Source organism: Mustela putorius, unplaced genomic scaffold (assembly GCF_011764305.1).
Source record: "Mustela putorius furo isolate JIRA1106 unplaced genomic scaffold, ASM1176430v1.1 tig00003845_pilon_pilon_pilon, whole genome shotgun sequence".
Taxonomy (NCBI): domain Eukaryota; kingdom Metazoa; phylum Chordata; class Mammalia; order Carnivora; family Mustelidae; genus Mustela; species Mustela putorius.
In genome coordinates this window covers 16,141,411-16,213,499 of record NW_025421998.1, presented here as the reverse complement: position 1 = coordinate 16,213,499, position 72,089 = coordinate 16,141,411, and the positions used below count along the sequence as shown (strand labels likewise).

The 72,089-nt window shown below is 40.3% G+C and overlaps 2 protein-coding genes across 4 annotated transcripts in view; both read left to right on the top strand.

Annotated features, from left to right (window-relative positions):
- The window catches only part of LOC101694531 (probable G-protein coupled receptor 141), a 4,036-nt gene extending 2,834 nt beyond the window's left edge, over positions 1-1,202 (top strand). Inside the window, exon 2 of the mRNA XM_004739497.3 lies at positions 263-1,202. Within this exon, the coding sequence (XP_004739554.1) occupies positions 298-1,185 (888 nt within the window). The 5' untranslated portion in view covers positions 263-297 and the 3' untranslated portion in view covers positions 1,186-1,202. The remainder of the gene's footprint in view (positions 1-262) is intronic.
- Positions 1,203-12,149: 10,947 nt separating this feature from the next.
- NME8 (NME/NM23 family member 8) lies at positions 12,150-66,967 on the top strand. 3 transcript variants are annotated; one of them, XM_013059997.2, is made up of 17 exons: positions 12,150-12,370; positions 13,107-13,146; positions 13,225-13,282; positions 13,480-13,586; positions 19,095-19,166; positions 24,293-24,409; positions 37,538-37,604; positions 38,662-38,735; positions 41,917-42,009; positions 42,997-43,181; positions 49,913-50,088; positions 54,976-55,120; positions 55,812-55,919; positions 57,456-57,607; positions 60,285-60,429; positions 61,009-61,247; positions 66,778-66,967. In XM_013059997.2, the coding sequence occupies exons 2-17, from the start codon at positions 13,114-13,116 to the stop codon at positions 66,783-66,785; spliced, it is 1,779 nt and encodes a 592-aa protein (XP_012915451.1). In that variant the 5' UTR covers positions 12,150-12,370; positions 13,107-13,113; the 3' UTR covers positions 66,786-66,967. The 3 variants fall into 3 exon arrangements, with proteins under 3 accessions (XP_012915451.1, XP_044945577.1, XP_044945578.1); XM_045089642.1 differs by lacking the exon at positions 24,293-24,409; XM_045089643.1 differs by lacking the exons at positions 19,095-19,166; positions 24,293-24,409.
- Positions 66,968-72,089: the final 5,122 nt, after the last annotated feature.

Here is a 72,089-nt window from a genome sequence, read left to right as displayed (position 1 = left end):
GGGTCCTGGGATCGAGTCCTGCATTGGGCTCTCTGGTCAGCGGGGAGCCTTCTTCCTCCTCTATGCCTCTATGCCTACTTGTGATCTCTCTCTGTCAAATAAATAAATAAAATCATTAAGGGGAGTCCCTGACAATATTTATTGGGTCTATAGCTTGAGGTTTATAAACAGTTGGCTAGGATTGTAAAACTCAGTATTATTAAAGTTAGTTGCTGTATAGTTTCCATATATCTGTTGTAATTTTGTGAAACTTTTGATTTAGGAGTTTCTGGTCTTCTAAGCATTTTGTGGCGATACATGGAGCCCAACAATATGACCAACCTGCCAAACGCCTCAAACACAGAGCAAGGCCACTGCAAGAGACACTGCAGGATGATTCTGATAACACTCTACAGCATGGTTTTGCTTGGAGGCACCACGGGGACAGTACTGATGTCACGTATGATGTGCAAAAGGAAGAGCCAATCCATGATTGCCATGATCATTCTCAATATCATAGTGCTACACTCAGTCCTCCTGGTCAGCCTCCCGTTCCGCCTCAGCTATTATATCTTAGATGTCTGGGAGTTCGGATCCTTTCTCTGCCGACTGGTCAGCAGCATAATATACGGTCATATGTACTTCACCTTTGTTTTCTATGTGGTCATTGTCATACTCCGATTGCTCGTCTATTTTAAGAAACTTCAAATGCAAAAGTTGCAAAAATACCACATGGTAGTATTAAGCATTGTTATTTGGACCACGGGCAGCCTTGTTTTTTGGCCAATATTACTTTTACAATATGGCATACATCCAAGCTACTCAGAAAAACCACGGTGCTTTGAGTTCTACAAAGATCTCAACCGGGGGGATCTCATTATCTTGAACTACTCTATGATTGTCATTATGATCTCAACAGTTGTTATACTCTTTCTGATAGAGATGGGCGTCATCGTTCAACTGATAAAAGCTCTCTGGCCTGACATGTGGGCACATCAAGACTATAGAGCTCAAATCAAGAGCTTCTTCTTCCTCCTAGTAATAGTGGTCTGTTTTATACCCCACCACGTATTCCGGGTACATTTTATTCAAAATTACTCAGAGATAGACAATTCTGAGTTAGTTCTTTATAATGAAATTTTTGTTGCTTTGACTACTGTCTGTTGCCTGGATATGGTGTGTTTCATAGGTGGGGTTATCCATTAAATACTCCTTGTCCCTCACTTTGTAATTGTTTTTGTTTGTTTGTTTGTTTGTTTGTTTATTTTTTACCATTGTGACAAAACAGTTTCAAATGAATGACTGCTACCATGATTTCAAAATTTTTCAAATTCTCAGCTCTTGATTGTCACTGGAATTATTTTTCCATGAAAAGGTAATGAAGACCAATTGTCCCCCTCTTTGGGTGATCTGTTTTCCATGAACTGTATATTCACTTGCCATAGCTCTACCCAAGTTGACCCTAAATGTCCTTTCCAGACTCAACTCAACCTCTTTTTCATGCAGTATTTACTCCTGTTGAGCACAACCATGGGCCTTTCCTACTCAACAGTCCAGCCTGTTCTCTTTGCCTTCTCTATTGCTGGGCTTTGATCTTAAAATGTTCTTTCCCTCCTTTTCCAAACTATCTCTTCTTTAAGGTCTAGTGAATTTGAAGACATGGACTCTAGAGCCTTAACTTATTCAACTTATGCTCAGCTTGATATACATGCCTCTTGAAAATGACCAGTAGTCAGCGAAGATATGGCAGCTGGCCGTAGTATTTGGAGGAAAGAACTAAGTTTAATAGTCAATAGACTTGACTATTGGAAGGAAACACTTCCAGGATTGCTGGAGCATTAATATGGTTTGATTCTAACTAAGACTTTGTAGGTACTCAGGAAATAGAGAATGCCTCCCAGATTGACGTTTCTAGACATGGATCCATTAAGCAGGAAAAGAAATTGGAAAATGTGTAAAGCAGCTGGTCTTAGTCAAAGCATGCTATACTAGACTACATTAGACTCTATTAGAGCCCAAGCTTTTGAGAGTGTGGGACTGTTTTTAAGCTTATCCAAGGCACCTTATATGAACAAGTAATATTACATAATGAAAATAAACTCTGGTATCAGTTAAATGCAGTAGAAATAGCCAAGACAAGTAACCTGGATTGAGATAAATAGAATCCAAGTTGGTTGTCTTGGTTATTTCTGATAATAGAATTTATCAAATTATTTTTGATCAATAGAATCACAGTTGGTTGTCTTGGTTATTTTTATTGTGTTAGTTGATACTTACCTGACCTAGAAATTGACATGCCCTTATTCTTTGCTTATAATAATGCTACCTTTGATATTAAATTTTAATGAATCAAATAACCAAACCCTTACTGGCTAACAAGACAGCATAGTTAATACAAAAGAATTTGAGAGTCATCTACACATGTGGATTCAAAGGTTTTTGGTAACTATGGAATCATGGATGAAGTATTTATAATCTCTGAGCCCCAGTATCCTATGTTACAGGGTTTGGGTAAAGGTAAAACAAGACAGAAGCATGTGTTAAGTTGTGTTACAGTGCCAGGCATGTGATCCTCAGGATAACATTACTTATTTTCCAAATCCAGTGACACATTTTATAAATAATTTTAAAACAGATTCAGAATGTTGATTCATGTAAAAATAGACTTTAGAGGCTCAGATGCTATTCATCAATGTTAATCTCATACTTTATGTAATTATTAAGTCAGTAACTTAATGGATGCTTATTCTTATTTTTGCCTATAAAAACTTATTATTATTCTATAATTATTGATAACACTTAAAATACTATAGAAGAACCATTTTATAAACCTGCTTATAAAACAGGAACATGCTAAATAGCAGTGCACTTCAATTACATGTATTCACTTTTTAAGGGGATATGATATGTCCTGAGTAACTTCAAGATTGTGATTGATTGTGTAACTTAAGGATGTAGTCATTGCTCGCTTACCAGTTTGTTGGGTTCCATGATTTCCTTTTAATTTTGTGGGCAGCGGAGCTAAGAAAGCCTCTGATGAGCTCTGCCTGATATTCCTGCCCCTGTGCAATCTCCCCTTTTACTACTAACTTATGAATGAAATAGGGCAGAACAATGAGGTATCATTTCCAGTGTTAGGTTATAAAAGGACTATGGCTTCCATCTAGGGCATCCTTTCTCTCCTTTGTGCTGTCTCTCGGATTGCTTCACCCTGTAGGAAACCATCTGCCATGTCATGGGGCAGCACAAGTGGCAAAGAGTCAATACCTTCTAACAACCATGTGAGTGAGCTTGGCAGTGGATCTCCTGAGACCTGCCAGTAGACGTGCAGCTCAGAAGAAAATCCCCTCCCATTTGAGTCTTGAGGTGATGGCAGCCCTGGCTGGCATTGAGTGCAGCCTCACTGAGAGACCCTGAACCTGAACCACTCGGCTAATCTACTCCTAGATTCCTACCATGAAACAATGAGACAATGAATGCTGTCTTCATCTACTAAGTTTCAGAATAATGTATTACACAGCAATAGGTAACAAATACAGTAAGCGAGTTATTTACACCTGTGGAATGCTGCCACATAAAGCACTTGTGCCTGAGATTTACATCCACTTGTTAGTTCCTGCCTGTTCTGAAAGACCCTGGAGCTGCACCCAAGAATCAAACAGCACGCCTCCACTGGATGCAACTTGCAAGAGGTTTATTGGTTACACAGGTGCCTGCGGACACATCAGCCTTTGTGGACTGAGCGCGTCAGGCTAAGTTGGGGAGCAGATTATATAGGGCAAGGTTGGGGTGGTGGGAAGCAAGTTTACAGAAGCAGATGCTTGGTTACAGGGATCTGATTGGTTAACTTAAATCAAGCATTGTCAGGCACTGGGTTTAAGGCAAGGACACAACGGTTTGTTCTGGTGGGCCTTGGCTCAGCACTCTGGAAAGTCCCAGATACACTCTATTCCTCATTTGTCTTTTCTTTTGACAGACCGGGTGATCACAGACAATAGACATCCTGGTATGTGTTGCCGTCCAGCTATGGGAACAATCAAGCCTTCAGCAAGGGGAGAGGGGGTGCTGTGGGGACATCAGGTTACTTAAACAAGCCTTTAGCAAGGGGAGAGGGGTCTTTCAGTTCCAGGTGTTCATGATAACAAGAAATATCATTGCCTGTTTTCTGAGTCAATACGAACTGGTTCTGGTATTGTATAAGCTTTGCTTCTACCCCTAAAGAATAGATGATATTACATGGAAGTACATTGGAATGGTTTTAGGGTGAAGACTGCAAAGGGAACAGCTGGGGAGTGGGTAGGAATTTCTCTTTGTTAGTCATACTGATGTATGGATTACGGGCGCTCTGAGTGTGGTTCCTAGATCCCCACCTGCAGGAGCAGTATCTGGGACATTATTAAAAATGCAAATTCTTGAGCTCTACCTGTGACCTACTCATTCAGAAATTGTGAATGTGGAACCCAGTGATTATGTGTTTTAATGAGCCCTTTAGGTGATTCTGATGTGAGCTAAAGTGTAAGAATCGCTGCCCTAGATACACTTGATAGATTAAAAATGGACACAAATTCTTTGGCACGGCTCCCACTGTGAGATGGAATCTCTCTTTCCCTTCCCCTTCCCTGGGAGTGGAATTTGCGACTGCGCCAACCAACAGAACAGAGGAGAAAAGACCCTGCCATTTCCAGAAGTGGGCCTTAAGAAACTGGAAACCTTCATTTCCCTCCCTTGGAACCTTGCTCTTAGAGCCTGAACGGTCATGGAAGAAGTTTGACTTCCCTGCTGAGGAGAACACATGGAGATGTCTGCGATGGACGGCTGGAGATGAAGGGGAGATGAGCTCAGAGAAGCCCAGCCTTCCAGCCAAAGCACCAGGCATGGGAATGAAACTGCTTGGGCTCGCCAGACCACCCCGCTGCCGTGGGGCTGCCGCCACGTGATCCCAGTCCCCTTCAGCCGGTGCAGAGAAATTGCCCACTCAGTCCTGCCTGAATTCCTGATCCCCACAACTGAGAGATACAATGAAATGATTGTGTTAACCATATTAAAATATGAAAAAGAAACAAGTGAAGTTGAATTGAATATGATTTATGTGACCCATTCTATCCCAAATATTATCATTTAAAGAAACAATCAATATAAAAATTATTTATAAGATTTTTTTGCATTATTTTATTCCTATTAAGCTCTTCAGAATCTGGTGTGTATTTGAGGCTTGTTCGGAGCAGCTGCATTTCAGGGCTCACACATGGCTCATGGTCAATATATTGGACAGCACAGATCAGCATCACCCAGAGATCATTTGGAGATGTACCTGAGGATCCTTTTCTTACAGGAGACTGGCCTTGTGTCTCTCTGAAATTCACTTTCCTCCCATGTGAAACAGGAATAATAGAACCTACTTCAGAATATAAAAATTAAATGGTATTGTAAGAGTGCAGATAGCAGTGCACAGCAAGTACAAATTCTCTGTCTTTCTGTCTCTCCGTATAGATACTATTGGTTCTGTTTCTGCAGAGATCCCTAATGCCTGTGTGAAGCAAGATATCCTGCTATCACTAGCTTTTGTTTATAGGAAAATGTCATGTATGTTTGTATTAAACAACTTAGGATTGCTCCAGCTCACAGATATAAGGGCCTGGAAGGAAGCCTTCCTCTTGCAAATCCACAGACAGGACCATTAGCGCAACCACCACATGGGTCTGCCCTGTCCTTCTTCTCTTACGCATGCTCCTAGTTGGCAAAATCTTCTCTCCACAAAGTGGTACAAGATCTCCAGTGTCCATGCCCAGATTCTCCCGTTCTTCCAGTGTTTACAGTCATCAAAACACAAGAACTCTGCTGGGCTCCAAGTCCATGGCTAGACAGAATGAATGGTCCCCAGTTCTACCTACGTCCAGAGTCCCTAAAACTGTCTTTCATCCTTCTGTTACCTCTGGCCTTCATTCCATGTCTAGAATTTTTTAAGTCTCTGGATAAACATCCCTATCTGTCCCTGATCTTTTCCCAACCCTATATGGAGTTCGTTGCCTGGCCCTGCTCTGAGCACCAGGAACCCGGCCCTGATGCATGGTACTTTGGGTTTTCTTGTTACTGGGCTCCTGGTTGGATCTGACCACTGGGAGTTACCTGCAGGAGAGTTGGTCCAGAGGGAGGAATGAGGGTGAGGCCTGATTCTCTGCCCCTTCCCCACATTGTTATCACACATCTAGCAGGGCCTGTAGCTCTAGGCTTCAGCTTCTACTTCATGGCCCTGCTCTCCCTGCATTCCATGGAGAATTCCAAGGTCTTTTCTTCCCTTTGTCCCTCCAGGCCTGGACTTGGTGCTGCAATCTCTGTTTACATCAGTATCCCTTGTTGGCTCCCTCATTTCTGCTCACCGAAACGTACCTTCATTAATGCCTTTTCAGTTTCTCCCTCTGAGTTGCATTCTGCTTCCTGCAGAGAGGTAGCTGATTCCTTAAGAACTCAAATGCGTTCCTGAAGGTGGATGGAAAGGGAACTCCATTCTCTGCATTTGCCTCGGTTTCCCCAATTCAAACGCCCTCTTCCCCGTCTCATGAAAAGAAAGATTTCACAACTATCAACAGATTCAAATAAATAACAAGGTGGGGTGCAGAGGCAGAGACGCTGACAGAAATATTATCAGGGTAAAAGAGTAAACGTGGCCTTGGATGCATCCATACAGAGGACTTGCCACCTCTTCCCCATTTCCCTGTGAGGTCAGAGGCTTTAGCTTCAGGCAAGACAACTTCACGCCACAGCACCAAAGAATCCAGCAAGAAGTTCTGATGTGACTCTTACTGCCTCCAACTCATTCTGGATTTTGAAGAGAACTGAAAACAAAACAAAACCAACCAAAAAAAAAAAAAAAACCCAATAATAATTTTATAAATGCACACGTGTCTTGAAACTGCCTTTTGAGTTTTCTGGTATTTCCACTTAATTTTCCACTGGGCTATTTCAGGTGGAAATGTCAAGTAGATTGCAGGAGAAAAAAAAATGGTACCCCCTTAAGAAGAAATAATGCAGGGCTATACCCAGAGGTCAATATCATGCACCTATGCTGGGGGGTTAAATTTTTTTTTTTTTAACTTTGTTGCATTTGCTTTAGGGCACTAGCATCTATTCATTATAACAGTGATAGGGATTTTTGTGAAAGGTATAGGTTTTAGATAGATGATGCCTACACAGGAGCACTAAATGGAATATTTTAGAGTTTTATCTCTACATGACAATAGATGAGTACAATTATTGAGTACTCCCCTGCTGGAAACTGTTCTAAGCCTTATATCTACTTTAAATAATTGAATCCTCAGAAAGTGATAAATAGGTTCTATTATTATCTCCAGGGAAGACACTAGACTATGAAGAGGATAAGAAACTTGCCCAAGGTCAGAAAGACCCCCACTACCCAATACTGCCTCCTCACAGGGATTTCACAAAAAATACGTGTGCTGGGGGGCAGTCAGAAAAGCCTTCATGTAATAAGCGTTATATATTCACAAATTACTGATCACATAGAGCAAGGGTGATCCTGCTATTATGACTCAAGGACTTTTGCCCTGTAATTTATTCCCTGGGGAGTCACTCATTCTGTGGATCTTAATAATCCTGACTTAACAGTCAATAGTGGTGAGACTCAATAGATTTCCCCTTCCACTGTGTCATCCTAGAATCCCTGAACTCATGATCTTCCCTCCAGTTCTAATAGTTCTTTTTTCCACCCTCATGTGAAAAACATCATTCACTCAGCCAAATCTGAAGCTTGAGAGTTTTCTGTGGATTCTCCTTCTTGCTCACTCCTGTAAAGCGTGCCTTCGTAAGTCCTATTGACACTAAGCCCAAGGTATCTCAAGCGAGTCCTTTTTGCCCTAGGCATGTTCTCTGCCTTCTTGTAGGGCTAACCCCATCCTCCCCTATTGCTATAATAGCTTTCTATCTTATTATGTCTCATTTCACTACCCCAAACACATTTAATCCAATAGTCACACTGATGTCACAGCAGATTTTTTTTTTTTTTAAGAATCAAAACCTTTGGGGCACCTGGGTGGCTCAGTGGTTTAAGCCACTGCCTTCGGCTCAGGTCATGATCTCAGGGTCCTGGGATCGAGTCCCGCATCGGGCTCTCTGCTCAGCAGGGAGCCTGCTTCCCTTTCTCTCCCTCTCTCTACCTGCCTCTCCATCTACTTGTGATCTCTCTCTGTCAAATAAATAAATAAAATCTTTAAAAAAAAAAAAGAATCAAAACCTTTAATGTCATCCATCTGTTGTAAATCTTCCCATTTTAAACGTTGAGAAGTTTCCCACTGTTTTCCCATAAAGCCCACACCCTTGATCAAGCTGTGAGATCTTCTGTACATTTTGTAAATGAGCTTGCGCCCCTCCTGGGGCAGAGATTTTGGCATTATAATGAGGTAAAAGTGGTTGTGTGGCATTCTAGAGATCCCTCTACCTTCATTCTGTGCTGGCCTGAGTCAGGAGTTCAGCTCAAGCTGGTCTGAGCGGCCTGGGTAGGCTGGAGGTCTGGTCAGCTCAGTTGTTATCTCTGGAAGGGATTTTGCTTTCCATTTGGCTGCGTTAAGAGCTAAGCTGGAAAGAAGAGCTCAGGGAACAGTGTGGGACAAAGGTCAGTGAGAGCAAGCAAGTATGCAGTAAAGGTCAGGTCCTGGGAGCTGAGCAAGGTTGACTGGATAAAAATACAGCTTATGGATATAGACTTTTGAATGCTAACAGTTTTAAACCACAGGGAATCTCCAAGATAGTTGTGTTGGGTCCCCAATGTTGGGTCCCCCAATAATGGGTCTGTGATTAAAGGAGTGAGACTGATACATAGTGAAGGTCAAGCAAAGCTTTATTTCGTGCCAAGCATCAAGAATCAAACTGACCGGCCGGGGCCACGCCTCTTACAGAGAGGGCGACCCCTCCCTGCTTCACAGACTAACTTTTATAGAGCAAAGGCCATGTGCTTGGGCCTGGCCACACACAGGTGGCAAATGAGATTATAACACACAGAGAAAGGGGCACAGTCATGCTAGGTCACACATAGGTGACCAACTGAATTACAATTTACCGTATAGTACACATTTGAACTAGCCTATCACCTTGGTGAGAATTGGCCAAAAGGCTGGGCCCACACTCCTTGGTAGCTAGGGAGACAGTATGCACGCTTGACTATTTGGACGTCTCCACCTGGCCTGACTCAACCCCGCATTCGGGCTATTATCTCCACCTGACCTGACCCACCCTTGTATTTGGGCTTCGTTACCTGGGACTGGTATCGCAGACTTGGTTTTAAATAAGTTCCCCTGGGCGGGGTGGGGGGTAGGGTAGGGTCAATTTACGTTTTACTGCATAAACGACAAAATGGCTGTTCAACCGAGGTGGGGCCGCTCTGGCTAAATAGGCCCTTATATTTGTAATAAAAATAATTAAAGTCACTAAAAGCACAAGATATTTTAATAACTTCGTAAAATAGAGGAAAACAGGATACAGAAACATGTCCTATTTCTTTTGCTCATGCTGGAAGGAGCGCCAGTCCTCTCATCTGGCCTCGTTCCCTTCTGTGCTCTCCCATCTCTTCAAGCTTTATTTCTCTATTTCTTCAACCTTTGCTCTCCTGACTTTGAAAAATCACCCTTTCAATACAGTGTAGCCAACCTCTTCCACTTTATTGAATGGTAGTTAAAACCAGCCCACGGTCTTTGGCAACGTCCCTTCTCTTCATTTTTAGGTTTCTGGAAAGAGCTGTTGATTCTCTTTGCCTCCACTTTCTGTCTTGACATTCTCTCTTCCAGCAACTTTCCCCAGAAGACTCCACTGAAAACATTCTCATGACATCAGCATTGACTTCTTTGCTGTTTAGTCGACATAAGCAACATTTAATTTGACCTTTGTTTGTTTGTTTTATTTGACCACTTTGCAGCATTTGGCAATATTGACAATTGTTGGCTTTCCATCATCTCATCCTTTGATTTCTGTGACATCACCTGCTCTTGGTTCTTCTCCCATTTTGGCTATTCCTTCTCAGTTTCCTTCATTAGCTTCAATTTCTCTGTTCCTAAATGTTGACGTTCCTAGTGCACCCTCTTGGGGCCTCACTTTCTCAAATGCCATACTTTCCTGGGCCATTCAACTCTACTCTTCTGTCCTTTAAATATGCCAGTTATCTGCAAATCTCTATCTCCTGCCCAGTTATTTTGTAGATATCTTGATTTTCTATCTAGTGGTCCCCAATGTGTTATGCACACCTTCCCTGAGGTGTGCAAAATACTCTGTAAGCTTCCAAGAAGTGATATTGCTGATTGTGTTTATTTTCTAATCTGAGAAATGGGGATATTATGCTTTGTTATTATTTATATATTCATTATCAGCAGTGTCCTTGTTATGGAACCTGGACTGGATCCTGGCGGAAGAACCAAGTGGCACTTGGAGACCTTGGAGGATGGGAGGTTAATTTAACACTGGCGAGCTCAGAGGAGAATGATTTCCAAAGGTCTAAGACCCAAGCACAAGCAGGGAGGGTAAATTATACCCTTCTACTTCCGCATACATGGTACTTTTGGCGCGAGCAGGGAACAGGGTAGGAAAGAAGAACCCGGAAGGGCTTTGAGACAGGGACTGGAATTCCCTTGCTGGTTTGATCTGCCATCTTAGTTTTTCCCTTATCATCCTCAAGGGCTTCTTTGTCCTCTCATTTCAGGGTTGTACAGCATATGCTTTGTCTCTAGGTTTCAACCACCCACCTATATGCAAAGGCACTGGATCTCAAGTTCCGTTCAGTGTTTCTTATAGGGAGCCAGTCACACATGGTCACGTCCCAGCTATGTGTGGCCATTGATTCCCCTCTCACCTTTCACCTTTAACTCCTGAGTTTTAGCAAATCCTAAATCCAATTAGTATTCCTGAATGATGATGACAGGCTCGCATGTCTACTCTAAAACCACTCATGGATCCATAGTGCAGAATATCATTTATACTTACTACATATACTCTGTAGTGTTGGCCAAGAAGTCACTACAATGCTCCAAGAAGCTTGGGAAACAGCGTGTCATCAATCCAGACCAGCTGAGATTAGGCCATTCTATACGTGTCACATTATGCCCAAGCTGTTAATTTTATTAAAATAATAATAAAAAATCATGATCATAAAATAGGAGAATCTTTTCAATAGAGAGTACCTATGAAAATATTTTTCCCACATAGACTTTCAGTGGTTATCTCATGGGAAAGCTTATTTTTATTTTGCAAAAAGAAAGTGTTTCAAATTTGAGGACATGTGCTCATCACTATTTTGCTATCTAACATGTATTTTAAAACATAATCAACATTATCTGTTTGTTCATGATTACAGTGCTATTTTTTAAAAAGATTTTATTTATTTATTTGACAGAGAGAGATGACAAGCCGGCAGAAAGGCAGAGAGAGAGGAGGAAGCAGGCTCCCTGCTGAGCAGAGAGCCTGATACGGGGCTCGATCCCAGGGCCCTGAGGTCATGACCTGAGCAGAAGGCAGCGGCTTAACCCACTGAGCCACCTAGGCGCCCCTACAGTGCTATTTTAGAACAGTGAGAAAATTACTTTTTGAAACAACTCATGGTAAGGAGATAAAACTGTATGAAAACCGGTATTTAGACATGTTTTTGTTTTGAACATGATTTTAATGGTGAACGTGGCCAAGCATTTATTCATGTTTGGAATCTGGCAAGTCGTGAATGAATTGCATGTATGAATTGGCTATGAATGCTAGACCCCGGCAAAAATCAGTGAAAACATTCTGTAAAAATCTATTGACTTTGTGGAATTTGCAACAGAATATTGTACACTTTATAATTATTCGTTACTTGTTGTCACACATTGTTCTTATTTATGCCAGTAAAATTGATCATGATTCGTAGTAATTTCCAAGAGAGCTAGTTGTTAACATCTACCAGCACACCAGTGATTATGTCTGTTGTCACAGGAGAACTTCTGTCAACCTGCAGGTGGCAAACGCACCCGTAGCATAGGGGGCTGTCCGGCACTGAGCAGAGAGGTACAGGGGCTCCGGGCAGCGGACTCCCCCACCCCTCCCACCCCTGCCACCCACCCCCCATCCCCTATCCCTCCCACCCCCATCCCCCAACCCTCCCTCGCCTATACCCCCCCACCCCCCACCCCTTGCGGGTGTGGGAAGAGCAGCAGGACTCAAGCTCTTAGTGGTCCTGGACCTGCGCCCTGGGGGAGCTTCGAGGCACCGCCCCCGCGGGGAGGGCCAGGCTCGCGGCGTGGGTGGGGTGGCCACGGACGTTGGCCCCTCCTCCTGATTCCGTTTCAGGGTCCTCTTTCTGCCTCTTTCCCGGGACCAGCGTGGACCGACGTCCAGACCGTTAGATTTTTACCTGCTCTGCGCCCAGGTACTCGGACCTCTTGGATCCGTGCTCACAAAGGCCGCAGGCCTCATCCAGGGGCTGGTTTGGATCCTCGGGGGCCTCTTCCCTCCGGTTCTTGTCAACGTCGGAGTGTAGCTTGGAGGAGCACCTGTTGTGTGTTAAGCTTGTTGGAGAATCCAGCACCTTTACCCGGGATGGATTTGGTTTTGTCGTCCCGAATAACTCCTTTATTTTGTGCTAGTCCCGCTGTCACGCGCGCGGGCCACCACACTGAGCGCCCCCGACCCCCCGGAGTGGGCCGTTAGGGCCTCACTGACTTAACTCTCGTTCTGATGTGCTTGCTCAAGACCACCCTAGGGTCTTGTTCTACTCATGAAACCTCCGTGAGGAGGGACCCGAGGAGAATCCGTGGTCTGGTCACAGTCAATTAACACATGTGCAAATGAAAATAGACAGAACACCCCGTGAAACTTGAGGAAAAGAAAACTTTGTAAGGAACTGTACCTTGCAACATTCTTACCTTGCTTACCTTACATTCTTACCTCTTACTGGGAAAAGAAAATAACAGGGCAGAGCCCCCTGAGGAATCCCTCGGGGACCCGGGCTCCTCTCTCCCTAGAATGGGGAGAGTGTATATTCTGATACCATCAAAAGAAAATTTCTGTGGGGCATTAAGATGCTGCTTGAATGCGTAGGGAATAACATCATTTAAATTTCCTCTTAAACGTTTTCTACCTGTCTTCCCTTTTTCCCATGACAGGGGATACATGGCGGGCAAAAAGCGAGAGGTCCAGTTACAGGTGAGCATGACCTACCAACAGTCTTTACTAGGGGCGTTGGCACTTGAAGACCCCTTGACAGCGGTCTCCTTTTTGCAGGCAGTCGTCAATACTCAAAGCCTGTGGGATGAGATGTTGCAGAACAAAGGCCTAACAGGTACTGGGGTTCTCCTGGTTGTCGGGCCATTTGGGAACCTTAAGCCTACCCTGCCCCCAAATCTATTGGTTTTGCGGAATTTGCACCTCCCCACTAAGAGTGTAAAAACCTGCTTCATCTGCCGCGTGCAGCGTTGGGATGAGCTGCTATTCCAGATTCTTTGACTCTGTTTTTTCATAAATATTATCATCTCCTAGTGATCGACGTTTACCAAGCCTGGTGTGGACCTTGCAAAGCAATGCAAACTTTATTCAGAAAATTGAAAAATGAGCTGAACGAAGACGAACTTCTGCATTTTGCTGTAGTAAGGATTTCATTTCCAATAAACGGTTATTTTCCTGATACTTCCAAGTGTTTAAATATTGTCTTTAAGGATCATTTTATTTTAAACAACCTGCCAACTCTTCAAACATGGACAATATTTACTTGGCAGTTTTACTGTATGTCTAGTTCTACCGGATCTGAGAACTATCACGATTTTTATCCTGTCTCCCACCATGTTGAGGTTGTTTACTATGATTGCGAACATCAAAAAGTATACATATGGATGCCTGTCTGTTGATCTGTGTTTTTTTTTGTTTTTTGTTTTTTTTTTTTCACTTGACTGTTTGTTCAGTGTGTGTCTTTTAGAATCTGGGCTATAAATGCTGTTTACTGGATAGCATTGGGATGGTCTCTGGGCACTTAACCCAGTTACCAGTTTTCCAGTGGTAGTGATTTTCCCTTCCCTTGTCACCAAGATGTGACGAGGGATTAAAATGTTATGGCTAAACTTACTGGGCTTCGTTGTATTGATTATTCAATTTGTCCACATCAGGTTACCACCTGCTTAGAGCTTTGATATCTGATACAGTGGCCACTAGATGAAAACGGCTTTTGAGCACTTGAGATGTGGCCGGTGCCACTGAGGAACTGAATTTTTAACTTTAATTTATTTAAATTTAAATTTAAAAACTGATAACCAATTCAGGAATTATAAAACTTTTTAAGTTGTTTGGGACAACTTGGTATGTGCATCTACTTTTTTGGAGTATACTTTTTTTTTTTTTAAAGATTTTATTTATTTACTTGACAGACAGAGATCACAAGTAGGCAGAGAAGCAGGCAGAGAGAGAGGGAAGGGGAAGTAGGCTCCCTGCTGAGCAGAGAGCCCGACTCAGGGCTTGATCCCAGAACCCTGAGATCATGCCCTGAGCTGAAGGCAGAGGCTTAACCCACTGAGCCACCCAGGTGCCCTTACATTCTTTATAGGACTACTTTTCCTTAGTTCATGGTTACGTTAAGCAGCCTAAGGCTTAGAAAACTCACCTCATTATTTTTTCTCTGCAAGAGAAAAGGTGGCTGTATACAATTGTTAAATCTTTTTTTTTCTTTTTTAAAGATTTTATGTATTTGTCAGAGAGAGAGAGTGAGTGCACAATCATGGGAAGCAGCAGGCAGAGGGAGAAGCAGGTTCCTTGTGGAGCAAGGAGCCCATGTAGCATTCAGTTCCGGGGCTCTGGGATCAGGACCTGAGCTGAAGACAGACACTTAACCTACTAAGCCACCCAGGTGTCCCTACAATTGTTAAATCTTTTTATCCAGAGGTTGACTTTGTCTTCTGAAGTAAGAGTGTTTCAGTTTTTGAAAGGGCGACCATCTGTAACAGCCAACTTCATTCTGAGCCACCGGAATGGATCTGGAATATGATTTGAGACTCGATCCTTGGCAGGGAGGATAAATGGAGTTTAGAGGACACAGGATGGGGCCTAATGGAGATTGCCAGATACAGTAGACACAGGGTTGGTATAGAAGTTGAGAAACCATATCAGGAGGCTCTAACAGTTGGCAAATGGATTGAGAATCAAGGTAGAAAATTCTTTTGAGTCCTGGCAGTTGGCATAAGGGAACTTCGTCTGGGAGTGGCAGGAGTGCAAGTTCATGGGCTAGGAGCCATGGGAAAACTCCAGTGTCTAAAAGGGAAATGAGGTCAGTGGGGAGAAACCAACAAAAAGGTAGGCTCCCTGCACCCCTGTCAGGCTACCTGGAAGGGAACATGGGCATAGGAAGGTAAGGCAAGCAGTCCTTAGAGACTGAGGTGTAACTTGATGCTGTGTTCCCTAGTGCTTTAGAGGCATTAAATCCCTCTTTGTAAACCTGGATAATATGTGCAGGCCAGGCACTGCTGGTAGTGCTGGAGGGTGGGTGTGGAAGGGGAATTAGAGTGCATGATGGGTGGACACCCTATTCAGCTCACCTCAGAGCTGTGTGATGATGTAGGTCTTAACGTTGCTCTCTCCCAGCCCAGTGACTTCCAGCTGTCCTCGTAGTAGTACCCCAGAGGGACAGAATTCCTCAGTCGACTCCACAAGGAATCTTTTCTGTTACTATAGCCATCCCCCTGGGAAGTGCTAGTAAGTTCTTCCCCAAAATCTGTTCATATTACTCTCCATAATACTAGCATCTGTTGAATTTAAGAACAAAGAATTTTGTGCCTGCCTGAATGGTTTCTCTGGTCATGTTTGACTGCACTCAACAATAGCATATTTGTATAAATTGATGCTGTTTTTTTTGCTGTGGCATGCCCATAAAGGATGATAAAAATGCATTTAATCTCAAAACCTCCATCGGGAACAGCCTATGAGGTTGAAATCACCCTAGGCCAAGTGGCCAGTATAATTTTTTTGTTGTTACGTGTCCTTTTTAAAAGACTTGAAGACTTGTATTTTTTTTAAAGATTTTATTTATTTATTTGACAGAGATCACAAGTAGGCAGAGAGGCACACAGAAAAAGAGAGAAAGAAAAGCAGGCTTCCCACTGAGCAGAGAGCCCGATGCGGGGCTCGATTCCAGGACCCTGGAATCATGACCTGAGCCGAAGGCAGAGGCAGAGGCTTTAACCCACTGAGCCACCCAGGCACCCCTTGAAGACTTGTATTAACATTGTACCTATACATATAAAATTTCAGTGAATATTCTTTATTGCAGTTCTTGTATAATATTATTAAGTGCTCTAATTGTTAATACTTTACTATAATATAAACATTGTAATGATTATGCCTATACTACTTTTAAATATATACTTTAACTTATGTCCTTAAATATTATAGATTAGTACCTTTCCCCTCCTTTCTTTTTTTCCCCTAAACTATGGAAGCTTGAAAAAAAAAAAAGAATAAAAAAAGCCATGTAGAATCCAATGTGCATAAAAAAGAGAGAGAGAGAGATTATAACACAGCTCCTCTGGCTGACAGGGCTGAAGGACCTTCTCTTGGCTTCCTTATAGTGTTTACCTCCACAAATCCCAGTTTGAAAACAATTGCCTTAGGTTGCAAAAACTGTCTCTTAGAGAAGACCCTACCAAGTAATCTCTTTCTGACAGCTGTCCCAAAGGATGCTATATTAATGTTGAGGAATACACTATTATTAAGTATATAATTGTTTATAATCAGTGTAGCACAACTTGATATTTGTTTTTTTTCCCCCAAGTTCTTATTTAAATTCTAGTTAGTTGGGGGTCCTGTGTGGCTCAGTCATTTGTCACCATCTCAGGGTCCTAGGATTGAGCCCCGCATTGGGCTCTCCACTCAGCAGGGAGTCTGCTTCTCCCTCTCTCTCAAATAAATAACATCTTAAAAAAAAAAGAAAAGAAATTTTAGTTAGTTAACATAAGTGTAATATATAGTTTCAGGTGTAGGATTTACTGCTTCATCACCTATCTAGCCCATCCCCCTGCCATGAACCCTCCAGCAACCCTCAGTTTGTTCTCTATAGTTGAGTCTGTTTTATGGTTTGCCTCTCTCTCCTTTTCCCTCTTATGTTCATCTGTTTTATTTCTTAAATTCCACATACAAGTGAAATCATATGGTATTTGTCTTTCTCTGGCTGACTTCCTTTGCTTAGCATGATACTGTCTTGCCCTGGGGTGCCTGGGTGGCTCAGTTTGTTAAGCTCCTGATTTTTGATTTCACAGGTCATGATCTCAGGGTCATGAGATCCAGCCAGATTTGGACTCTGCTCTTAGTGGGGGTTTGCTTGAAATTCTCTCTCTCCTTTGTCCCCTCTTCCCTTCATTGCTCTCTCTCTCACTGTCTGTCAAATAAATAAATAAATCTTAAAAAAATACTCTCTACTTCCAGCCATGTTGTTGTACATGGCAAGATTTCACTTTTTTAAAGAAAAGACTTTTAGAGAAAGAGCACAAACAAAGAGGTGGGTAGGAGGGGGCAGAGGGAGAAGGAGTAGAAGACCCCGCATGAGCAAGGAGCCCAATGCAGGGCTTGATCCCAGGACTCTGGGATCATGACCTGAACCAAAGGTCAGATGCTTAACCAACTGAGCCATCCAGGCACCCCAGGATTTTATTTTTTATGGCCTAGTAATATTCCATTGTGTATAACTTCTTTATCCATTTATTGGTTGATGGACATTTGGCTCTTTCCAGAATTTGGCTGTTGTTGATAATACTGCTGTAAACTTTGGGGTGCATGTATACCTTCAGATCAGTATTTTTGTATCCTTTGGGTGAGTACATAGTAGTACATTGCTGAATTATAGGGGAATTTAATTCTAGTTTTAAGTTCTTAGGAACCTCCGTGCTGTTTTCCAGAGTGGCTTCCCAATCTGCATTCCCACCAACAGTGTAAGAAGGTTCCCTTTCTTCACATCCTCATCAACATCTGTTGTTTTCTATGTTGTCAATTTCAGCCATTCATGAGGTGTTGGCTCATTGTGGTTTTGATTTTTATTTCCCTGATGATGGTGATGTTGAGCTTCTTTTCATGTGTCTGTTGGCCCATTTGTAGGTTTTCTTTGGAGAAACATCAGTTCATGTCTTCTGTGCATGTCTTTACCAGATTATATATTTTTTGGATGTTGAGTTTGACAAGTTCTTTATAGATTTTGGATACTAGCCCTTTAACAGATATGTCAATTGCAAATTCAAGGGATGAGGCAAACCTAGGGTCTGCCTGCTACCTACCATCTTAGCTCCCACCAGGACAACTTAAAATTTGTGAGAAAAATTTAAGAAAATTGCAAACATTAAAAAAAAAAAAGGCCTTGAAATTTGACAGACAGTTCAGTCAAGATGCATGCAAGATAAGCTCCTTTTTTATTTTAATTTTTTTTCCTTTGGAGCTTACTTTCAAATTTTTATAGAAGTATGGCCCCATGACTAATGCAGAAGGAAGGTGACATGCAAAGGGGAATATGAAACATTATAGATCTGATCACAAGACGTGAGATGGAGGGCGCCTTGCCTGGGTGGCTCAGTTGGCTAAGTGTCCAGCTCTTGATCTCAGCTCAGGTCTTGATCTCAGGGTTGTGAGTTCAAGCCCCATGTTGGGCTCCATGCTCAGCACGGAGCCTACTTAAAGAAAAAATGAAGTGAGAGGCCCATATGATGGTGGTAATACTGATACTGAAAGGGACAATGGAGTTCCCAAGAGAAGGGCAGTTAAAGTTCCATGTGGAGCAGGAGAGGATATACAGCAGGAGGGAGCTAGACAGTTCTTGGAGAAGGGAAACTTGACCTGGGTTGGAAAAGGAAGGACAAGAGCAGATAAGGAGGGGGGAAAGTGTGGAAAACCAGAAGTAGGTAAGTTTAGTTGCAGGTTTGGGTACCGCAAAGGTGAACAGTGAGAAGTAAGTTTGAGGCCAAATGATGCATGGCCTGAATCTCCAGTGTATGCAATTATAACATATTCAGAAAATGGTGTAGTAAACATAAAAATAAAAATTTTATGTGATCTGCATTTTTTCAGCATAGTGTATCTAGTGACTTGGATATAGTTTCCTCTATTATTATATGAAATTTTTATATTTTTTTCAGGCAGAAGCTGACAACATTGTGACTTTGCAGCCATTTAGAGATAAATGTGAACCTGTTTTTCTCTTCAGTGTTGTAAGCATAATATTTATCACCTCAAATATGTGATCAGATTCTAATTTACAGTTAAATAGCAAGTAGCATTATAAAATTACCATGGAACTATTTTCTGATTGTAGTAATCATAGATTTCTTTTGCCTTATCTTTGCTTGTCTATTTTTTAAAATTTAATTTCTTTTCAGTGTAATGGAATTCATTTTTTTTGTACCACACCCAGTGCTCCATGCAATATGTGCCCTCCTTAATACCCACCACCTGGCTCCCCCAACCTCCCACCCCCCTGCCGCCCCTTCAAAACCCTCAGATTGTTTTTCAGAGTCCATAGGCTCCCATAGTTCATCTCCCCCTTCCAATTTCCTTCAACTCCCTTCTCCTCTCCATCTCCCCATGTCCTCTGTGTTATTTGTTATGCTCCACCATATGATAATTGTCTATTAATATATTTCATAACTTGTCCTCTAGGAGCATGTAATGGGTTGAGGAGGTTAGACAATCATGCACTGCATTGATCAGAGAAAATAAAAATAAAATGGTATTTAGCTTTTCTGAGGAAATAATCAGAGATTTGTGTGATGAGTTGTTATTTACGGGAGTAAAAAATTGGAAATTTCTTTACTACTCAGTAGCAGAGAATTGGTTCTAAGTATTCATGCATGCTAATACAAGGACACAGCTGTCTGATTACTATTAGTAATGTATGTTCCTCCTGTCTCCGCATGTACAAATGTGTAGAAAGAAGAGAGAAAGAGCAATTCCCAGATTACCAGTAGTAGCTTTCTGTATATGGGGAAAGGATGTAGAAGTTAAGTTTTTTTCTTGGTACTTTTTTTATATTTTTCCCAAATTCTATGATGAATACACAACCTTCATGATCAGGAAGACATAACAAGTGCTATTTTCCAGAAGGAGAGTATTTACAGTTCAAAGCTGTGTGACACAGAGTGTAGCTACTCTATAGAACTAGAGAGTTGGGTAGAGTAAGGAAAGGTTTCCCAGACAGGGCTTGGGCTCTTCTTTTACTATTGGATACTTGGATTATTATTTTTTTGTATTGGAAATCATTATTTTATTTAAATTTTTTTAAAAGATTTATTTATCTCTTTGTCGGAGAGAGAGAACACAAGTAGGGGAGCAGCAGGGAGCCCAATGTGAGACTCAGTCCCAGGACCCTAAGATCATGACCCTAGCCATAGGCAGATGCTTAACTGACTGAGCCTCCCAGGCATCCCCAGAAATCATTATTTTAAAAACACTTCTTGGATATAACGTTTTGCTTCTATGAAATAACGATTTTGCAACAATTTCAAGGAATTGAATTACTGGGTTCATTGAGTTTTGAAAATTGCATTGCAGATTTTGCTCTAAGTTGGACATGTAGAATTTGGTGATTTAGGTGAGGGGTCATCCAGCTCTTCTGATAAGGGCCAGATAGTATTTTCAACTTTGGCAAAATATAGTCTCTGTGCTGGGTCATTGTTTTCTCACCCTTGGCCTAGACATGGTTTAGGGAACCAGAGTGAATAACATGCAAAAATAGGCTTGGTGGGCTAATATTAGGAACAGTGAGGAGACTAGTAGCAGTTAGGAATGTGGGACAGGAAGAGAGACGGGGCAGGGGGACTGTCATGTAGAGTCTGGAGCTCTGGGACCACCACCCTGCCCGGTTGTGTAGCTCTGATCAGGAGACCATACCCACCCTCCTTAACAGGCCCATTCAGTCTGCATTGTCTTATCTGCAATCCGTGCCTGGACTGTAAGTCCTCCCTCCCTTTCAGCCCTGTATAGCTAGCTCATCCTTCTCATGCTCAGAATATTTTTTTCCTGACCAGTTCTCCCAGTTCTCTACCACCTTGCAAAGCCTTTCACTGTGTTACTTCTGTAATTGAGACGAGCGATTAGCACACTTTCTAAGATCTTTCATTATGGCTTTTAGCCTTTACTCCATTTCGTTGACTTTGGTTAAGTGTCCTTACTTAGAACATACTTCTTTGGAGCCCAGAGTGATGACTGTTTACTCAGATTGTGTGTCTCAAGGCCAGGAGTAGAATTATATTCCCTTTATTTCTTCTTACGTCAATAACTTTTCCCCCCGCTAATTAGAGGTCTTTTCCTTGCTAACTTAGCTATTTGGCTAAACCTCCTTCTCTCCCCCACCTCATCCCCATCATTTACTGGTCTTTAGACCAGTCCTATCGATGACTGAGGACTTTGGCATGAGGACTCAAACATCTTTGAAAAACCCTGTCCTGCCATCCTTCCGGGGACCCTGGCAACCCACCCACATCCTGGCCTCTCAATCCTGACCTCTGCTGCCAATGAACTTTTCTCCAGGGCAGCTTTCAGCCAGTTGCTCATGCAGTCATGCTCCATATCCACAGTCATTCATCTAAGAATCTCCGTCTGTGCCCACGAAGCCACCAGCAAGCCCATTGCTTGTTTACATGGATATTTCCACAGTGGCTCTTCGTATTGCTCAGCTCACATAGCTGACGACAAATTCATCCAGCAAGTTTCAGCAGGAAGGTCTTTTTCAAGGGACATTAGAAAGTCTCCAAAACTGTAGGAAGGTTCCTTCTGGTGGGAAATGGTAAGTAGATCGCAGTATTTATTAAAACCTTTCTCAACTGGATCCTTCTCATTGCCCTTTGAAGGTGATGATCTATTTCCAGTTAAAAAAAATAATGCTTGGGGCACCTGGGTGGCTCAGTGGGTTGAGCCGCTGCCTTTGGCTCAGGTCATAATCTCAAGGTCCTGGGATCGAGTCCCACGTCGGGCTCTCTGCTCAGCGGGGAGCCTGCTTCCTCCTCTCCCTCTCTCCCTCTCTGCCTACTTGTGATCTCTCTGTCAAATAAATAAATAAAATCTTAAAAAAATAATAATGCTTAAAATTTTTTTTATTTATTTCTTTTCAGTGTTCCAGAACTCATTGTTCATGCACCACACCCAGTGCTCCATGCAATATGTGCCCTCCTTAATACCCACCACCAGGCTCACCCAACCTCCCACACCCCTCCCCTCCAAAACCCTCTGTTTGTTTCTCAAAGTCTCTCGTGGTTTGTCTCCTCCTCCAATGTACCCCAAATGACTTCTCTCCATTCCCCATGTCCTTCATGTTATTCCTAAGGAATAATGCTTTTTTTGGATGCCTCTCTCCAAGTACCACCAGCTCTCTCCTTTGTCTCACAGCTAAATTTCACAGAAGAGTTTGAATATTTATTTTTACTCAATTTTTTCCACATCCCATTAATGCCTCAACCCATTCCATCTGCCTTCTGTCCGATTTTTCAAGCAGATTTGCTGTTGCTAGTGTACCCAATTACCAGCCTATTATTACATAAATGGCCACTTTTAGGCCCATCATGCTATTCCTCTCAAGTGTATTGAATGTGGTGGCCATGCCCTAGGAGGGCGTGAAACATTGGTTACTTTTGACTTTGTTACTTGGTGTCCCTTTCACCTACCTAGGTGTTATTCCCCTCTATCTCCTTTGCAGGTTTACCTTTCTTTATCCAGCCCTTAAATATTTATCTTATCGTGCTATACATGCTCCCTAGAAAATTTCCTCCACACAGTTTCAGTTGTCACCACCTACATATCAAGAACTCTAAGTTTACCTCTTCAGCTGATTCCTATACTTTGAGCTCCAGACTTCTATATCCAGCTGATGCTTTGGCTTTCCCTCTGTTGCCTGAAGGGCCCTTCATAAAGGATTGGTCCAATACCAGACCCTCCCCACTCCGCCCTGCCAGGAAATGTGGTCTTCTAGGTGTCACCACATTGGGTGATTAATATCTTAATTTATCCACTTTCTTGACAGAAACAGAAAACTCAGCCTAGTGACATCTCTGTACATCACACCCAATCAACTCCAGACCTCAACTTGTCAATTTCACCACCCAAGTCTTTCTCATACTCATCTGTGTCTTTCCATTCTTTCTGTCTCCATCACCAGTGCCACAGGCTGAGCAACCGTCTCTCACCGTCATCTCTAGAATAACCCCTAACGTGTATACAAGTATCTTCTCCCCTCTAACTCTTTCTAAACATGGTAGGTGAAATGATCGTTATTTATTTTTTAAAAAGTATTTTTATTTATTTGAGAGAGAGAATGAGAGAGGGAGCATGAAAAGGGGGAGGGTCAGAGGGAAAAGCAGACTCCCCGTGGAGCGGCGAGCCCGACCTGGAACTCCATCTCGGGATTCCAAGATCATGACCTGAGCCCAAGGCAGTTGCTTAACTAACTGAGCCATTCAGGTGCCCTGAAATGATCTTTGACAATTAACAGTTCAAATTGTGGTCACTGGCTCTGTTTAAACATGCTTAAGGCTTCCCACTGCACTTAGGTTAAAAGCTGTGTGATTCCGAGACCCACAGGCCTCTGCATGGTCTGGCTCCCTCTTGCAATTAGGCTTCATCTCATACCATGCATCCCCTCACTTTCTTGGCTGGTCTTCTCATTTGCCATATTCCCTTCTGGCCTCAGGACTGTTGCACCTCTATTCCTTTTGCCTGGAATGTTCTTTCTTCTCCATTTTGCCTTGTTATCCCTTACCCATCCTATATGTTTTGACTGAAGAATCCCTTCCTGGTAACGATAAGCAACTTTGCTGATCTCTTTGACCAGGACACATTCTTGTAGATGCTCTCAGTGCTTTGTACTTGGTGGTACTTGTCAAGGTTGTTATATTACATATGTTTATCTGTGTTTTTTTTCTCTTCTTTTTGGTAATTTAATTACGCCACATACCAGGATTGCTGTTCCATACCATCATGCCTGGAACAGTGCTAGTAAACAGGTTTTTGTGAATATGTGTTGAAAGATGGACAAAAGGGGGCATAGTGTAAAAAATAATTAGGGAAGGTAATACTGGGCAGCCTGTATAGAACCATCAAACATAATGCAGGGATGCTTTGCCTTTGGTTGTAGGAGAACAGATATTGTGGAGGGAGAATTCAAAGAGCTGGGTTTTTCAAATCGAGACGTAATTTCCCATCACTAAGACTTTATTTTAAAATGGCTAATTATAATAGCTAGAAAGGATTGGTAGGGTGTGGGGCTGGGTGGGATGACTTCGTCAAGTTGAATACCAGACTTTTCCTAAAAATGGAAGTTTCCTTCATGCTTTCTTTTCCCGTATAGAATGGCAAAATTATTGCAAAGATCCATGGTGCAAATGCACCACTTGTTAATCAAAAAATTATTAACTTGGTTGAAGAGGAGAAGAAAATTGCAGCAGGTGAAATGATTCGACCTCAGGTAATACTTCACAGTTTTATTCTTAAAAAAGTGCATTACATATTTTTTGTTGTATTTTCCCAAGTTTTATGACCATCTAGGTGTCTGAATGATACAGACTTTCTGGGAGGTATTTTGGAAATATGAATCAAAAGCCTTAAAAAACTCCTTATCCTTTGACTGAACAATAACACTCCAATAATTTTCCCAACAAAGATAATAAGACAAATATAGAAAAGAGCACTTATAGCACAGTTGTCTGTTATTAAAAATTTGGTATCAGTCTAAATGTCGAGCCACCCCCAGGTGCCATGGTGTCTCTTTTGGTTAAGCATCTGTTTTCAGTTCAGGTCATGATCTCAGAGATTTGGAATCAACCCGAGAGCCTGCTTCTCCCTCTCCCTTTGCCCCTCTTCCCTGCTCGCGTGCTCGCTCTCTCTTGCTCTCTCTCAAATAAAACAATAAATGTCCAGCATTGCTGAGCAAGTTCCATAAGATGTCTGTAATTTTTGTCGTAAATTATACAAATCCATGCAGTGGAATATTATTTAGTGTGTTCTGGCTCAGGACTTACTGTTATGGAAAGAGGACCAAGATCGATTGACAAATGAAAACAAGACATCACTTTGCTAGGACACTTAGAATAAGATCCTGTGTGGGAAGTGTATCATTTATGTAATGGAAGGTAAACTATTTAAAAATTAAGAAAGAAGCTACAAAGCATGTGGAGGTATGGACATAATAGTATTAGAAAGGAAGCCACAGAGGAAAGTGATCAGAAATACAGGCAGATAAGGAAGAGCTACCAGTGTTGGGGAAGTGAACACGTCAGAGCTTGCGCATGTGCTCATATGCACACACAATACATCCACGCACGCCAAACCGACCACAAGAGCAAAAAGGGAAAGTATGAACTTAAAAAGTGGAAAGTAGAGACAAGTAATACTGAAAAATAGAAAGAAGAAGGTACAGGTTCAAGGTTGTATTAAGTATTTGCTATAAAAAGTTTCAGTTTAAATAAGGAAAGGATTAAAAAAATTGATAAACAGACTTAGGAATATTGGGTTAGCTCTTTGCATAAGAAATGTATACCATTTTCTCATATCATATACATAGATTACAGAGTTGGATATGAAGAAACAAGCATGAAAGTATTAGAAGAAAGTACTCGTGAATGTTTGTATTGCCGTAGGTTGAGGAAGGCATTGTAACCATAACACAAGAGATATCAAAAAAGGAAAACTTGATAGATTTGATATTTAAAACCTTGAAGTGCACCCTAAAATGTAAAAGGAAAACAGCAAACTGGGAAAAATTCTTGTACTCTATGTCAATGTGCTAATACCCATACCACGCACAAAGTTGAGTGAGTTGAGTGTTAAGAAAAAAATGATCTTTTGGGGAATTTACACTTATAATAGTGATTTTTCATATCAAAAGACATTTTTCTTTCCTTTGCTTTTCAGGTTTTCTTATTTGTCAGGGAATCTTCTCCCTTCCCTTTTCTTTGTGTCTCCCTTTCACTGCTGCACCCCTCACCCCATTCCCACTTGTTTGTGAAAATTGTAATAACTAGGAATTACTGAGGAGCTGCTGCTTGCCAAGATTTTAAAAGAGATATCCTCATTTAATATAGACAGAAATCTTTCCTTCGTAGTTATATTGAGATATAGCTGACAAATAACATTGTATTAATTGAAAGTATATGACATAATGATTTAATATCTGTCTATACTGTGAAATGATTACTGAGTTTAACATGTGTCACCTTCCCTAGTTAACAGTTTGTTGTTGTTGTTGTTGTGATGAAGACTTTCAAGATCTACTCTCTTAGCAACTTTCAAGTATACCATACAGTATTATTAGGTATAGTCACCATGCTGTGTGTTATACTGTTAGAGCTTACTTACCTTATAACTAGAGGTTTATACCTTTGGGTACATTCACCCAGCTCCTCCACTTCCCACTCTCTACCTCAGGTAACTGCCATTCTGTTCTTTGTGTTTATGAGTTCAGTGTTTTGTTTTTTTTTTTTTTTTTTTTTAGATTTCACATAATAGTGAGATCGTATAGTATTTGTCTTTCTCTGTCTGACTGGTCTCATTTAGCATAGTGCTCTCTAGGTCCGTAAATAGTAGACTTTCCTCCTTTGTTATGTCTGAGTAATATTTCATTGCATACATATGCCACATTGTCTTTATCCACTCATCCATTGATGGACATTTAGGTTTTCTGCATATTTTGGCTATTGTGGGTATGCACACAACTTTTTTTTTTTTTTTTTTTTTTTTAAGAGAAAGAGACAGGAGAGGGGCAGAGGGAGAGAGAGAATCCCAAGCAGTCTCCAACCACAACTGCCTGGAGCTTGTGTGGGGCTCTATCCCATGACCCTGAGATCATTACCTGAGCTGAAATCAAGAGCAGGACGCCCAGCAACTGAGCCATCTGGGCGCACTCACACATAACTCTTTGAGATAGTGATTTCATAGTTGATCATAGTAGTCTCTTAAGATCCTTTGTATTTCATGTGATATCTTTTTAAAAGTGTTTTCTTGCATATCTTTTTCTTTTAATTAATTAATTTTAAAGATTTTATTTATTTGACAGAGATCACAATTAGGCAGAGAGACAGAAGGGAGAGAGGGGTAAGTGGGCTCCCTGCTGAGCAGAGAATCTGATGCAGTGCTCTATCCCAGGACTCTGAGATCATGACCTGAGCCAAAGGCAGGGGCTTAACCCTCTGAGCTACCCAGGCGCCCCTGCCTCTTGCATTTCTAATTTTATTTATTTGAGTCCTCTTTTTTTCTTCACAGTCTAGCTAGCTCAGGTCATGATCTCAGAGTCCTGGGATTGAGTCCTACATCGGGCTCTCTGCTCAGTGGACATTTTATTTTTTTAAAAAACCAGCTTTCAGTTTCATCGAGTTTTCTATTTATCTATGTAGTATCCATTTTATTTATTTCTCCTCTGAACTCTGTTATTACTTTCATCTATTAACTTTGACTCCATTAGGTCTCGTTTTTTAGCTTCTTAAAATGAAAAGTTAGGTTGCATATTTGAGATCTTTTTTTTTTCTTAACGTAAGCATTTATCACTATAAACTTCCTTCTAGAACTCTTGTTGCACTTTGACAGTTTTGGTATGTAGTATTTCCATTTTCATTTGTCTCAGGTACTTTCAGATTTCTCTTTTGATTTCTTCTTTGACCCATTGGTTGTTCACAGATTTGTGAATTTTCCAGGTTTCTTCTTGTAGTTGGTTTCTAGTTTCATACTGTTGTGGTGGAAAAAGATGCTTGATATGGCCTAACATGTGGTCCATCCTGGAGAATATTCCATGTGCACTTGAGAAGAATGTGTCTTCTGCTGCTTTTGGGTGGAATGTTTTGTAAGTGTTAAGTCCATCTGGTCTAACATATAGCTTAAATCCATTGTTTTCTTACTGATTTTTCTGTATGGGTGGTTTATCCAAATGTAGCTGGTTGCACTGAGCCCAACAACTGAACCCCTCTGATGGCTGCTGTAGTCAGGCTGTAAGGGATGTGTCCTTTGGGAACACCCACAAAGGCTGGGGTAGGTTGCCAGATGTGTGCTCAAGCCATGGACATCACCCACCTTCTGCAGGGCAAGAGGGAAGGTGCCAAGATCATGCCTGGTACCTGTCTTCCTCCCTGTTTGGAGAGGATCTGTGTTCATTTATGGGCTTGCCTCTTAGCCTACAGCTTTTGAGAGTTTCAAATAGGCTTCTTTCAGAGAAAACTGGGCGTCAGTGAGTTGCCTGTGCACCGAGTCCTGATGGGATAGCCACAGCCTGTCCTATTCAGCCTGTTAAGAACTGTTTGTTTACTCTCGCCTTTTGGGACTCATGGACACAAACTGTATTTGGCTTTCAGAGGTAGGGATTTGGGGGACTTAGCTCTCAAATGGAAGTCTTGAAATTTGGCACATAATAGGGTGAGTCTAAACCCAACTGTGTGTCACTGTGGTGATGGTGAAGTTGATGGTGAAGTTGTGTCTGAAACTCTTCTACTCTCCTACCCGTTTCAATATGGGTTTTTCCCCGCCCCTCATTCACCTGACATGTGGCAGTTGCTTAGCCTTTCTCTGGATTTCTTTCAGGGGAAAATTTTTTTTATATAGAGCTGTAGATTTGGTGCATTTATGGGAGGAAGTTAAGTTCAGCCTTTTATATTGCCATCTTGAATGGGAATCTCAAGAAATCTTATGAGAGATGGGGCACCTGGGGGGCTCAGTTGTTAAGCATCTGCCTGTGGCTCAGGTCATGATCCCAGGGTCCTGGGATCAAGCTCCGCACTGAGCGGTGCAACCGGCTGCCTGCTCAGTGGGAGGTCTGCTTCTCCCTGTCCATTCCCCTTGCTTGTGTTCCCTCTCTTGCTGTTTCACTCTGTCAAATAAATAAATAAAATCTTTAAAAAACTCAAAATCTTATGAGATAGTTACAAATAATAAGACAGGGATTTAAAAATGTTAAGTCATTTCCCCAAAAACAAACAGCTGGTAGGTGTTGATACCAGAATTGGATATCAGGCAGAGTAACTCCTAAATATATACTCTTTTTTTTAAATTGGCATACATGTTTTATTCATAATACCCTCATCAATTTAATCTCTGCATCATCTTTTTTTATTCCTAAGATAATTTATTTGTGCCTTCTTCTCTTTTTCTTTTTTTTAAAAATTTTTAATTTTTTATAAACATGTAATATATTTTTATCCCTAGGGGTACAGGTCTGTGAATCGCCAGGTTTACACATTTCACAGCACTCATCAAAGCACATACCCTCCCCAATGTTCATAACCCCCCCTTCTCCCAACCACCCTCCCCCCAGCAGCCCTCAGTTTGTTTTGTGAAATTAAGAGTCACTTATGGTTTGTCTCCCTCCCAATCCCATCTTGTTTCATTGATTCTTCTCCTACCCACTTAAGCCCCCATGTTGCATCACCACTTCCTCATATCAGGGAGATCATATGATAGTTGTCTTTCTCCGTTTGACTTATTTCACTAAGCATGATACACTCAGTTCCATCCACGTTGTCGCAAATGGCAAGATTTCATTTCTTTTGATGGCTGCATAGTATTCCATTGTGTATATATACCACTTCTTCTTGATCCATTCATCTGTTGATGGACATTTAGGTTCTTTCCATAGTTTGGCTATTGTGGACATTGCTGCTATAAACATTCGGGTGCACATGCCCCTTCAGATCACTACGTTTGTATCTTTAGGGTAAATACCCAGTAGTGCAATTGCCGGGTCATAGGGCAGTTCTATTTTCAACATTTTGAGGAACCTTCATGCTGTTTTCTAGAGTGGTTGCACCAGCTTGCATTCCCACCAACAGTGTAGGAGGATTCCCCTTTCTCTGCATCTTCACCAGCATCTGTCATTTCCTGACTTGTTGATTTTAGTTATTCTGACTGGTGTGAGGTGATATCTCATTATGGTTTTGATCTGTATTTACCTGTTGCTGAGTGATATGGAGCACTTTTTCATTGTCTGTTGGCCATCTGCATGTCTTCTTTGCAGAAATGTCTGTTCATGTCCTCTGCCCATTTCTTGATTGGATTATTTGTTCTTTGGGTGTCAAGTTTGCTAAGTTCTTTATAGATTTCGGACACTAGTCCTTTATCTGATATGTCATTTGCAAATATCTTCTCCCATTCTGTCAGTTGTCTTTTGATTTTGTTAACTGTTTCCTTTGCTGTGCAAAAGCTTTTGATCTTGATGAAATCCCAATAGTTCATTTTTGCCCTGGCTTCCCTTGCCTTTGGCGATGTTCCTAGGAAGATGTTGCTGCGGCTGAGGTTGAAGAGGTTGCTGCCTGTGTTCTCCTCAAGGAATTTGATGGATTCCTTTCTCACATTGAGGTCCATCATCCATTTTGAGTCTATTTTTGTGTGTGGTGTAAGGAAATGGTCCAATTTCATTTTTCTGCATGTGGCTGTCTAATTTTCCCAACACCATTTATTGAAGAGGCTGTCTTTTTTCCATTGGACATTCTTTCCTGCTTTGTCAAAGATTAGTTGACCATAGAGTTGAGGGTCTATTTATGGGCTCTGTGTTCTGTTCCATTGATCTATGTGTCTGTTTTTGTGCCAGTACCATGGTGTCTTGATGATGACAGCTTTGTAATAGAGCTTAAAGTCCGGAATTGTGATGCCACCAACTTTGGCTTGATTTTTCAATATTCCTTTGGCTATTTGAGGTCTTTTCTGGTTCCATATGAATTTTAGAATTATTTGTTCAATTTCTTTGAAAAAGATGGGTGGTACTTTGATAGGAATTGCATTAAATGTGTAGATTGCTTTAGGTAGCATAGACATTTTCACAATATTTATTCTTCCATTCCAGGAGCATGGAACATTTTTCCATTTCTTTGTGTCTTCCTCAATTTCTTTCATGAGTACTTTATAGTTTTCTGAGTATAGATTCTTAGCCTCTTTGGTTAGGTTTATTCCTAGGTATCTTATAGTTTTGGGTGCAATTGTAAATGGGATTGACTCCTTAATTTCCCTTTCTTCTGTCTTGCTGTTGGTGTAGAGAAATGCAACTGATTTCTGTGCATTGATTTTATATCCTGACACTTTACTGAATTCCTGTACGAGTTCTAGCAGTTTTGGAGTGGAGTCTTTTGGGTTTTCCACATATAGTATCATATCATCTGCGAAGAGTGATAATTTGACTTCTTCTTTGCCGATTTGGATGCCTTTAATTTCCTTTTGTTGTCTGATATTGAGGCTAGAATTTCTAGTACTATGTTGAATAGCAGTGGTGATAATGGACATCCCTGCCGTGTTCCTGACCTTAGCAGAAAAGCTTTCAGTTTTTCTCCATTGAGAATGATATTTGTGGTGGGTTTTTCATAGATGCCTTTGATAATATTGAGGTTGTGCCCTCTATCCCTACACTTTGAAGAGTTTTGGTCAGGAAGGGATGCTATACTTTGTCAAATGCTTTTTCAGCATCTATTGAGAGTATGATATGGTTCTTGTTCTTTATGTGTTGTATCACATAGACTGATTTGCGGAAGTTGAACCAACCTTGCAGCCCTCGAATAAATCCCACTTGGTCGTGGTGAATAATCCTTTTAATGTACTGTTGAATCCTACTGGCTACTATTTTGATGAGAATTTTCGCATCTGTGTTCATCAAGGATATTGGTCTGTAAATCTCTTTTTTGATGGAATCCTTGTCTGGTTTTGGGATCAAGGTGATGCTGGCCTCATATAATGAGTTTGGAAGTTATCCTTCCATTTCTATTTTTTGGAAAAGTTTCAGGAGAATAGGAATTAGTTCTTCTTTAAATGTTTGGTAGAATTCCTCTGGGAAACCATCTGGCCCTGGGCATTTGTTTGTTTGGAGATTCTTGATGACTGTTTCAATCTCCTTACTGGTTATGGGTCTGTTCAGGTTTTCTATTTCTTCCTGGTTCAGTTGTGGTAGTTTATATGTCTCTAGAAATGCATCCATTTCTTCCAGATTGTCAAATTTTTTGGCGTAGAGTTGCTCATAGTATGTTCTTATAATTGTTTGTATTTCTTTGGTGTTAGTTGTGATCTCTCCTCTTTCATTCATGATTTTATTTATTTGGGTCCTTTCTATTTTCTTTTTGATACGTCTGGCCAGGGGTTTATCAATTTTATTAATTCTTTCAAAGAATCAGCTCCTAGTTTCATTGATTTGTTCTATTGTTTTTTTGGTTTCTATTTCATTGATTTCTGCTCTGATCTTTATGATTTCTCTTCTCCTGCTGGGCTTAGGGTTTCTTTCTTGTTCTTTCTCGAGCTCCTTTAGGTATAGGGTTAGGTTGTGTACCTGAGACCTTTCTTGTTTCTTGAGAAAGGCTTGTACTGCTATGTATTTTCCTCTCAGGACTGCCTTTGTTGTGTCCCACAGATTTTGAACCGTTGTCTTTTCATTATCATTTCTTTCCATGGTTTTTTTCAATTCTTCTTTAATTTCCTGTTTGACCCATTCATTCTTTAGAAGGATGCTGTTTAGTCTCCATGTATTTGGGTTCTTTCCAAACTTCCTCTTGTGGTTGAGTTCTAGCTTCAGAGCATTGTGCTCTGAAAATATGCAGGGAATGATCCCAATGTCTTGATACCAGTTGAGTCCTGATTTAGGACTGAGGATGTGATGTATTCTGGAGAATGTTGCATGTGCACTAGAGAAGAATGTGTATTCTGTTACTTTGGGATGAGATTTTCTGAATATATCTGTGATGTCCATCTGGTCCAGTGTGTCATTTAAGGCCTTTATTTCCTTGTTGATCTTTTGCTTGGATGATCTGTCCATTTCAGTGAGGGGAGTGTTAAAGTCCCCTACTATTATTGTATTATTGTTTATGTGTTTCTTTGATTTTGTTATTAATTGGTTTATATAGTTGGCTGCTCCCACGTTGGGGACATAGACATTTAAAATTGTTAGATCTTCTTGTTGGACAGACCCTTTGAGTATGATATAGTGTCCTTCCTCATCTCTTATTATAGTCTTTGGCTTAAAATCGAATTGATCTTATATAAGGATTGCCACTCTGATGTCCATTAGCATGGTAAATTCTTTTCCACCCCCTCACTTTAAATCTGGAGGTGTCTTCGGGCTTAAAATGAGTTTCTTGGAGGCAACATATAGATGGGTTTTGTTTTTTTATCCATTCTGTTACCCTGTGTCTTTTGATTGTGGCATTTAGCCCGTTAACATGCAGGGTAATTATTGAGAGATATGAATTTAGTGCCATTTTATTGCCTATAAGGTGACTGTTACTGTATATTGTCTCTGTTACTTTCTGATCTACGACATATAGGCTCTCTCTTTGCTTAGAGGACCCCTTTCAGTATTTCCTGTAGAGCTGGTTTGGTGTTTGCAAATTCTTTCAGTTCTTGTTTGTCCTGGAAGCCTTTAATCTCTCATTCTATTTTCAATGATAGCCTAGCTGGATATAGTATTCTTGGCTGCATGTTTTTCTCATTTAGTGCTCTGAATATATCATGCCAGCTCTTTCTGGCCTGCCAGGTCTCTGTGGATAAGTCTTCTGCCAGTCTCATATTTTTGCCATTGCATGTTACAGACTTCTTTTGCCGGGCTGCTTTCAGGATTTTCTCTTTGTCACCAAGACTTGTAAATTTTACTTTAGGTGACAGGGTGTGGGCCTATTCTTATTGATTTTGAGGGGCGTTCTCTGAACCTCCTGAATTTTGATGCTCGTTCCCTTTGCCATATTGGGGAAATTCTCCCCAATAATTCTCTCCCGTATACCTTCTGCTCCCTTCTCTTTTTCTTCTTCTTCTGGAATCCCAATTATTCTAATGTTGTTTTGTCTTATGGTGTCACTTATCTCTCGAATGTTTGTCCCTCTTTTGCTCAGTTTCTTTATTCTCTGTCATTTGGTCTTCTATATCGCTAATTCTTTTTCTGCCTCATTTATCCTAGCAGTGAGAGCCTCCATTTTTGATTGCACCTCATTAATAGCTTTTTTGATTTCAACTTGGTTAGATTTTAGTTCTTTTATTTCTCCATAATGGCTTTTATATCTCTCGAGAGGGTCTCTCTAATATCTTCCATGCCTTTTTCAAGCCCGGCTAGAACCTTGAGAATTGTCATTCTGAACTCTAGATCTGACATATTAGCAACATCTGTATTGATTAGGTCCCTAGCCTTCAGTACTGCCTCTTGTTCTTTTTTTTGTGGTGAATTTTTCCACCTGGTCATTTTTTCCAGATAAGAGTATATGAAGGAGCAAGTAAAATACTAAAAGTGTGGCAACAACCCCAGGAAAATATGCTTTAACCAGATCTCAGAAGAGATCCCAAATCGTGAGGGGGCGGGGGAGAAAGGGGATAACAAGAAGTCCAGAAAGAAAGAAAGAAAAAAGAAAAAAAAAAAGAAAAGAATTAAAAAAAGAAAACGAATAAAGAAAAGTATAAAAAGAAAAAAATATATATTAGATAAACTAGTTTAAAAACATTAAACAGAAAAAGGTTAAAGTTAAAAAAATTTTAGCAGAAGAACAGAAAAGAATTAAGAAAAAAAAATTAAATTAACTGCAAGACTAAAGAATCACAGGGAGAAAGCCATGAGTTCTGTGCTTTGCTTTCTCCTCCTCTGGAATTCTGCTGCTCTCCTTGGTATTGAAACTGCACTCCTTGGTAGGTGAACTTGGTCTTGGCTGGATTTCTTGTTGATCTTCTGGGTGAGAGGCCTGTTGTAGTGATTCTCAAGTATCTTTGCCCCAGGCGGAATTGCACCGCCCTTACCAGGGGCCGGGCTGAGTAATCCGCTCGGGTTTGCTTTCAGGAGCTTTTGTTCCCTGAGCGCTTTCCATAGAGTTCCGGAGGACGGGAATACAAATGGCAGCCTCAAGTGGTCTCCAGCCCGGAGGCGCCTAGATCCAGGGTCCCCACTCCTCAGTGCGCCCTCAGTGAACAGCGCCCAGTTACACCTGTCTGCCTGACCTCTGGCCGCGCTCTGAGCTCACCGAGCCTGTGGCTGGCTCAAGGTAACACTGAGCTATGATCTTACTGTCGGCTCTGTCTCTGTAGCCGCCTTTCCTGTTCCAATACCCGCAAGCTCTGCGACACTCAGACACCCCCGATCCTTCTGTGACCCTGCGGGACCTGAGGCCACGCTGGCCCCGCGTGGGCTTCGCTCCAGTTTAGCCTCTGGAGCGATGTCCCTCAGCGGAACAGACTTTTAAAAGTCCTGATTTTGTGCTCCGGTGCTCCGCTGCTTGCCGGGAGTTGGCGCCTCTCCCCCGGGGGTCTATCTTCTTGTCTCTTTGGATTCACTTCTCCGCCAGTCCTACCTTTCAGAAAGTGGTTGTTTTTCTGTTTCTTGAATTGCTGTTCCTCCTCTCTTCGATCTGCCGATGGATTTGCAGGTGTTTGCAATCTTTAGATAAGCTATCTAGCTGATCTCCTGCTAGTTGAAGTAGTCTCAGCCTGCTACTTCTCCGCCATCTTGACTCCTCCTCCCTAAATATATACTCTTAATTGTTATATTCTATGTACCTTTCTCTGTGTATACTCTGTTCACTGGTTATGTTGTTGTTCTGATTGTTCTTACAGAATGATATCCTGTTTTAATTAATAACAATTGAATGTAAGAAATATATTAATATGTTTATTTTATATTATTCCACTTTGTTGAATGCTTCTGTTGTTTAACTTTCTTATTTAATTGACTGGTCTAGCACAGCCCTGTCTGATAGTAAAAAAAAATACAACTCATGTTGTGAGTCACATATGTAATTTAAAATATTCTACTAATCACATTAAAAGCAACAAAGAAAAAAGGAAATTATTATTATTTTTTTCTTTTCAAATATTTATTTAAATTCTAGTTAGTTAACGTATAATGTAATATTGGTTTCAGGAGTAGAATTCAGTGATTCATCATTTACATACAACACGCAGTGCCCATCACGAAGAGTGCCCTTCTTAATGCCCATCACCCATCTAGCCCATCCCCCCCACACCTCCCTCCATCAACCCTGTTTGTTTTCTATCGTTGAGAGTCTCTTATGGCTTGCTTTCCCTCTCTCTCTTTTTTAGAAAAAAAGTGAAATTAATTTTTTAATCCTATATATTAAAAAGATTCTCATTTAAATGTGTATTCAATATAAAAAATAAGGTATTCTGCAATCACTTTTTCTTTCTTTCTTTTTTTTTAAGATTTTTATTTATTTACTTGACAGACAGATCACAAGTAGGCAGAGAGGCAGGCAGAGAGAGAGGGGGAAGCAGGCTCCCCACTGAGCAGAGACCCCAATGTGGGGCTTCATCCCAGGACCCTGGGATCATGACCTGAGCTGAAGGCAGAACCACCAAGGTGTCCCTGCAATCATTTTTTAATACTAAATCTTCAGAATGTACTGTGGAGCTATCGCTTATGGCATTTCTTAATTTGGACTAAGTTCATTTTCAAGTGCTGAAATAGCCTTATGTGGTTAGTGGCTTTTTTTTTACTCAGACAGCACATGTCTAGCAAATATAAAGTCAGATCAATTTGAAGTTATAGGTGGTATAATTATCTTATTCCTGATTATAATAAGAATGAGAGCTTCAGTATAGTCCTTTCCATACATTTGGAGGTCTTTATTTCATTGAGACTCTGAAATTATGCATTCTCTTGCCAAAAAATGTATATATGTAAATATATAAACCTTTCAGATAGTTAAAACAATCACAGAAGCACTTTAAGGGTTTCTCAAGAAATTAAGGAACTCCCATCCCTATCCTTCCCAGTGTTTTACTTTATAGTAGAAAATTGGTTATTGTTTTGAGCAAGACAGTTTTTTAAAAGTTAAGGAGGTATTTTTCTGTTTCCAGTTTACTAAGGGAAATGGTCAGGATCGGATCTTGAAACTCATCGAATGCTCTTTTGATCTTTAACATGATAATTATGTATCTGTTGCTTTCTTTCTATTTATTTATTTATTTGAGAGAGAGAGAGCATGCATGGGAGGGGCAAAGGAGAGGGAGAGAGAGAATCTCAAGCAGACTCCCCACTGAGCATTGAGCCCAATGCGGGCTTGATCCCATGACCCTGAGATCATGGCTCAGCAAACTGAGCCACCCAGGCACCTCTAACTTATTGCTTTGTTATTACTCTCTGCTTCTTTCTTATTTTATTCCTTGTGCTCTTTCTAAGTTTTAAGGTTTTTGGTTGTTTTTTTTTTTTTAAGATTTTATTTATTTATTTGACAAATGGAGATCATAGGTAGGCAGAGAGGCAGGCAGAGAGAGGTGGAAGCAGGGTCCCCGCTGAGCAGAGAGCCCAATGCAGGCTCAATCCCAGGACCCTGGGATCATGAACTGGGCCGAACGCAGAGGCCTTAATCCACTGAGCCACCCAGGCGCTCTAAGGTTTTTGGTTTTTAATCAGTTTCCATATGTATTATTTCTGATTATTTATTATTATCTCTTACCATCCTAATCATTTTAAACGTTCCTTTTAAAAAAAAAAATTCAGTGGAAAGATGGGGGAAAGTAATGTTAGATATATGTGGGCACATTTCCACTTTACCCTTTATCCCTTGGATTATAAATATTTATTGGAACAAAATTTCTAAAAACTCTTTTCCTATCATATTAAAATGTAACTTCGGTTTGCATTTCTCTTCCACAGTATCATGAAATTCTGTTTGTAGACCCAGATGAGGATGATGGTGGGGAAGCACCCAGTGAAAGTGTTGGTGAGTAAAATTCCTGCAGGGTAGTGACAAAGGATTTACGCCCAGAGATGTCCAGTAGAGCACTAGTTGTCGGACAGAAAAGCTGGTGACTGCGATGTTATTGTTATGGTACTGGCAGGATAATACTAGACTCTGTTATTAACAAGCAAACCTTTTGCTCCCCTTGCCTTCCCTTTGGTCTCTGTGCATGCAGCCTTCAGAGGTTACCCAGGACCAGGGGTTCCTGTCTCCTGTGACTAATGAGACTGCAGCCTCCTCTTATTTCATCCTTCATCTTCTTCTAAAAACTTGTGAAAATAATTTCTTCCTCAATGACCCACATGCCAGTTTACTTTACAGCTAAAAACTTTTCTCCTGGATTGTCTGCATAGATGTGTGAGTGTGTGTTCATACTTCGGAGGGAGCAGAGACGGTGTCCTCAGTGGGTTGTCGTGCACTAAAAGCTCATCATAACAATGTGTAGATAGGGACGCCTGGGTGGCTCAGTGGGTTAAGCCTCTGCCATCAGCTCAGGCCATGATCTCAGGGTCCTGAGATGGAGCCCCACATGGGGCTCTCTGCTTGGCGGGAAGCCAGCTTTCCCCTCTTTCTCCACCTGCCTCTCTTCTTACTTGTTCTCTCTCTCTCTCTGTGTCAAACAAACAAATAAATAAATCTTTTTAAAAAAAAAGAATGCTTAGGTAAATGTAGATAAATCTTTAGATGGTGAAATCCATCAGTCTGTTATGTTTGCTTGTGTTGAAACTCCACTCATCAGTGATACTATGACTTTAATGCATGTGAATTATATTAAAATAACTAGTGCCCACCTAACTCTTTTTTTTTTTTTTTTTGCCTTGGGACCACCAATTTTTGTGAATGTTTCTCCTGCATGCAAATACAGGAACTGCACTTTGATTCTAAGGAGAACCTTTGGTAGTTGGAGTGCCATAATAACAACAAAGCTGTCAATGAAAAAAAACTCACTGGACATTAATAATTTACATTTCTAATTGCCAAATCCTTCATTACCTAGACTTTATGCCAAGAAAATGAAATTCTCTTTTTTTTTCCCCAGATGAACTCTACTATATTGCTATTATCAAACCTGATGCTGTGACTGGTAGAAAATCTCAAGAGATTAAACAAAAAGTAAGTGATATTTCCCCACAATACTTTAAATTAATTGCAACATAACATCTGGACTGTCAGTTTGGAGACAAACTTATCATTTAGGGTGAAATGGAACATAACAAATTTCTGGTGCTAGGTACCTCCAAAGGCTTGGAATGTTTTGTCTTGACAAAAGTCAGACCTACTGAAGTATCTTCATTTAAAAAGCCCTGCACTACCAGCGTCTAATATAAATGATAAAAATTACAGTTCTTGTATTGGATTATAACAAGTGTTCTTCCTGCTTAGTTATTAACGATGGAAACTTGTTATAAGTTTACACTGGCTTGTTTTGTTTTCTGTATGTTGTGACAAACGTATGGTCCTTTTTAGATACGTGGTAGAGCAAGGAAGCATTTAATGTTTTGGTCTGCTTTAGAGCTAAAATGAATTTTTGTAAGAGGAAAACTGAATTCTACTCCAAAGATCCGCAGACTTTTCCTAGAAAGGGCCAGAGAGTAACTGTTTTCAGATTTATGGGGCCTATAATCTCTGTCACCACTGCTGAACTGTCATCACATTGAGAAAGCAGTGTACGTAGTACGGAAATGAATGGGCGTGGCCATGCTCCAATAAATTTTATTTCCAAAGGCAGGTGGTGGGCCAGATGTTGACTGCAAGCTGTACTTTGCTGACTCTTTAACAATGACTTTGTGTTGACACAGCAACAGTAAATTGAAATTTGGAAAGACTGCTGCCTGGAGAATAGAGAAGGTCACCTAAGGAGCTACCAAGAGGGGTTGGCCATCCCTTGATGAAATTCCCATCATGCACTCCTTCTTTAGCTACAGCAGTATGATCACTGATTAACCTATGAGAAAGTCGTTGGTTCATGGTCATGGGTTTTGTATGGTCTCTTCTTTTTGTGCATTGATTTAATAATATCACTCTCTAAGGATAGCCCTTTTCTTCCAGATTTTGGTGTGTATGTGTGGGGGCATCAAACCGCACCCCCACCCCCTATGGATTACTTATACTTTATAAACTTTAAAAAAGTAGTATCACATAGTCATGGTTTACTGTTCCTTATTCGAGTACATTTTGATTAGCTAGGACAATAAAGCTTTTCAAAGTTATATAGTTCTTTCAGTTGGGGCAGTTCTATTAAGCATAAGTTCATCTGCAACTGCCCCTCAGAACAATATATTACTTAAAATATAACCCATGGGAAATTCTACTAGTTACCAAGCACATTTAGAGATGGCCGTAAGAAAAACACACACTGGCAACTAGGCCTCTGGGGGAGAGGAGGATACACGGCCTTGAAGCTGAGCAGCTGGGAACGCCCGCCCACTCAGGGCGGACTCTGCCTGCTACAATTTTCTGTTATCTCCCCTTTCCTCCCTGAGAGTACCAGTGGCTAATTAGATAAGTCCTTTACATGTGCTGGTTCCACTGTAAACTTTATACTGCTTGTAGAGACATATTCTTCCCCCCCTTCTTGTTTATCTACAAGGCCTATGACCAATGTGTGGCTTTCTTCAGCTCTTCTGTGGGTTACTGACTGTTTCTATCTAATAAAAGCGAGACTGAGGAGTTGTTCGGGGCAAGTCTTTTCTACTGTCGTCCCCTGCTCCCTTTCTCTTGCAGCTGACTTGTTTGTGCCTCATTCTTCTCCCTTGCGCCGACAGAAAGTGACATTCATCTTAATATTTTTGTTTTGACATAGAAAATAACATTTCAGAGATGTAAATTATGAATATCTTCTGAATATTTCACCTCTCTGGAATACGACATTGGGCTAACAGCCAAGACAAAAAAATGAGAATATTTTGAATCGAAAAAAATGAACACACTGCATATTTAAATTAGAGTAAAGGAAAGCTTATCGAGTTTAAATATTGATTGTTTGGGTTTTACTTTCTGATGTCAGATACTAAGTACTATAAAAAGACAAGATTTGAGTATTTGGAATTTTTAAAAAAATTTTTTATTTCTTTTCAGCGTAACAGTATTCATTGTTTTTGCACCACATCCAGTGCTCCATGCAATCCGTGCCCTTCCTAATACCCACCACCTGGTTTCCCCAACCTCCCACCCCCCACCCCTTCAAAACCCTCAGGTTGTTTTTCAGAGTCCATAGTCTCTCATGATTCACCTCCCCCTCCAATTTCCCTCAACTCCCTTCTCCTCTCCATCTCCCCTTGTCCTCCATGCTATTTGTTTTGCTCCACAAATAAGTGAAACCATATGATAATTTACTTTCTCTGCTTGATTTATTTCACTCAGTATAATCTCTTTCAGTTCTGTCCATGTTGCTACAAAAGTTGGGTATTCATCCTTTCTGATGGAGGCATAACACTCCATAGTGTATATGGACCACATCTTCAAATTTAGACTGTCAGGAGAGGGTTCAGAAGGATGTACGTTGTGCTCTGCCATATCAGAAGACCAATGGAAACCAGTACAGTGTTTAGTTTTATAACAGAAGCAGGAGGCACCTGGTGCTGGATACGCCCGTCAAACTGTAATTACTGAGTTGCTTTGAACCTGGATTATACTTACATTACATTATTTAGTACCTCAGTAGACTTGGCATATTTGCTTCAAACTTCTCCTTGTTACATTTTACTGTACTTGACACGCAAACTGGATTTGTCTTTAAGTGTTTTGTTTTTTTTAAGACAGAGCATAGCTAAATCTTAAATTCTGGCCTTTCCCATGGTTTGGATAGTGGTTTTTTTTTTTTTTTTTGCGATAAAGTGTAAAATATACTAGATTATGAGCGACAGCCTCAACAAAGGAAAACCTTTTAAGAACTAATGTTAAAAAACAAAAAGAACTAATGTTAAACCAGTTTTGAAGATAGATGGTTAAAAAGCACTTATAAACATGTGTCTTTGTGACTGATTCAGAAAGTACGGTAACTTCCCTTGGAATTTACTTAGTTCTTTCATGTTTTGGGGCAAGTCCCTCATTGGAAAAACTGCAGAGTCTCTGGTTTGAGCTTTGAAAACTTACAGACCAGGAGGCATGATGATGACCTTCTTCTTTTACGTAGTTTTGAGCCTCTTCAGACCTAGTGCCCAATGGGTCGTGCTGAAGTCATTACCTGAAATGTGTTCAAATCTGGGTGGTTTGTTAAACACAGGGAAGAAATGTCCTTGCCTTGTCTTACATGTGTTCCCCGCTGCACCTGGATCCGGCTCTCTCTGTGAAGATCATCAACGCAGGCTTTGTCATAGAAATGGAGGATAAGAGATTGCTCACTGAACAGCAAGTGAGGGACTTCTATCATCGGATAGCAGACCAGGTAAGGAAAATAGACACAAATGAAGAGAAGCTGCTGTGTTTTCAAGCGCAGCCTCAGAGCAAGAGCGGATGGTCTGACTGGTCTTTGTTGGAGTGAAGCCCTGTTCGGCTTACGGACTCTCAGACTCCCTGCATCAGCCTCTGGAAGTGAACATCCAGGCCTCTCCTATAGATTTTTATCCCCGGCTGAAAGCTCCTTCTCATAATCCTCACAGGGCAAAAAGGATGAAGGGCCTTCATCCTTGCATTACCTAAAGGCCCATGTCCCAAGTTCTGTTCTTTTCTGCCTTGGGGAGTATAAGAAAGGAGTGCTTTGTATTGGAAAGGGCAGCGGTTTGGGGATCAGAAGACAGAGTTTCTGAAAATCTCCTGCCCAGTCTGGTAGCCCTCAGTTACGCATGGCCATTTGAATTTAAATTCACTAAAATCAAATCAAGTAAAACAAGATTGAGAGTTTTTGGTTGCACTGGCCACTTTTCAGGGGCTCAGTAGCTGCACGTGGCTACACGTGTTGGAGAGCCCAGAGGAGCGTATTTTTCATCAGAGAAAGTTCTAGTGAACGGCACTGTGTCAGCTGGCTGTGAGACTCAGGCCGCCTCTGTTGGCCCCAGGAAAAGGTCGGACCCTCTGGCTCAGCATCATGTGGGAACTTTTGAGTCAATCCACTTTCAAAGCCCTCCCCTCAACCTCCATGGTCCTGAACTCTGGGATTGGGCTTCTCAGTTCGGTGTTTTAACAAACCTGACAGAGGATTTAGAAGCATCCTGAAGTTTGAGAGTGGTTATTAGACCATCCTTAAGGTCAGTCCCTGTGAGCTCTGAATTTCCATCCTTCCAATGTGCGACTGTTCACTGGGGGCTGATAGAGCGAACATTCCCTTGCCTCGTGGTTGGGAGGGGAACGATGTTGCTTGGGTTGGGGAATGGCTGTTTTTTTAGTCTTCTATCTCAGAAGCCTGAAGTAAGCAGTTTATCATCTTATTTTGTAGCCTGACTTTGAAGAGTTTGTCCTTTTTATGACCAGCGGTCTGAGCCATATTCTAGTTGTATCTCAAGGAAATGAAGAACAGCCCACCCTGGGAGAAACTGGGCCCAATCCCGAGACTGAAGATGAAGAAATAAATGAAGATAACCCTGCTGTGGTCATACCTCCAGGGATGAAGAAGAGGGACAGGTAGCTCGAGACTAGGAAACCTACCAGTAGACATTGGGTTAGTAGGTAATAAAGTGTAATATCCAAATGTCTCAAAATCCAAGAACACACTTTTAAAAAATATTTATTTACTAAAGAGAGAAAGAGAGATCACAGAGGGAGGAGGAGAAGCAGCCTCCCACTGAGCAGGGAGCCGGATGTGGGACTCAATCCCAGGCCGCTGGGATCATGACCTGAGCTGAAAGCAGACCCTTAACCAACTGAGCGCCCCCCTCAGGCTCTCCCAAGAACACACATTTTTATGTTGGATGCACAAGTGTTTCTTCCTGTTGATCTAAAAAACCATACATACAACAAAGCTGAGATTTCCCTGAAAGTTTATGTCAAGAGGATTAGAAAGGGAAAAATGTGTCCTTTTTGTCTTTCTAAAGCTGGGCACAACAGTCTGGCCTCCCAGCCTGGGGCCCTCCAGTAGATTGGGACCATGTGTCATTCCTGCCAGGTCTCTGTCTTCTCTCATCTCCCCACATTGACTTCCACCTGCCTTGTGTCCTACTAATGACATTGGAGGTATGCCCTCCCCTTTTTTACTTAAGGCAGTTAGTGGTTATAAATTGCTAAGAACCAAATGGTTGCATATTTTCACTAATGGGTTTTTAAATATTTGAAAATGAATGTAAGGACTAGACATAGTGCTGGTTTCATGCACTGCCATTGTGTCTTTTATTCCTCGGAAGACTCAGAAAGTCCAGTTTACCACAGGAGTCATCAGGGCTATGCCTGAAACGAAGGTGGGTGAGTAGGAAGCTGAGAGGAGCGGAGTCTTGAGAGTCCATCATGTGTTTCTTCCCGATGAATGGTGCATCTTCACTGGGTTTTCTGTCGGGCATCTCCAGAACTTTCCTTGTGGTCTTATTAATGTGTGTAGTGGCTTTTCTTGAGTAGCTATATCTGTTGGTTCCTACTGGTGTCATACATTTTAGGTAGCAGGGTGACCCTACAGTCATTGGTTCCAGGTTGTAAGTGGGATTGAGGGGCTTAGAGTTACGTCAACTGCCAACACAGGGCTTCGTGAACAGTAGTACTTCATTTTACAGTCTTAAGGGGGAATGATAGTCAGTGGTCAGAGGGAAGGTTTGGATGGGGAGCGTTGCACTCAAAAAGGTGCCAGACTTCATACCGGAACTTTTGAGCTCTTAAAAAGATGTTCTGTGACGCATTCATTGAGGCAGCTCGCGTAAGAGAAGTCAGCATCCCGCAGGTGCCGATGTTCGATGTTCAGTGAGTCTTCATCACACCCTCCCTTGAAAAGCAGTTGTCTCTGGTTGTTGAATACCGACATAATAACATGAACAGTTTAGGCCATTGGCGGGGTGGCTGTGGAGTGAGATATGTTAATCTTGCTTTGGAAAAGTCTGCAGTATTTTTTTTCTGAACTTAGAGACTTAGAGGCTCCATTTCCCTTTGGCCCATGTTTTTCCTGAGCAGTGGCCCCAGGCAGGCAGCATGGAGCAGTGGGGAGAGTGTTTGTCTGGGAATCTGTTTGCACAGCTCGTGTTCTGGAAGCAGAGTGTAACACGTGTCAAGTACTCCTACTGTCGTCTATTAAGTAAGCCCAGAACCCAAAGGATCAAGGACAAGAACTCTCACGAGTGATTTACATATCTGTTCTTTCTTTCTTTGTTGCTACCTCTCCGCTATCTCAGAGCCTCCTCACCTTCCTCCCTGGGTGGTGGTGGGGCTCCTCCATGAGGAGAAAGGAAATTAAAAGCAGGGCAATTAGAGTGGGAGGGGTAGGTGATTCCTGTGAACAGGAGCAGAGCTCTCCTTCTTGGTCAGGGTGGTCGTCCCCACAGAGAAAAACTCACATGTGAGCCCACAAGGTCTGGGAAAACTTTCTGTACATCAGCAGTAGCCCACGGGACTCAGTGGCTGGCCGGCAGGAAGACCCAGGAAGACAGGGCACAGGCAGCCATAGTTTTCATCCAGATCCCAAATTTGTCCATGATGACTTTTGATCACAGTCTGTTATCTTTTTGCTTGTTTGTCTCCTTAATCAGGCTGTGTATTAAGAACTCAGACATCAGAGTCTTTTTTCTTTGCTTTCCAGTGATTCTACAGAAGAGGAAGGTGTGGTTCTACTAGCTATGTTGTCGGGAGTCAGATAAGTGGTTACTAGAAATCTTCACTCACTCACTCATTCAGTCATTCATTCTTTATGCATCCTTCTGTTTACTTAATATTTATTAAATCCTACTATGTGCCAAATCCTGGGGATACAAAGATGGGAGGAAATGAAATGATCTCTAAAGTTCCTTTCAGCTCCGAATCTTTGTGACTTAGTGAAGATGTCAGTGCCTACCCCCTATAATTTATTGTGTTTCTCTCTCCATACAAAGTGTATATTTTATTCTTGGTAACCAATTTGTCTCTATACATGTCATAACTGTAGAGAGCAAGTTTTTCTTTTATAAAACTCTCATTTAGATTGAAGATAATAGATACAATTCCTAAAATAATCTTTAAAAGTATTTCTGGGTTCAGAGCGGTCTGAATTGTATACCTTTACTTTCTACTCCCATCTCCAGAGCTTTCTTGTCTTTCTAGCATCAAAGAGAACCTGTGCTCATAAGCATCTGGCCCTAGGTGAGACCTGGAGTTCTGTTGGTTTAGAACTAAGGAGAAGGGGAGGGCAGTGTGGTGCTTTCTCCTCTGACAGGGAAGTGTCTGAGCTCAATCACTGGGGTAAGAACCTGGGGATAACCAACAAACAGACTTGTAACTCCTCAAGGCCAGGTTGATACTGGATTACACTGGGCCATCCTGAACCACCCCCTACCGAAAGCCCAAGATGGAGCTGAGCAGAATTAGAAAAATTCCCTGCCTTTGAAGACCAGCTCTATAAAGGCTCTTACCATTTGTTCCCACAGGGGAGTGACACCCTGCTTGCTTGTAGCCTAGAGGCCATTTTTGTCTTTCAGCTATAGGGTTTCCAACGCCTCATATACCAAAACCCAGATGTCAGCCCCAATAAACCAACCAAAGAAAATGGCTGTCCACCTGAGGGAGCCTAGCAGCCAGAGAAAGGAAGATCTACACAAAAATCAAACATAAGCCCAGTGAGAAAGAACTTCTCGGGCTGGAAAAATCTTTAAGTAAAATAATAGTACTAGTACTACTGCTGCTACTACTAATAACATATAACTAATAGTATATAACTACTACTAATAATAATGCTTGAGATGCAAGTGCTACATACACATAAAAAGAGACTTTCAAATTTGAACCATAAAATAGTGATTTGAACTCTAAATTCAGTGGAGAATTAGTGTGATAGTCATTTGAGACTTGATTTTAATGACTTGGAAAATCAGATGAAAGAAATAGCTTACAGTACAGAAAAGAGACAGACTTCATGAGAGCAAGAGAATAAGCAATGTGGAGAATATACTGGGCAAAACCCATGTGCTAGTAAGAAAAATTCCATACAGAGAAGAAAGAATAGATGAACAAGCTATAATTCGACAAAGAATAGGGGGAAAAATTCCCTGAAATGAAGAAATAAATGCATCTGCCAATTGAAAGGGCTTACAGTCACTCAGCCTGCATGATGCATGAAAACAGACAGAGGGATATCCTGGGAAAAAGCACTGAATGCCATTTCCAGAGAGAAAGAACAGGCAGTGATGTGCTCAGTGTGTCTGAAACCCCAAGCAGGTAATTTTCTTAACACCCCTCTCCTCTATATGATAATATTATTTTTAGGGCTAATCATTGAACAAAGAAAATAATGATGGCCAGGAAAGAAAACATAAATGTTGAAAATTGTCCTTTGTGAAACATATAAGCAAAAAAAGAAAAAAAAAAGAATATTCTAATACCAAAAATGAAACAAATAATAGGCTAATACTGTTTACTTCTTAGAAAGGAAAAAAGCATTCATACTTATATACGTATCAGTCTATCACAATAATAAGGTGCAAATTTTGTCTGTAAGCCTTAAATTTTGAAGATTAGTGGCTTTCTCAAAATTGATTTTTACTATATATTCATGTTAAATAGAGATACATAAAATTACTGTTTCACAGTAAACTCCAGAAATTGCATTCTGCCAATAGCTTTGTTGTTTTAGTATTGATTCTTACATGCAGAGTATAAGCTAGAGTACATATATACATAGATAAGGAATAAAAACATGCCAACTTGAAGCCTACACATATATTATTAAAATTTAACGCTAACCACAGGAATTATTTAGACAAAATTTTTTTCAAGGAGGAGTAAATTTATCACTAACGTTGTTTAGAATCACTGGTGATGCTAAAAAACAGCCCAACTTTCAGTTTAAAATTGGGTTAACATTTGTTAGAGTCAGTGCATCCCCCAGTGACTTCCACTTGGTTCTCTTCCACGAACTGCATAGTTGGCAGCAACTGAGAACAAGTTTCTTACAATGAAAAATTCTTCCACTGGCATGGGACTTGCCATCAGACCACTAAGAGAAACAGCATACGCCCTGCATCCTAATGAAGCCTCCTAATGAATCCTCTACCTGGAGAAGCAAAGGAAGGTATGCTCAAGGACATGCTTAGGAATATATGGCCTTAAAAATAGTTGAAAGAAGACTTGACCAAACAAAAAATGAAAAGAGACACTTCAGCATGAGGGAGAAGAGGGAAGGGAAATGGTCCTTCTCGGAGTGGAGAGAAGAGAGCTGAAATGAAGAGGTGACACAGGGATTTTTCAGGTTTAGAGAAGTGGGAATGGGTAGGATGATAGAGCTGAGAAATAGTGTGCCAGAACGTTAAGAAGTATTTGGAACACGTATTTTTGGTTACAGAAGCTGCTAAAAGATGGTGAACATCAGTGCCATGGATAAGTATAATAGAACTTGTACGTTAACAAGGGGAACACATGGAATGGATAGCAACTTGCTCAGACCAGCAAAGTAAGGGAAAGATGAAAAGAAAAAAGCACAATTTAAAATAAATAGTGTATATATAAAGTCAGATGGAAGGAGGGTATTTAAGTATATGGCTATTATACTAAATATAAAAAGGTTAATTATCCCATTAAATACAGAGTGGTCTGTAAGTGGTCTATTAAGGTTAAGGTAAAAAAAAAAAGGTACATTAAAAAACATCATACTAACAATGGATCATCAATGGGTACTAAAACCATTGCATGAAAAATATATACAGTTTCAAATAGTGTTCTCACAGATTTCTTTTTATAAAGGTGGACACTTTAGCTTTCCAGAGGAGCAGAGAGGAAGATACCACTTTAACCACATTAATACTGTCAACAATGGGAAAAACTTAAATTGTGTACATCATATTGTGGTGTATGAAGGATACAACATCACTTATATAATACTCCTGCCAAAGATTTTATACCCTGTTATTAATAGGAAACTACTGGTCTGTCTAATTGTTTGAAACCATCCTAAATGAGGAAAACTCTGCAAAACAGCTAAGCTGGACTTTACAAAATGTCAGTATCATAGAAGATGAAAAGGCTGAGGCCTTGACAGAGATTCAAGGAGACTAGGGAGCCAGGACAATTACAGGCAATGTATGGTCCAGGATTAGGAAAAATTACTATTGATGGGACATACTGTCAGGTTGGTGAAATTTGAATATGAACTATTTATGTGATAATAGTTTTGTATCAATGTGAACTTTCCTGAAATATTTAGGAGGGTGAATGTTTAAAATATCTGCAGCCTGTTCTTAAATGGTTCAGTCAACATACACACAACACACACACACACACACACACACACACACACACACATGACAGGAGAGGGAGTGAGAGGGACAGAGAGAAGAAATGTGGCAAAATGTTAACAGTGGTAAATCTAGAGTTCATTATCCTTGTCTTGCAACCTTCCTGTCAATGGAATTATTTTCAAAATAAAAAGTTTCAAAAACTGCACTCATCTATATTCTGTTCAGAAGAAACACACAAAAGAAATAAAATAAAAATAGATGGCAAAAAATATATAACCAGGCAAAATAAAGTACTAGAATTGAAAACACAGAAAGTACTAAATGGGGCTGCCTGGAGTGGTGCAGTTGGTTGAGCATCTGACTCTTGGCTTAGCTCAGGTCGTGATCTCAGGGTCATGGGATCGAGCCCCATGTAAGGCTTCATGCTCAGTGTGGAGTCTGCTTGAGATCCTCTTCCTTTGCCCTTGCTTCCCTTGCCTTTGGCGATGTTCCTAGGAAGAAGTTGCTGCGGCTGAGGTCGAGGAGGTTGCTGCCTGTGTTCTCCTCAAGGATTTTGATGGATTCCTTGAGAGAGAGAATCTCTTGAGAGATTTTGATGGATTCCTTGAGAGAGAGAGAGAGAGAGGCTCCATGTCCAGCCCAGAGCCTGAGGCAGGGCTCTATCTCATAACTCTGAGCTCATGATCTGAGCCAAAATCAAGAGTCAGGTGCTTAACCAATTGAGCCCACCCAGTGCCCCAAGAAAAACATTTTTATCTGCATTTTATGTTGGTCTTCTCTGTCCTCCCATGAAGTCAAGCATACATGATTTCATGTAAGTGATTTTTGGATTGGTTCAACAAAAAGTTAGATACATATTTTCTGATTTGACAGAAAAATACAACTTATCTTTCTATGACATTCAGTTTTTGTTTATTAAATCACAAAATATTTGTGAACTTATTACCAGTTTTAATTTTTTGGCATGGTTATTAAGCTTTACGTTACATTAATCTTAAATTATATTTTGGATTCCCACAGCTTACAAGAATATCTGGAAAGACAACATATATCTCAGTTTTGTGATGTTGAAGAGACTGTAACTAATGTTAACCATTTCATTGATGTGTTCTTCCCTGATTTTAAAAACATGAAAAATCTCAAATTAGAAAAGATCCTGGCATTACTTCGGCCAGCTCTCTTTCAAGAAAAGAAAGGTAAGAAATAAATATAAATACACCCTAGTATAGTTATATTAAAAGATACTATTTTAAAATTTAACATTGAAGAAAAACACCTGTTTCTTCATGTATGAAATTCAGAAGATTAAATTGAGGGGTGCCTGGCTCACTCAGTCAGTGGAGCATGTGACTCTTGGTCTTAGGGTCATGAGTTTAAACCCCATTTTGGGAGTAGAGCTTACTTAAAAAAAATGAGCACATAAAGTTCCTGGCATCTAAAGGGTGCTAGTTATTTTTAACCTTTTCCCCAGTTACTTTTAATCTTTCTGCTATGTTCACATAGCAGACATACAGACCATAAGTTCACATTATAGATGGTATATGGAAATACAATTGATATGTGTATACTGACCTTATATTCTTTGACTTGCTGAGCTCAATTCTAGAAGCTTTGCTGTAGTTCCTTGGGAATTTCTATGCAGACCAAGGTTTCTCAATTTCATACCTACTTACATTTGGGGCTAGATAATTTTTTGTTGAAAGAGGTTATATCTGGGGCACCTGGGTGGGTCAGTCAGTTAAGTGACCGACTCTTGATTTTGGCTCAGGTCATTACCTTAGGGTTTTGATACTGAGCCCTGCCTTGGGATCTGAGCTGGGCATGGAGCCTGCTTAAGGTTCTCTCTCTCCTTCTCTTGCTGCCCCTACCCCCTCTAAAAAAAAGAGGCAGTGTCCTGTTGCATTGTAAAATGTTTGTAACACCCTTGGCCTTTACTCATGACATCTTCCACACCCCCAGTGTGATGACCAACAATATCTCCAGACATTGTCAGTTGCTTCCTCGCAAGATAGAATGTCAGGCTGAGAGCCGGTGATATGAGCAATAAGTATCACCTGCAAATTGAGAGAGTTTTTCCTCTTTCTTTTGAATTGGTATGCCTTTTATTTCTTCTGCTTGCCTCATTGAACAGGCTAAAACATCCTCTATGATGCTGACAATGAGAAGTGACGAGCTTGCTTTGTTCTTGACCTTATAGCAAAAGAGTTCAGTCTTTTCCCATTGAATACAATATTAGCTCTATAGACTCAGTGGTTTAGGCCTCTGCCTTCAGCTCGGGTCGTGATCCCAGGGTCCTGGGATCGAGCCCCGCATCAGGCTCTCTGCTCAGCGGGGAGCCTGCTCCACCCCCCTCCTCTGTCTGCCACTCTGCCTACTTGTGCTCTCTGTCTGTCAAATAAATAAATAAAATCTTAAAAGAAAATTCCAGTTAGTTAACATACAGTGTAATATCAGTTTCAGGTATACAATATAGTGAATATACAATATAGTGAATCAACACTTCCATACAACACCTGGTGCTCATCAGCACTTACACACTCCTTAATCTCCATCACTCATTGGACCCATCCTCCCATTCCCCATACCTCTGGTAACCATCAGTCTGTTCTCTACAATTAAGAGCTTGTTTCTTGGTTTGCCTCTCTTTCCCCCACCAGGTATATCTGTTTTGTTTCTTAAATTCTGCATATGAGTGAGCTTACATGGTATTTGTCTTTCTCTGACTGACTGTTCCTTATTTAGACCCTATACAGATTTTGTTGGATTTCTACTGATGTAGTTCATTTTTTGTGTGCTCGTGTAAATGGTGTTGTTTTAAATTTCAAATTTGTGTTCATTGCTGGTATAGAGGAAAATAATTGACTTCTGTATATTAATTTTAACCTGAAACTTTGCTACAGTGGTCTCTTCTTCTTTTCAGGAGTTTCATTGTTATTGTTTTTTTGGAATTTGCCACATAGATATTGATGTCACTAGAAAACAAAGAGAGTTTTATTTTCTCCTTCCAAATCTATATACTCTTTTATTTCCTTTTCTCGTGTTATTTCACTAGCTCGGTTTTCCAGGATGATGTCACATGTCAAATTGCCTTCTTTCCAGTCTTGGAGACAAGCATCTAGTTTCTCTCCATTAAGTATGATGTTAGCAATAGGATTTTTGTACATGTTCTTTAATAAATTGAGGAGCCCTCTATTCCTAGTTTGCTGAGAGTTTTAATCACGAATTGTTGTTGAAGGGGAACCTGGGTGACTCAGTTGGTTAAGTGTGTGCCTTCTATTCAGGTCATAATCCCAGGGTCCTGGAATTGAGCCCCATGCTGGGTTCCTTGCTCAGCCGGAAGTCTGAGTTTCTCCCTATTCTTCTCCCCCTGTTTGTGCTCTCTCTCTGTTAAATAAATAAGTAAGTAAGTAAATAAATAAATAAAATATTTAAAAAAAAGAATGGTTGTTAGAGTTGTCCTATGCTTTTTCTGTATCTATGATAGAATTGTATGATTTTTCTTCTTTAGCATATTAATATGCAAGTTATGTTCATTGGTTTTCAAAATTTGAACCAGTCTTGTATGCCTGGAAGAAATTCTGCTTTGCTGTAGTGTATACTTTTTTTTAATACATTATTAGATTTGATAGATAATATTTTGTTGAGATTTTTTTCCCCATAGTTCATGAGACTCTCTTATGTGACAGCTAGTACGTGTTTCTACTCCCCACCCTTTTCCAGGACTCATAAGAATACTTGAAGTATGCAGCAGACACATTCTAGCTAATCCATTTGCTAGCACTCTTACTACCAAGTCACTAGAAAAGAACAACCCACCAATAAGAAGTAATAACCATTAAATCCATAGATGATATATGAGAATTAAAATTGCCTGTCTTCTGTATGAGTTGGAAGGTGGCTGTTGCCTCATTCATACTGGGTACAGATATCAAATGAGTTTGCATCTGGGGCCTACCTGGCCTCTATTGGATATTATCTCAGGCAGTTCTGGTTCTTTCATGTGCCCGGAAGCCTCAAAAGAGTGGCTCACCTCCAAACAACTCTGTCATGTAAGACAAATCCTCAGACCAGAGCTTCGGAAATCAGACCCTTGCACCTTTTATTCATTGTTTTTATCTCCTCTGGGACTGGTTTAGTCATCTTCTCTCAGTTTGCATCTAGCTTGTCAGAATCATTTCCATTGTTGCTTTTTTTTTTTTAAGATTTTATTTATTTATTTGACAGAGAGAAATCACAAGTAGATGGAGAGGCAGGCAGAGAGAGAGAGAGGGAAGCAGGCTCTTTGCCAAGCAGAGAGCCCGATGCGGGACCTGATCCCAGGACCCTGAGATCATGACCTGAACCGAAGGCAGCGGCTTAAACCACTGAGCCACCCAGGCGCCCTCCATTGTTGCTTAAAGTCTCTCTTTTCCAATGAGCACAGAATATCTTTTCAAAAATCCATTCTGACAATCTTTATCTTCTAATTGCTATGTTTACACCATTTATATTAAATGTCATTTTGGTACATTCTGTTTTCTCTTTCCTGCTATCTTTTGGAATTTAAATACTCTTTAAGTGTACCATTTTAATTTTCCCATTGGCTTCTTAAATATATGTATTTTGTCCGTTTCTTTTAGTGGCTGTGCTTTGGGATAAAATATATGATGTGCATAACTTTAAAACCGTTTAGAGTTAATATTTTGCTACTTCCCCATACAGCCCCACATACCCTTTTCCCCTTTGCCCTATGCGGTGTAGTCACTGGTCTATTAAATCTACATGTATTGAGTACTCCTGCAGACTATATTGTAATTTTTTTGCTTTTCAACAGTGATGAATTTTTTTAAAAAACTTAAGAGGAGGAAAACATTTTATTATATTCACCGGGATTTACTCTTCACCCAGACTGTTGTCTTCTATTCCTTTCTGGAGTTCCAAGTTTCCCTCTGATACCATTTCCCTTCTACCCAAAGAACTTTTGTACTTTTTTAAGAGCAGGTCTGCCGGCAACAAATTCAGTTTGTTTTCTTTCATCAAAGGATGTCTTTATTTTCATTCCTGAAGGATATTTGTACTGATACAGAATTCTGGTTTGCCAGTTTTTTTCCTTTAACACTTTAAAAATGTTGGGCCACTACCTTCTGGCTTTATTGGTACCTAATGAAAAATCCAGCATCATTCAAAGCGTTTTTTTTTTTTAACCTGATATGTAATGTACATTTTTATGTGTTTATTTATTTGGGGGTTGCTTTCAAGATGTTTTTCTTATCTTTGGTTTTTAGCAAATTTATTATTATTTGTATACGTACACTTTAAAAAAAAAGATTTACTCATTTATTTGAGAGAGAGCAAGAGAGAGCATGAGTGAGAGGGGCAGAGGGAGAGGGAGAGACAATCTCAAGCAGACTCCACATTGAGTGTGGAGCCCAAAGTGGGACATGATCCCAGGATCCCAAGATCACAACCCAAGTGGAAACCAGGAGTGGAATGCTCAGCCAACTGTGCCACTGACGTGTCCCTGAGTATACTTTTCTTTGAGCTTATCTTTGATTTTTGGGGTTCCTTAAACTTCTTGAATCTATAAATTTATATTTTTCACCAAATTTGAGAACATTTCCACCATTATTTCTTTAAATTATTTTTTCTGTGACAACTCTTTCTCTAATCCATCTGGGATTCCAAAGGTATAAGTATTAGATATTTGACATTGTCTCACAGGTTCCTGAGGCTTTGGATACTTCTAAATTTGTTTTCTGTGTGTAATTCTAATTGGATCATTTCGATAGTTTGTTTTAAAACTGAATTCTGTGATTTCCTTGTTGGCATTCAGCCCATCCAGTGAATATTTTATTTTGGTTATGTAATGTTTTTTCAGTTTTACATACCTTGTATGTGTATGATTCCCGTGTAATAAAAGTTGGAAATAACATCATAAGTCATAATTGGTATGTGAAGAATATTATTCACCTTAAAATCTAATAAGCTATTTTTGAAAACTTCTAAATTTCAAATAAGGATGAAATGCATAATAGTACATTCTGTATGGTATGCATAGCCAGTAATCTATCAATTTAACACTTGTTATGTGGCTTTTTATTTAGAGGATGTTTTGAAGATTATTGAAGATGAAGGCTTTAAAATACTGATGCAAAGGCAAATTGTATTATCAAAGGAGGAAGCACAAACACTGTGCCAGGAATATGAAAATGAAGATTATTTCGGAAAGCTTATAGAAAAAATGACCAGGTAAAGTAGATTTTCAGGTTTAGAAGGACCAGTCTGATTTAGTTTTTAATAATTTAGGTCTTCTTTTGAAGACCTAATGCCGTGTGGTAACTGCCATGGTCAAGTTGCCACACTTCTCAGTTCTGTAAACATGCGCTGAATCTACTTCTTGGCCAGTCTCACCCCTATCTTAATTCTCTGTTCAACTGTCCATCTTCTCTCATCCTCCTGGGACATTACTGGAGCAATGGAAAGGACTGAGTGAGTTCCTGGGGTCCACTGAGTTGAATGCCAGAAATCCAAGTTGTGTAACATTAGATCCAAGCAGAGAACATATGGACTCTCAAGGGTTTTGGTAATGCCGAAGATCACTAGTCCTAGGGGAAGACTGAGGGGCTAGAAATCTGTCAGGTTTTTTAGAAGAGTAAGTGAAATAGCAGCTGTGACAGAAATCCAGCAAGGAATCTGGGAACGAAATAGGAACTGATCTATCAGAATAAAGGCCCTTCTCTTCCTTTCCTTAAACTATTTCCATCCTTTTATAAGGTGTTTAAAACACTCAAGAATACACCAATGGAAATTCATCTTAGACTTGATAAAAGGATTATCCTGACATGTTTCTGTCTATTTAACAAAACTGCTTGTATTATCTATATATAATTAGCTACTGAGCCATACTTTTGGTCTTTTTTTTTTTTTTTTTTTCTAACAGCGGTCCATCTCTAGCCCTTGTTTTAGTAAGAGACCATGGTTTACAACACTGGAAAGAGTTAATTGGACCAAGTAGTGTTCAAAAAGCCAAAGAATCTTTTCCAGACAGGTAGGATTCATATCATGGGTCCCAAACTTTTTTCATGGGAGACGTTTTAATTTCTTTTTGGATGTGGGTACAGGAACCACAGCTCTAGTCTGAGGAAGGCTCTCAGGAGGAGGAGGTCCTTTCCTTTCACACATGCTTTTCCCCCAATAATCATGTCTAACAGCTCCACAGAGGGGCAGCTTGTAGTTCTCTCCATTGAGCAAAGGTAACTTCTGGTGATACCTTTGCTGTGCAAATCCTGCACCCCTAGCAATCACAGGCTCCAGGGGTATTGGGCTACAAGGTTCTTCAAGTCAGAGATATGAGAACCATCAAGGGTCAAGTGGGAAGGTCAGATTGGATAAGGCAAAAAGAAAATCTGGGAATGCATCAGCAAAAGCAAGGAGGTAAGAATGGGGTCACAGGATAGAAAGCCAAGTTACCAGTGAAGTCAGTTTATGAGCAGGAAAGCACCTTATTCACTATGGCTGGATTCTGTGGGTTGGCAGTTCAGGACTATGCGTAAAGGGCAGAAAATGAAATAAGCGGAGAGTATATCCTCTACTGAAATTTATGTGGATGAAGAGACAGTGGGTGGGGGGGAAGGGCTACTGAAAAAAACATCAAGGAACAAGTGATTTAGGAGATTTTATGTATTCATCTATTGTAGCAGAACCAGGATAAACTGCCTAGCCCAGGGGCCCATGGGTGGCTCAGCTGGTTAAGCGTCTGGCTCTTGGTTTCTGTTCAGGTCCTGATCTCAGGCTCATGGGATCGAGCCCTACACAGGGCTCTGGCTCATGGGGGAATCTGCCTGAGATTCTCTGTTTCCCTCTCCCTCTAACCCTCCTCCTACTCACACACTTTCTAAATACATAAAATCTTGGAAAAAAAGAGTGTGCCCTAACGCAACATGTCCAGTATCAGCCTCACTCCTGCCCCTTTACATGTGGCCATCCTGTGTGTGCTCCAAGACTCTTAGCTCTCCGCTCGCCCTGATGGAGGGCTCCTTTGCAGTGTCTCCCGGACTCAAAGTTTGTCATTTGGGTTCTTTGGTATAGCGTCAGGTGCCATCTCTAGTGCTTGGTAATATTTAGTGATGAAGGAAGGGATAGGAGTATTTACTGACAACTTAATATGCACCATGTATTTCAAATGTATCATCTGATTACATCCTCAAAATCTCCTTCCAAAGCAGTTTTATTATCTTATTCTGACACAGCTAAAGCACAGAGAAATTAATTGCCCAGTGCAGTAAGCATCCTACAGTTTGTGCTTTTCCCCTGTACGAAGGTACAGTTCCTTCTTTCAAGTTATCTGTCGATAGTCACATCGTAATTATTTCACTGTTCATGTTCTTCCTAATGGCTGTGAAGCTACCTTGTAAGGAAGGAGTACTTGCCAAGCCACTCTGTAATTATTGCCTTCTACACAGTGTCCAGATCAGGAATGAGCTGTTTGATAACTTTTGGACAATTTATACAGTGTTCTGTTGTCTTAGATTATACTACATTATGTTACACTCTAACAGTGCTTACCTTGACTTCTTTTTCAAAGTTTATGCGCACGATTTGCAATGGAAGGTTTGCCCATCAACCAGTTGTATGGAAGTGATTCATTAGAAGCAGCCGAGAGGGAAATACAGTATTTCTTTCCTCCTCAAAGCACTTTAGCACTGCTTAAACCTCATTTAACACAGGAACAAAGAGGTAAATATTTAGAAATAAAAATTAATGTGTACGTTTCCTTCAGATTTTGTGAAAACTTTCAAACTATGGAAAAGCTAGAAGAATAATTCAACAAATGTCCATATCAGTCTAGATTTAACAATGAACTTTTGTCATATTTGTTCTCTTGCCCTACTTCCCTCTTCCTTCTCTCTGTCTCTTATAATCAAAATGAAATTGAATTTTGTTGAAGCCCTTTTCAGAGTTGATGGAGATAACAATGGTTTTCTCCATTGGTATATTAGTAGGAAAAATCATGTTCATGATATTTCTAATATCAAGCCGTTCTTCCATTCTTTTATAAACTTCACTTAGTCCTGAGGTATTTATTTATTTTATTTTATTTTTTTCAGTGTTACAAAATTCATTGTTTGTGCACCATACCCAGCACTCCATGCAGTATGTGCCCTCCTTAATACTAACCACCACCAGGCTCACCGAGCCCACCACAACCCTCCCCTCCAAAACCCTCAGTTTGTTTCTCAGAGTCCACAGTCTCTCATGATTTGTCTCTCCCTCCAATTTCCCCCAACTCCCTTCTCGCTCAATCTCCCCGTATCCTCCATGTTATTCCTTATGCTCCACAAATAAGTGAAACCATATGATAATTGACTCTCTCTGCTTGACTTATTTCACTCAGTATAATCTCCTCCCGTCCCGTCCATGCTGATACTAAAGTTGGGTATTCATCCTTTCTGATGGAGGCATAATACTCCATAGTATATATGGACCACATCTTCTTTATCCTGAGGTATTTTTTAAATGTGCTTTTAGATTCTATTTGCTTGTATTTTATTTAGGATTTTTCACATTGGGACAGTGAGATTGGTCTGTTCTTTTCATTTTTTGTGCACGGTTTAGATAACAGCGTAATATTTCATAAAAAAATGTGCATGTCTTCATTTGCGGTACTCTGGAGGAGTTTAAGAAGCAGTGGGATAGGTGTTTGAAGATTTGGTAGACTTTTCCTGTGAAAACATCTGGGCCTGTTGCTTTTTTTTTGTGGGATAATTTTTTGACCACTTCTCTGTGGAGAAAGTCTTCTATGGAAACTGATCTATTTAAACCTTTTACCTGTGGTTAATTAGAGTTAATTTTGCTAAGTTGTATTTTCCTAGGAAATTATACATTTTGTCTGTATAGAGTTCATGGTCTCTTATTATCATGTTTAATTTCTTCATTCAAGAAATTAAATTATTTCTACCCTGCTATTTCTTCATTTGTTGTCTTTCAAACAAACAGAATTTGATTTATTTATGAGTTTTATTTTCTGTTTTCAAACTTATTACTTTCATTTCTTTTTTAAAAGTTTTGCCTTTGAGTCTCTAATAGTTTTTAAAGTGTTCTTCTTCTAGCTTTTAATTTTTAAAATCATTTATTTATTTATTTATTTTTAAGATTTTATTTATTTATTTGACAGAGAGAGAGAGAGAGAGATCCCAAGTAGGCAGAGAGGCAGGCAGAGAGAGAGGGGAAAGCAGGCTCTCCACTGAGCAGAGAGCCCGATGAGGGACTAGATCCCAGGACCCTGAGATCATGACCTGAGCTGAAGACAGAGGCTTAACCCACTGAGCCACCCAGGTACCCTTTTTCTAGCTTTTTAAATTGGATATTTAATTCATTTATTTCCATTATTTTTGTCAGTATAAATTTTTGATTACTGCTTTAATTTCCTCTGATTACCCCATAGATTTTAATGCATAGTGTTTTCATTAACATCATCATTATTATTATTTTTAGAAATTCTGCACTGTGCTTACAATGTTGTTTCTCTATTTGTCTGCTTGGTGATCATATCTTATTTTTACTGTACTGAACACAAAGGTTGGCCTTTCTGGAAATCATATCTGACCTTCCCAGAGAGTTAATAGTTTACTTGCCTGTGATTCTGGGAGCCTTTTGCATTGTTCTTTATAATAATGACAACCTTTTCAAGCTGTGTTTCTAGGCCAGGCCCTCTAAGCAGACAAGATCTGGAAGAAATGGGTTAATGTTCCCTTCATATTTGTTCCCACAGCGCCTCTCATAGGGCACATCCTGCCCCCTTTGCAGCCTTCTTCAGGCTTTCTATGGGCTATGCTCAAGGTTGATCTATAGATCAACCAGCAGGGCAGCACAGCAATTCTAAGTGCTTTTGATCTGGTCCAAAGAAAAGACTGTTTTACCAGAAAGCTCCTAATCCCTCATTTGATTCCCTGAATGTAGCCTTTAACGTTTAGGTGTTGTGAGATTTTGACAAGATTTACTTTAATTCCCTCAAATAGTGCCTGGCTACGTCAGGGAGCAGTGTTCAGTGGGCTCTCCCCTTCAATCTATATCTAGCAAGGACTTCCTTGACATTTGCTGCGTGGATGTGAAAACACGTCTTCACTTTCAGCCCAGAAGCACACCCCTCGCAACCTCCTTATAGTCAATGAGACACTTCTGGTGGGTTCTGGAAAGGTGCATCTCAGAGACTGATCATCTGTGTTAATGTATTCACGTTGCTCTGAATGTTGATCTGATGCTTTTCAGTTCAATTTAGTTTAGCAGAGTTTTAGCTTTTTAAGCCACAGTAGGCAAGTAAAATGATTACTTTCCTTAGTTATTTCAGTCTATTTGAATACGGAACAAAAGTGGAGGCACTCTGCAAGGTTACCAAATATCTGCTTTGCCCTAGAGGAGATCCTGAAACTTATTAGAGAGGCTGGATTTGAAATAACACAGATGAAGGAAGTGCTCCTAAATGAAGAAGAAGCAGAAAACATTTATTCAAAAATAAAAGGAAAAGACTTTTATCAAGATGTAGTAGAAATGTTAACTGAGTAAGTTTCTGATACAGTTCTTTGCATTATATAAGTAGCAAGTATTCATTATAGAAACTGAAAAATTCAAAATGTAATTTTAAAAAATTCCATTCGTTAAGAGATACCCTATTAATATTTGGGGTTCATTTCTTTCCTGTTTCCTTCCTTTCCTACCTTCTTCTTTCCTTCCTTCCTTCATTTCCTTAGGTCTTCACATTAGATACAGAGGTGATCTGGGTTCTAATCTCTGCTTTTAAATCCCTGATCTGTCAACATATTTAATCTGTGCCTCAGTTGCCTCATCTTTAAAATGGAGATAATAATAGTATCTATCTATTTGTTTGTTGTGAGGGGTATATAATTGATACATTAAACATACTTGGAATAGTGCCTAGCATATATTTCTAGAATTAAACTATAGCACTCTTCTAGCACAACAACCTGTTGGAAAGGGGAGAAATGGAAAAACAGAAAGCACAAAAACACACTGATAAGAACAGGGAATAAAGACAAAGCGTGGTATTCTGTCCTTAGCTGTATATGCAATCTCTATAGGTATAAATAGCCCAGATCACCTGAAAGCATTCTTATTTACAGGGGTCCATCTTTGGTCATGGTTCTGACCAGATGGAATGCTGTTTCAGACTGGAGACGATTGATGGGTCCCGTAGAACCAGAGGAGGCAAAAATACTGTCCCCAGACTCTATCCGAGCCAGGTTTGGAAGAAGCGTTTTGAAAAATGCTGTGCACGGGTCATCTAATACCTACGAAGCAATGGAGAGCATTAATAGAATTTTTGCAGACTTTGTTCCTGAGACTCCTGAGAGAAACTTAAGTACAGTACCTCTTTAATTGTTGTTTTCTTTTCTTTGCTTATTACTGTGACTGTGCCCAGGATAAGACTGTCCCAGAAAGACCAGAACTTTCCCCATATCCATGAATCAAACTTTATTTCCTGCCAAAGCAAGAAGCAAAGCTGTTCCAAAGCAAGCTTGAAGCTACATAATATGTATATGAATTGAGTTTACTTAGCTGTTGATAGAAAGTTTGGAAACTTTTCTGTCCTGGGCGATGTGGGAGACAACATGAGCGAGGTGGCTTTTCCCATTAAACCTACTTCTTTATTTTCAAAGAGCACATTCACAAATGTATAGTTGTGTGGCTCCGACAGCTGACTGGAATATGACTGAGGAGCCTCTTCTCAAGGTTGTCCCCACCCTGAGCCAAACTGAGAATCAGCACCCAGAGCATAAGGAGAAAGTGATATTAAATGGAGAAACCCCTCCACGTCCACCCAGGTTCCTAGAGGAGAGAAGTGTGAGTTGTTCCCTTAATATTGTCATTGAGGCTGTGACGTCTGCCAGTATAAGAACATTATAGCGAAATATCAAGTCATAAAATAAAAATAAACTTGGGCACTGCTCATTCCATAAGTGTCACTCAAGTATAGACAAAGGCATGAGTACACAACCCATAAACATTTATGTTGGGAGACTATGAATTGTGTGGCTGCTTGGACTGCAAATTCTTGGTTAACACAAAAGTGGCTGAATGGAGGTTGTTGCCTTCAGAAAAGTGCAAATTGAATGTGGAGGCAAAACTCAAAGAAACAACATCTAATTATAATCAATATAAGATAGTACATTATTAAACATGCCAGTGATACATGACTAGTGGAAAGGGAGGTGAGTGGAACTACATTCTGTTTATAGCATCATTTAGCAATATGGTATAGATATATGCTGACATCACAGAGACCCCCCCCCGTTTTTGGTGAGGGGAGCATTATGAATAATATGGGGGATTTCACATTAGTGTGTAATTAAGTGCTGAATTGATAGGTATATGTTTGATGGTTAGGCACTGGAGAAGGTAAGGAATGAAATCGATCTTGGAAAGGAGGGAGAATTTTCAAAATCAGAGGTAAGGAAGCAAGAAAGAGAAGTCAGTTTAAAAGCTTTTAAACCATCACATGCATATATGCTTGATGCTTATCTATAAATATATATATATATTGCTGGTTTCTTACTATGGCTATAGTGCTGTATCTACTATACTCTACCATATCACTTTAAGGTATTGTTGGTCTGTTTCAGACACTCAGAATCATTTGTTCAGCTCTTGCTATGTGCCAAACATTGTTGCAATACTGAATATACACAGTCCTTATCCTAAAACTTTAGAACTCTCAAAGTAAGATATAGAAAATTAACATGTTTTCTAGGGTGTTTAGGGGTAAGCACAGAGTGCTTTGACCTGATGCATATAGGAGGAGGAGAAAGAAAAGGAGAGGCAAGCTATCCAGGCTGAAGGCATTACAATAAAATGAAAGATTACAGCAACCTTAACTAATAATAGAAATGGTGAGTTGGTGATAAGTGGAATGATGAGAGGATTCTCAGAAAGCTACCTTACAGAACTTGATGACTGACAACTAAGTAAGTGGGAAAAGATAAAAATTCCTGGCTTGAGTGACTGAGGAAATTACCGAACCATTACCAGACAAGAAACCCAGAAGGGAGAAGTAGGTTGGAAGGAAATGCTATGAGTTCTGTTCTAGTCATGTTAGGAAGAAGGCATCTGAATTGAGATCAAGTGAGTTTTATCTTAGGAATACCAGGTAGTTCAGCATATGAATATCAAGGAAGGTAATACCCACACTAATAGAATGAAGGAAAAGTATATTATCTCAACTGATACAGAAAAAGCATTAGACAACCTCCAGCACCCTTTCATGATAAAAACACTTGATAAGTTAGGACTATAAAGAACTTCCTCATCATGATAAAGGCCATATGTGTAATACCCAGAGCTAACTTCATACTACAATGGTGAAAGGCTGAAAGCTTTCCTTTTAAGATCAGGATCTCTGCTTTTGCCACTTCTGTTTAACATTGTTAATGTTGGAAGGTCTAGCCAAAGCAATTAGGGAAGAAAAAGAAACAAAAGCATCCAAACTGGCATATGATTAGCAGGTGGCATGATCTTTTATTTAATAAATCCTGAAGAATCACTTACACATACAAAAAAATTGTTGGAGCTAATTCTGTAAAGGCACAGGATACAAAATCAACACACAAAAATCACTCATGTTTCTATACACTAGCAAAGAAAAATTTCCAAAAGGAAATTAAGCAATTCAATTTACCATAGCATCAAAAAATAATAAATACTTAGGAATAAATTTAGTCGGGGTACAAGTGTAAGAATTTTATACTGAAAGATGAAACGATGTTTAAGGAAACTAAAGAAGACATAAATAAGTGGAAACACACCCTGTGTTCATAACTTGGAAAACTGAACATTTTGAAGATTACAGTGCTACCTAAAGTGATCTACAAATTCATTGCAAGCCCCCCCAAAAAAATCCCATTATTGTTTTTTACAGAGATGGAAAGACCCATCCTAAAATTCACATGAAATTTCAAAGGACTCAGAAGAACCAAGACAATCTTGAAAAACAACAAAATTGGAGCACTCCCACTTCCTGAATTTAAAGTTTATTACAAAGTGGCAATAGTCAAAACAGTGTACCCCTGGGGATAAAAATATATGTTTATAAAAAAAAATAAAAATAAAAAAAAAATTTAAAAAAAAAAACAGTGTGGTTGTGGCACAAGGATAGACTGATGGAAAAGAATTGAGGATGTATAAGTAAACCTTCACATTTATGATTAGTTGATGTTCAACCAGGGTACTAAGATCATTTAGTAAAAAGAATAAATTTAATAAATTTATTTATTAATTTAATAAATAGTATGGAAAGACTAGATATCTACATTTAAAATAATGAAGTTGGAATCTCACCTTACACTATATACAAAAATTAATTCAAAATGGATCAAAGACCTACACTGAAGAGCTAAAACTATAAAACTATTAGAAGAAAACATAGGGGAAAATCTGAGGGACATTGGATTAGGCAGTAGTTTCTTAAATGCTATGCCAAAGGGACAGGCAACAAAAGAAAAAGGAAATAACTTCGTTTTAATAAAAAATAAAAACTGCATCAAAGGAAACTATTGAGAGAGTGAGAACACAACCCTCAGAATGGAAGAAAATATTTGTAAATTCAGTATCTGATAAGGATTTAATATCAGAAATGGATAAAGGGCTAGAATAGACCTTTCTTCAAAGAATATCAACAAATGGCCAACAAATGCAAGAAAAGGTTCTCAACACAATTAGTCATTAGAGAAATGTAAATCAAAACCACAATGAGATACCACTTCATAGATAGCTAGGATGGCTACAATAAACAAGGGAATATAAAAAGTGTTGGTAAGGATGTGGAGAAATTGCTACCTTTATGCATTATGGTAGGGATATAAAATGGGGGAGCTATTGGGGATGACAGTGTCACACTTCCTCAAAAGGTAGAATTACATCTGACCCAGCAATTCTACTCCTAGGTATATATCCAAGAAAATTGAAAACAGGAATACAAACACTTACTTGTACACCAGTGTTTGATAGCAGCATAATTCACAATAGGTGGAAACAACCCAAGTGTCCATCAATGGAAGGATAGATAAACAAAATATGGCATATACCTACAGTGGGATGTTATTTAGATGTAAAAACAAAGTATTGACAACATGGTACAACATGGGTGAACCTTGAAAACATTACATTATGTGAAATAAGCCAGACACAAAAGGACAAATATCATATGATTCCACTTCTAAGAGACATCTTGGAAAGACAAATTCATAGGGACAGAAATTTGACTAGAACTTAATAGATACAGTTTCCTTTTAGAGTGATGAAAAGTTTTGGAAAAAGATTGTAATGGTTGCAGACCATGTGAACATAACTAAGACCACTGATTTGTACACTTGAAAATAGTTAAAATGGTAAGCTTTATGTTATACATATTTTACCACAATAAAAATATTTTTAAAATAAAATAAAGAATAGTTCCTCAGGAAAGCACAGAGCTCTCTCACAGTAGAGTACTCCAAAAGCTCTCCTAAAACTATATAAAATTAGGCATGCCTGATAGTACACTTATTTTTATTATTTTTTTAGATTGAGTATAGAGCATGTGCTTATTTTTTTTCTTCAAGTTTTTATTTAAATTCCAGTTAGTTAGCATACACTGTGATATTGGTTTCAGGAGTGGAATTTAGTGATTCATCACTTACATACACCATCCGGTGCTCATCACCAGTGTCCTCTTTAATCCCCATCACCCATCCAGCCCATCTCCGCCCCCTGCCACCTCCTGTCTAGCAACTCTAGGTTTGTTCTTTATAGTTAAGAGTCTGTTTTATGGGGACACCTGGGTGTCTCAGTTGTTGAGTGTCTGCCTTCGGCTCAGGTCATGATCCCAGGGTTCTGGGACCGAGCACTGCATCGGGCTCTCTGCTCAGCGGGAAGCCTGCTCCTTCCTCTCCCTCTGCCTCCCTTACTGTGTCTCTCTCTGTCAAATAAATAAATAAAACCTTAAAAAAAAAAGTCTGTTTTATGGTTTGCCTCTTTCTCTTCCTCCCATGTTCATTTGTTTTGTTTCTTAAATTCCACATACGAGTGAAATCATATGCTATTTGTTTTTCTCTGAATTATTTCACTTACCATAATACTCTCTAGCTCCATCCAAGTCATTGCAAATGGCAAGATCTTATTCCTTTTTATGGCTGAGTAATATTCCATCGTGTGTATAACACGTCGTCTTTATCCATTCATCAGTTGATGGACACTTGGGCTCTTGCTATAATTTGGCTTTTTTGCAACACACTTCAAAAAAAATGCATGCAATTCAAACAGTAAAATCCATAAGTGAAAGTAAGCTTTTACTAAAGTTTCTTGAAGAGATACTAAATAAAGGAGTTTTTTTTTTCAAACAAAATATAACACAACATCAAGAAATTCCTAAAACAAGAAAAAAAAAAAAGAAATTCCTAAAACTCTTCATTGGGCACATCTGTCCTCAGAATCCCCTTGGACCCCACAGCTCCTTCTCCAGTCATTCCGCCACAACTCCACCTCTAGCCTCTCCATCATCTTCCGTAAAATGCTGCACACTCAGTCCTGTGTCTTTCTCAGTTCCTTCCAATTCTATTCCCCACCTTTGGCTTGACTAGCAATTCTGAATCCTTGAGAGGATTGAGTAGGAAGCTGTGGTTGCTTAGAGTTAATATTTTTAACCGTGTCAAAAAAATTTGTTCATTAATTTATTGGGTTGTAAATCCTTGCTGATTACTTACTTCTTGAACCAGGCAGTATTATCTGTAAAGAAAAGAGACCATCCCTCAAGCTTGGTGATTCTACCATATGTCAGGGATTTGTGTGCCAAAAGGAAACTCATAACTGCTTTAAAATTAGCTTTGTAATTTTTCTAATCAACTGTATTCTTTTCTTAGAACTTTGAGAAGATAATGTGTGTAAGTTCACACTGGAATATAACCATGTGGCACAGCTTTCCGGGAGGAATAAAAGGAAGATATTCTTTGGAGGAAAACTTGGTGTTACCTCAAGTTAAAAACTAACCTCAAGGTGAAAAACATGGCTGTGCATAATAAATAATAATAATAATATAATAAAATAATTAAAAATGTGACCTTCAAACAAATATTAATGTTTCTTTTTACCCCGTCTTTCAGAGAGGATTTAGGGTGGCTTATTGACTGATTGAAAAGATTGAACAAAATAATTGCGGAAGAACATGGATTATGTGGAAGAAGAGTGTAGAATGGGGCCAGGGAAGCCAGGAGGGGAGTTATATACAAAATGCATAGAAAGCCCTAATGTGTGTTTAGAGGTTGGCCAAAAATGTGACTCTAACCACTTCAGCAATAAACTCTGAAAAGGTGTCATACTGATTTACAGAATTTGCAGTCTAACTCGAGGACGAGTGCAGGCTATATACCCGCTATCCTGACACTAAGACAATACAAATCTCTCCAGGGATGAACTTGATAATAAGCCAAAGTTTCCACTGGCTTTGGCATGTTCCCCTCTCAGGATATAATCTGAGGATGTTTACTACAGTGAAGCCTTTCAGCTTTTAGCCAGAGTTCTGTGTAATTCCCAGCATGTTGGCTATGACACCTCCTTTTCATCCCACGCAAGAGAACATACTGGAATGCACGCGAGTGAGAATGAGATTCTTTTTTTAAAAGATTTATTTATTTATTTATTTGACATACAGAGATCATAAGGAGGCAGAGAGGCAGGCAGAGAGAGAGGAGGAAGCAGGCTCCCTGCTTGGCAGAGAGCCCGATGCGGGGCTCGATCCCAGGACCCTGAGATCATGACCTGAGCCGAAGGCAGAGGCTTTAACCCACTGAGCCACCCGGGTGCCCCAGAATGATGTTCTTGTATGATTAACTTCCCATCCTAATTTCTAAACTCTAATGTTAAGGTACTCATGAAATTATTTATCTTATTGTGATATGAACACTGAACGCCAAGCTCCATCCTCTTGACAATTTTTAAGGGTACAAGGCTTTATTGTTGACTTTAGGCACAATATTGTATAGCAGATAGCTAGAGCATATTCATCTCACTTAACTTATATTCATCTCACTTAACATATTCACTTAACTGAAACTTTATGTCTATTGATGAATACTGTCCCCTCCCCCACTCCCCAGCCCCTGGTAACCACCATTCCTGTCTTTGATTTTATGAATATGACTATTTTATTTTTTGAAGACTTTATTTATTTAACAGAGAGAGAGAGATCACAAGTAGGCAGAGAGGCAGGCAGAGAGAGAGGGGGAAGCAGGCTCACTACTGAGCAGAGAGCCTGATGTGGGGCTTGATCCCAGGACCCTGATATCATAACCTGAGCTGAAGGCAGAGGCTTAACCCACTGAGCCACCCAGGCACTCTGAATATGACTATTTTAGATACCTCATAAAAGTGGAGTCATGCAGTTCTTGTTTTCTGCGTCTGGCTTATTTCACTTAATAGACTCTCCTCAAGGTCCATCCATGTTGTCACATTTTATAGAATTTCCTTCCTTTTTAAGGCTGAATCGTATTGTATGCCTACAGCACATTTTTTTTATCCATTCATGTCAACAGACATCAGGTTGTTCCCATATGTTTATTATGGTGATGAGTGCTGCAACGAATATGTGAATATTAATATTAAGATCCTGTTTTTAATTATTTTGGATATGTACCCAGAAGTGGGGGTCCTGGATAATCTAGTAGTTCTGTATTTTTTGGTAGCTCTGTTTTTAAGTTTCTGAGAAGCCGTCATAATGTCTTCAATAGCAGCCACACCGCTGTGCATTCCCACCAACAGAGCATGCCCAACAGAGCCCACCAACACCGTACCCTCACAAACACATACGTGTCTGCCACTCTGCAGCTGCAAGGTGGCATCTCACTGTGACTTTGCTGTGTTCCGGATGGTGAATGATGATGAACATTTCTTCATACACCTGTTGGACATTTGTTTGTCTTCTTTGGAGATGAGTCAATTCAAGTCTTTAGCCCATTTTTTAAGGGAGTTACTAGGTTTTCTTTGTTATTGAGTTGTCTGAGCTCCTAATGTATTATGGAGATTATTTGGCTAATCAGATGTATGGCAAATATTTTCTCCCATTCTACAGCTTGACTCTCTCCCTAATTTTTTTTTTAAAGATTTTATTTATTTATTTGACAAGTAGAGATCACAAGTAGGCAGAGAGTCAGGCGCAGAGAGAGAGAGGGAAGCAGGACCCCTGCTGAGCAGGGAGCCCGATGCGGGACTCCGTCCCAGGACCCTGAGATCATGACCTGAACCGAAGGCAGCCACTTAACCCACTAAGCCACCCAGGCGCCCCTCCCTAAAATTTTTTTTTAAAAGATTATTTCAGAGCGTGTGCATGAGAGCACGGAATTAGAGGGAGGGTCAGAGGGAGAGGGAGAGAGCGAGAATCTACAAGCAGACGCCCCGTTGAGCACAGAGTCTGACACGGGGCTTGATTCCAGGACTCCGAGATCATGATCTGTACTGAAACCAGAGTCTTTTGCTTAACCAACTGAGCCACCCAGGCGCCCCTACAACTTGACTTTGCACTCTGTTATTGCTTACTTTAGTGTGCAGCACCTTTTTAGTTTGATTTAGTCTGCTTGTTTTTTTTTTTTTTTGCCTGTGTCATTAACATCATATCTATGAAATCACTGCCAAGACCAATGTCATGAAAATCTCATGAAGAATCCCCCCCCCTTTTTTTGTTTGTTTGTTTTTTAGTTTTTCTTTTCTTTTCTTTACTTTTTTTTTTTTTTTCTGGGAGTTTTACATGTTTGTGTCTTATGTTGAAGACTTTGTTTTTGAACAGGCTGGACCTGGGCAAGGTGTGGCTCGCAGGTGCCCTCACTGGTACCTCAGCCTGTTCTCTCCACCATGCACACATGGGGCTGGGGACCTGGGATCCCTGGATATTGAGAGTCACATGGCACGTGCTGTGCAGTTTGCTCCCTGATGCCTCGTCTCAGGTACCCACGCCCTCCAGGCCTGTGTGACCAGGGCCTCTCTCCATGCTCCCCCCCGCCCTTAGCATCTGCCTGGGGCAAGTGGTTCCCCCCACCATACCCTTGATGTAGAGGCTGGGTAGATTGTTAGGGCCAATCCCCATGTAGCACCAACTGCTTTTACCAGATGCTTCTCTGCAAACCTGGACATTCTCATCTTCTCTCCCTGCACTGGGAAGAAGGGGAAGCTATGGTTTCTGCCATCTCAAGCTACCATGTCTGCCCTCGTCTGGTTGTTGGGCTGTGGTGGATTTATCCAAGCTCTGAGACCCAGGTTTGTTCTCTGAGATCCCTGTCAGAAAAATTGGGGCACTGGACATGCAAAGCAACTCCTGGGAGAAGCCAGGCATTAGGGGGGTTCTTTCTGATTGTATGGTGCTATGCTGGGGGCAGGAACTTGGGTCACAGCATGTCCCAAATCTCCCTATTGGCTTCACTGAGGCTGGCTTTCATGGTCACCTAGAGTGGGAGCTTTTCACTTAGTTTCTGGATTTCTTGCAAAGGAGTCTTGTCCATGAACTCTTGTTGAGTTGGTGAGTTTGCAGAGGGAGGACCCAGGGCTTCTTACTCACCATCTTGCTGACATTACCTCTTGATTATTTAGTCTTAGTAACACATTGCTCACCTCAGAACTCTAGTGTTCCAACATTATGTCTGAGAAGCACCTGTGAATTATCAGGAGGGATATTTCTCAATTTTTCTTCAGAATGCATTAAAAAAACACTAGGGTAAATCAATTAACTGGTTATTGTGCAGAAGACTAAATATAGTAAAAATGTTTACTTTCTTCACATTCCTCACTCCTTCAGATCAAATACTATTATCTGCTGCTTTATATGTCTGCTTGTATTTGGGTATTTGTAATAGTATGTCAGTGGCACACTGTACCCCTCAGAAATGGTGCAGAACTTCTGAAGCATGAGGAGAAGGGAGTTCAGGGAAATTGGAAGGGGAGGTGAACTGTGAGAGACTATGGACTCTGAAAAACAATCTGAGGGTTTTGAGGGGGCAGCGGGTGGGAGGTTGGGGGTACCAGGTGGTGGGTATTAAGGAGGGCACATATTGTGTGGAGTACTGGGTGTGGTGCAAAAATAATGAATACTGTTACGCTGAAAAGAAATTAAAAAAAAAAAAAACACCCAAACTCTCTTGAAATTAATAACACATTTCACCAGCAGATGGCACGTTTCACTCAGTTGTCCATATAAGTGTATCTATCTGTATCAAGATTTTATAAGCAAGACTAGGGAAAGGTTATTTCCTTAGGATTATAGAATTAGTTTTGAGCTAAATCACCAGAAATCTGATAACCATTAGTTTTGAGCTAAATCACCAGAAATCTGATAACCAATGTCCAAAGAGATATATTGAATTAAACCTTGATTTGTGTTGTTGTTGGTCTCGAGATTAAAGTTAGTGGGTGGAACGTGGAAGCACGAGGCAGGACATGGGAGCCAGGGTTGGCAGGACCGGTGAATGTCTTCTCACCCTTGGGGAAGAAGGTTACAGAAGAGGCTAGCACCTTGTCAGGGTCCCCAGCTAAGTGGGTTGGTCTTGAATCTCAGCTGGATTTGCAGCAGATGTCTTGAGCCATTGTGGCCAAAGCAACTGAAGACTACAAAATGGGATTATGAATTCCAAAGAGGCTGTCCATAAACAACCTCTTTCCTTTAGGACTGCATCACACGTCCATCTTGAAGCCAGTTTTTTGTTCGCCCCATTTAGTCCCTGTAGCCACCTTCGAAGTCCTGAAGCATTTTTGGTTGGAGCCCAATACTTTCCAGCATCCCCTCCATGGGTCCTGTTCTCTGTAAATAGATGCCCTGAAGAAAATGGACAGATTTCCTAAAATACGCTTTGCCCTATACTATGGCTCTCTTCCTGGACTCTCTTGTTGCTCTTTCTGCTCCTGGAGTGGATGCCCCGACACTGATTCTTGCCTGAATTGTGTTTCTTCTACTTGCTCATCCCTTGGAAACTACTTTGGATGACCTCCAAAGTCAGTTTCTTAATCCTTTTAATAAAGGGAGAAAGTTGACTAAGCAATTGTCCATGTGATTTTCAGCTGCTGAAATATTCCAAAGACATAATAAATATTTGATATTATTTGAAGACTAAAAATATTAATGATCTTTAAAATGCATCACTTTGATTCAATGATAGCATTTTAGATATCCCTCGATACATGACAGAATGTTATTCAT

What these genes read in the sequence shown, in the direction of transcription:
- NME8 (XM_013059997.2), top strand. Translation starts at nt 13,114, where the DNA reads ATGGCGGGCAAAAAGCGAGAGGTCCAGTTACAG. An exon ending in AGCACCCAGTGAAAGTGTTG is followed by an intron (nt 37,605 to 38,661) that starts GTGAGTAAAATT and finishes TTTTTTCCCCAG; the next exon opens with ATGAACTCTACTATATTGCT. An exon ending in CTCAAGAGATTAAACAAAAA is followed by an intron (nt 38,736 to 41,916) that starts GTAAGTGATATT and finishes CTCTCTGTGAAG; the next exon opens with ATCATCAACGCAGGCTTTGT.